Below are 72,089 nucleotides of genomic sequence, written 5' to 3'. Positions count from 1 at the left end.
AGCCAAAAGGACCTTAATTCATGACCACCCCCCAAAAATCAAAATTTTGATGAAAATCCTCAAAAAATCAAATTTTTTATATGAAAAACTTAAATTGGCCATATCTCCTTAAATATGCGTCCTAGAGCCAAAAGGAAGTTAATTCGTGACCAAACCCCAAAAATCAAAATTTTGATGAAAATCCTAAAAAAATCATATTTTTTATATGAAAAACTTAAATTGGCCATATCTCCTTAAATATGCGTCCTAGAGCCAAAAGGAGGTTAATTCGTGACCACGCCCCAAAAATCAAAATTTTGATGAAAATCCTCAAAAAATCAAATTTTTTATATGAAAAACTTAAATTGGCCATATCTCCTTAAATATGCGTCCTGAGCCAAAAGGAGGTTAATTCGTGACCACGCCCCAAAAATCAAAATTTTGATGAAAAACCTCAAAAAATAAAATTTTTGATATGAAAAACTTAAATTGGCCATATCTCCTTAAATATGCGTCCTAGAGCCAAAAGGACCTTAATTCATGACCACCCCCCAAAAATCAAAATTTTGATGAAAATCCTCAAAAAATCAAATTTTTTATATGAAAAACTTAAATTGGCCATATCTCCTTAAATATGCTTCCTAGAGCCAAAAGGACCTTAATTCGTGACCACCCCCCAAAAATCAAAATTTGGATGAAAATCCTCAAAAAATCAAATTTTTTTATATGAAAAACTTAAATTGGCCATATCTCCTTAAATATGCGTCCTAGAGCTAAAAGGACCTCAATTCGCGATCACTCCCAAAAAATCAAAATGTTGATGAAAATCCTCAAAGAATTGAAATTTTTATATGAAAAACTTAAATTGGCCATAACTCCTTAAATATGCGTCCTAGAGCCAAAAGGACCTCAATTTGTGACCACCCCCAAATAATCCAAATTTCGACGAAAATCCTCAAAACATTGAAATTTTTATATGAAAAACTTATTTTGGCCATAACTCCTTAAATATGCGTCCTAGAGCCAAAAGGACCTCGATTCGTGATCACTCCCAAAAAATCAAAATTTTCATGAAAATCCTCAAAAAATTGAAATTTTTATATGAAAAACTTATTTTGGCCATAACTCCTTAAATATGCGTCCTAGAGCCAAAAGGACCTCAATTCGTGACCATCCCCAAAAAATCAAAATTTTCCTCAAAAAATTGAAATTTTTATATGAAAAACTTATTTTGGCCATATCTCCTTAAATATGCGTCCTAGAGCCAAAAGGGCCTTAATTCATGACCACCCCCAAAAAATCAAAATTTTGATGAAAATCCTCAAAAAATCAAATTTTTTATATGAAAAACTTAAATTGGCCACATCTCCTTAAATATGCGTCCTAGAGCCAAAAGGAGGTTAATTCGTGACCAAACCCCAAAAATCAAAATTTTGATGAAAATCCTAAAAAAATCAAATTTTTTATATGAAAAACTTAAATTGGCCATATCTCCTTAAATATGCGTCCTAGAGCCAAAAGGAGGTTAATTCGTGACCAAACCCCAAAAATCAAAATTTTGATGAAAATCCTAAAAAAATCAAATTTTTTATATGAAAAACTTAAATTGGCCATATCTCCTTAAATATGCGTCCTAGAGCCAAAAGGAGGTTAATTCGTGACCAAACCCCAAAAATCAAAATTTTGATGAAAATCCTAAAAAAATCAAATTTTTTATATGAAAAACTTAAATTGGCCATATCTCCTTAAATATGCGTCCTAGAGCCAAAAGGAGGTTAATTCGTGACCAAACCCCAAAAATCAAAATTTTGATGAAAATCCTAAAAAAATCAAATTTTTTATATGAAAAACTTAAATTGGCCATATCTCCTTAAATATGCGTCCTAGAGCCAAAAGGACCTTAATTCATGACCACCCCCCAAAAATCAAAATTTTGATGAAAATCCTCAAAAAATCAAATTTTTTATATGAAAAACTTAAATTGGCCATATCTCCTTAAATATGCGTCCTAGAGCCAAAAGGAGGTTAATTCGTGACCAAACCCCAAAAATCAAAATTTTGATGAAAATCCTAAAAAAATCATATTTTTTATATGAAAAACTTAAATTGGCCATATCTCCTTAAATATGCGTCCTAGAGCCAAAAGGAGGTTAATTCGTGACCACGCCCCAAAAATCAAAATTTTGATGAAAATCCTCAAAAAATCAAATTTTTTATATGAAAAACTTAAATTGGCCATATCTCCTTAAATATGCGTCCTAGAGCCAAAAGGAGGTTAATTCGTGACCACGCCCCAAAAATCAAAATTTTGATGAAAAACCTCAAAAAATAAAATTTTTGATATGAAAAACTTAAATTGGCCATATCTCCTTAAATATGCGTCCTAGAGCCAAAAGGACCTTAATTCATGACCACCCCCCAAAAATCAAAATTTTGATGAAAATCCTCAAAAAATCAAATTTTTTATATGAAAAACTTAAATTGGCCATATCTCCTTAAATATGCTTCCTAGAGCCAAAAGGACCTTAATTCGTGACCACCCCCCAAAAATCAAAATTTGGATGAAAATCCTCAAAAAATCAAATTTTTTTATATGAAAAACTTAAATTGGCCATATCTCCTTAAATATGCGTCCTAGAGCCAAAAGGAGGTTAATTCGTGACCAAACCCCAAAAATCAAAATTTTGATGAAAATCCTAAAAAAATCAAATTTTTTATATGAAAAACTTAAATTGGCCATATCTCCTTAAATATGCGTCCTAGAGCCAAAAGGAGGTTAATTCGTGACCAAACCCCAAAAATCAAAATTTTGATGAAAATCCTAAAAAAATCAAATTTTTTATATGAAAAACTTAAATTGGCCATATCTCCTTAAATATGCGTCCTAGAGACAAAAGGACCTTAATTCATGACCACCCCCCAAAAATCAAAATTTTGATGAAAATCTTAAAAAAATCAAATTTTTTATATGAAAAACTTAAATTGGCCATATCTCCTTAAATATGCGTCCTAGAGCCAAAAGGACCTTAATTCATGACCACCCCCCAAAAATCAAAATTTTGATGAAAATCCTCAAAAAATCAAATTTTTTATATGAAAAACTTAAATTGGCCATATCTCCTTAAATATGCGTCCTAGAGCTAAAAGGACCTTAATTCATGACCACCCCCAAAAAATCAAAATTTTGATGAAAATCCTCAAAAAATCAAATTTTTTATATGAAAAACTTAAATTGGCCATATCTCCTTAAATATGCTTCCTAGAGCCAAAAGGACCTTAATTCGTGACCACCCCCCAAAAATCAAAATTTGGATGAAAATCCTCAAAAAATCAAATTTTTTTATATGAAAAACTTAAATTGGCCATATCTCCTTAAGTATGCGTCCTAGAGCCAAAAGGAGGTTAATTCGTGACCAAACTCCAAAAATCAAAATTTTGATGAAAATCCTAAAAAAATAAAATTTTTTATATGAAAAACTTAAATTGGCCATATCTCCTTAAATATGCGTCCTAGAGCCAAAAGGAGGTTAATTCGTGACCAAACCCCAAAAATCAAAATTTTGATGAAAATCCTAAAAAAATCAAATTTTTTATATGAAAAACTTAAATTGGCCATATCTCCTTAAATATGCGTCCTAGAGCCAAAAGGACCTTAATTCATGACCACCCCCCAAAAATCAAAATTTTGATGAAAATCCTCAGAAAATCAAATTTTTTATATGAAAAACTTAAATTGGCCATATTTCCTTAAATATGCGTCCTAGAGCCAAAAGGAGGTTAATTCGTGACCAAACCCCAAAAATCAAAATTTTGATGAAAATCCTAAAAAAATCAAATTTTTTATATGAAAAACTTAAATTGGCCATATCTCCTTAAATATGCGTCCTAGAGACAAAAGGACCTTAATTCATGACCACCCCCCAAAAATCAAAATTTTGATGAAAATCCTCAAAAAATCAAATATTTTATATGAAAAACTTAAATTGGCCATATCTCCTTAAATATGCGTCCTAGAGCCAAAAGGACCTTAATTCATGACCACCCCCAAAAAATCAAAATTTTGATGAAAATCCTCAAAAAATCAAATTTTTTATATGAAAAACTTAAATTGGCCATATCTCCTTAAATATGCGTCCTAGAGCCAAAAGGAGGTTAATTCGTGACCAAACCCCAAAAATCAAAATTTTGATGAAAATCCTAAAAAAATCAAATTTTTTATATGAACAACTTAAATTGGCCATATCTCCTTAAATATGCGTCCTAGAGCCAAAAGGACTTTAATTCATGACCACCCCCAAAAAATCGAAATTTTGATGAAAATCCTCAAAAAATCAAATTTTTTATATGAAAAACTTAAATTGGCCATATCTCCTTAAATATGCGTCCTAGAGCCAAAAGGACCTTAATTCATGACCACCCCCCAAAAATCAAAATTTTGATGAAAATCCTCAAAAAATCAAATTTTTTATATGAAAAACTTAAATTGGCCATATCTCCTTAAATATGCGTCCTAGAGCCAAAAGGAGGTTAATTCGTGACCAAACCCCAAAAAATCAAAATTTTGATGAAAATCCTAAAAAAATCAAATTTTTTATATGAAAAACTTAAATTGGCCATATCTCCTTAAATATGCGTCCTAGAGCCAAAAGGACCTTAATTCATGACCACCCCCCAAAAATCAAAATTTTGATGAAAATCTTAAAAAAATCAAATTTTTTATATGAAAAACTTAAATTGGCCATATCTTAAATTGGCCATATCTCCTTAAATATGCGTCCTAGAGCTAAAAGGACCTCAATTCGCGATCACTCCCAAAAAATCAAAATGTTGATGAAAATCCTCAAAGAATTGAAATTTTTATATGAAAAACTTAAATTGGCCATAACTCCTTAAATATGCGTCCTAGAGCCAAAAGGACCTCAATTTGTGACCACCCCCAAATAATCCAAATTTCGACGAAAATCCTCAAAACATTGAAATTTTTATATGAAAAACTTATTTTGGCCATAACTCCTTAAATATGCGTCCTAGAGCCAAAAGGACCTCGATTCGTGATCACTCCTAAAAAATCAAAATTTTCATGAAAATCCTCAAAAAATTGAAATTTTTATATGAAAAACTTATTTTGGCCATAACTCCTTAAATATGCGTCCTAGAGCCAAAAGGACCTCAATTCGTGACCATCCCCAAAAAATCAAAATTTCGATCCAAATCCACAAAAAATGGAAATTTTTATATGAAAAACTTATTTTGGCCATAACTCCTTAAATATGCGTCCTAGAGCCAAAAGGACCTCAATTCGTGACCATCCCCAAAAAATCAAAATTTTCCTCAAAAAATTGAAATTTTTATATGAAAAACTTATTTTGGCCATATCTCCTTAAATATGCGTCCTAGAGCCAAAAGGACCTTAATTCATGACCACCCCCAAAAAATCAAAATTTTGATGAAAATCCTCAAAAAATCAAATTTTTTATATGAAAAACTTAAATTGGCCACATCTCCTTAAATATGCGTCCTAGAGCCAAAAGGAGGTTAATTCGTGACCAAACCCCAAAAATCAAAATTTTGATGAAAATCCTAAAAAAATCAAATTTTTTATATGAAAAACTTAAATTGGCCATATCTCCTTAAATATGCGTCCTAGAGCCAAAAGGAGGTTAATTCGTGACCAAACCCCAAAAATCAAAATTTTGATGAAAATCCTAAAAAAATCAAATTTTTTATATGAAAAACTTAAATTGGCCATATCTCCTTAAATATGCGTCCTAGAGCCAAAAGGAGGTTAATTCGTGACCAAACCCCAAAAATCAAAATTTTGATGAAAATCCTAAAAAAATCAAATTTTTTATATGAAAAACTTAAATTGGCCATATCTCCTTAAATATGCGTCCTAGAGCCAAAATGACCTTAATTCATGACCACCCCCCAAACATCAAAATTTTGATGAAAATCCTCAAAAAATCAAATTTTTTATATGAAAAACTTAAATTGGCCATATCTCCTTAAATATGCGTCCTAGAGACAAAAGGACCTTAATTCATGACCACCCCCCAAAAATCAAAATTTTGATGAAAATCTTAAAAAAATCAAATTTTTTATATGAAAAACTTAAATTGGCCATATCTCCTTAAATATGCGTCCTAGAGCCAAAAGGACCTTAATTCATGACCACCCCCCAAAAATCAAAATTTTGATGAAAATCCTCAAAAAATCAAATTTTTTATATGAAAAACTTAAATTGGCCATATCTCCTTAAATATGCGTCCTAGAGCTAAAAGGACCTTAATTCATGACCACCCCCAAAAAATCAAAATTTTGATGAAAATCCTCAAAAAATCAAATTTTTTATATGAAAAACTTAAATTGGCCATATCTCCTTAAATATGCTTCCTAGAGCCAAAAGGACCTTAATTCGTGACCACCCCCCAAAAATCAAAATTTGGATGAAAATCCTCAAAAAATCAAATTTTTTTATATGAAAAACTTAAATTGGCCATATCTCCTTAAGTATGCGTCCTAGAGCCAAAAGGAGGTTAATTCGTGACCAAACTCCAAAAATCAAAATTTTGATGAAAATCCTAAAAAAATAAAATTTTTTATATGAAAAACTTAAATTGGCCATATCTCCTTAAATATGCGTCCTAGAGCCAAAAGGAGGTTAATTCGTGACCAAACCCCAAAAATCAAAATTTTGATGAAAATCCTAAAAAAATCAAATTTTTTATATGAAAAACTTAAATTGGCCATATCTCCTTAAATATGCGTCCTAGAGCCAAAAGGACCTTAATTCATGACCACCCCCCAAAAATCAAAATTTTGATGAAAATCCTCAGAAAATCAAATTTTTTATATGAAAAACTTAAATTGGCCATATTTCCTTAAATATGCGTCCTAGAGCCAAAAGGAGGTTAATTCGTGACCAAACCCCAAAAATCAAAATTTTGATGAAAATCCTAAAAAAATCAAATTTTTTATATGAAAAACTTAAATTGGCCATATCTCCTTAAATATGCGTCCTAGAGACAAAAGGACCTTAATTCATGACCACCCTCCAAAAATCAAAATTTTGATGAAAATCCTCAAAAAATCAAATTTTTTATATGAAAAACTTAAATTGGCCATATCTCCTTAAATATGCGTCCTAGAGCCAAAAGGACCTTAATTCATGACCACCCCCAAAAAATCAAAATTTTGATGAAAATCCTCAAAAAATCAAATTTTTTATATGAAAAACTTAAATTGGCCATATCTCCTTAAATATGCGTCCTAGAGCCAAAAGGAGGTTAATTCGTGACCACGCCCCAAAAATCAAAATTTTGATGAAAATCCTCAAAAAATCAAATTTTTTATATGAAAAACTTAAATTGGCCATATCTCCTTAAATATGCGTCCTAGAGCCAAAAGGACTTTAATTCATGACCACCCCCAAAAAATCGAAATTTTGATGAAAATCCTCAAAAAATCAAATTTTTTATATGAAAAACTTAAATTGGCCATATCTCCTTAAATATGCGTCCTAGAGCCAAAAGGACCTTAATTCATGACCACCCCCCAAAAATCAAAATTTTGATGAAAATCCTCAAAAAATCAAATTTTTTATATGAAAAACTTAAATTGGCCATATCTCCTTAAATATGCGTCCTAGAGCCAAAAGGACCTTAATTCATGACCACCCCCCAAAAATCAAAATTTTGATGAAAATCTTAAAAAAATCAAATTTTTTATATGAAAAACTTAAATTGGCCATATCTCCTTAAATATGCGTCCTAGAGCCAAAAGGACCTTAATTCATGACCACCCCCCAAAAATCAAAATTTTGATGAAAATCCTCAAAAAATCAAATTTTTATATGAAAAACTTAAATTGGCCATATCTCCTTAAATATGCGTCCTAGAGCTAAAAGGACCTCAATTCGCGATCACTCCCAAAAAATCAAAATGTTGATGAAAATCCTCAAAGAATTGAAATTTTTATATGAAAAACTTAAATTGGCCATAACTCCTTAAATATGCGTCCTAGAGCCAAAAGGACCTCAATTTGTGACCACCCCCAAATAATCCAAATTTCGACGAAAATCCTCAAAACATTGAAATTTTTATATGAAAAACTTATTTTGGCCATAACTCCTTAAATATGCGTCCTAGAGCCAAAAGGACCTCGATTCGTGATCACTCCCAAAAAATCAAAATTTTCATGAAAATCCTCAAAAAATTGAAATTTTTATATGAAAAACTTATTTTGGCCATAACTCCTTAAATATGCGTCCTAGAGCCAAAAGGACCTCAATTCGTGACCATCCCCAAAAAATCAAAATTTCGATCCAAATCCACAAAAAATGGAAATTTTTATATGAAAAACTTATTTTGGCCATAACTCCTTAAATATGCGTCCTAGAGCCAAAAGGACCTCAATTCGTGACCATCCCCAAAAAATCAAAATTTTCCTCAAAAAATTGAAATTTTTATATGAAAAACTTATTTTGGCCATATCTCCTTAAATATGCGTCCTAGAGCCAAAAGGACCTTAATTCATGACCACCCCCAAAAAATCAAAATTTTGATGAAAATCCTCAAAAAATCAAATTTTTTATATGAAAAACTTAAATTGGCCACATCTCCTTAAATATGCGTCCTAGAGCCAAAAGGAGGTTAATTCGTGACCAAACCCCAAAAATCAAAATTTTGATGAAAATCCTAAAAAAATCAAATTTTTTATATGAAAAACTTAAATTGGCCATATCTCCTTAAATATGCGTCCTAGAGCCAAAAGGAGGTTAATTCGTGACCAAACCCCAAAAATCAAAATTTTGATGAAAATCCTAAAAAAATCAAATTTTTTATATGAAAAACTTAAATTGGCCATATCTCCTTAAATATGCGTCCTAGAGCCAAAAGGAGGTTAATTCGTGACCAAACCCCAAAAATCAAAATTTTGATGAAAATCCTAAAAAAATCAAATTTTTTATATGAAAAACTTAAATTGGCCATATCTCCTTAAATATGCGTCCTAGAGCCAAAAGGAGGTTAATTCGTGACCAAACCCCAAAAATCAAAATTTTGATGAAAATCCTAAAAAAATCAAATTTTTTATATGAAAAACTTAAATTGGCCATATCTCCTTAAATATGCGTCCTAGAGCCAAAAGGACCTTAATTCATGACCACCCCCCAAAAATCAAAATTTTGATGAAAATCCTCAAAAAATCAAATTTTTTATATGAAAAACTTAAATTGGCCATATCTCCTTAAATATGCGTCCTAGAGCCAAAAGAAGGTTAATTCGTGACCAAACCCCAAAAATCAAAATTTTGATGAAAATCCTAAAAAAATCAAATTTTTTATATGAAAAACTTAAATTGGCCATATCTCCTTAAATATGCGTCCTAGAGCCAAAAGGAGGTTAATTCGTGACCACGCCCCAAAAATCAAAATTTTGATGAAAAACCTCAAAAAATAAAATTTTTGATATGAAAAACTTAAATTGGCCATATCTCCTTAAATATGCGTCCTAGAGCCAAAAGGACCTTAATTCATGACCACCCCCCAAAAATCAAAATTTTGATGAAAATCCTCAAAAAATCAAATTTTTTATATGAAAAACTTAAATTGGCCATATCTCCTTAAATATGCGTCCTAGAGCCAAAAGGAGGTTAATTCGTGACCAAACCCCAAAAATCAAAATTTTGATGAAAATCCTAAAAAAATCAAATTTTTTATATGAAAAACTTAAATTGGCCATATCTCCTTAAATATGCGTCCTAGAGCCAAAAGGACCTTAATTCATGACCACCTCCCAAAAATCAAAATTTTGATGAAAATCCTAAAAAAATCAAATTTTTTATATGAAAAACTTAAATTGGCCATATCTCCTTAAATATGCGTCCTAGAGCCAAAAGGAGGTTAATTCGTGACCAAACCCCAAAAATCAAAATTTTGATGAAAATCCTAAAAAAATCAAATTTTTTATATGAAAAACTTAAATTGGCCATATCTCCTTAAATATGCGTCCTAGAGCCAAAAGAAGGTTAATTCGTGACCAAACCCCAAAAATCAAAATTTTGATGAAAATCCTAAAAAAATCAAATTTTTTATATGAAAAACTTAAATTGGCCATATCTCCTTAAATATGCGTCCTAGAGCCAAAAGGAGGTTAATTCGTGACCACGCCCCAAAAATCAAAATTTTGATGAAAAACCTCAAAAAATAAAATTTTTGATATGAAAAACTTAAATTGGCCATATCTCCTTAAATATGCGTCCTAGAGCCAAAAGGACCTTAATTCATGACCACCCCCCAAAAATCAAAATTTTGATGAAAATCCTCAAAAAATCAAATTTTTTATATGAAAAACTTAAATTGGCCATATCTCCTTAAATATGCGTCCTAGAGCCAAAAGGAGGTTAATTCGTGACCAAACCCCAAAAATCAAAATTTTGATGAAAATCCTAAAAAAATCAAATTTTTTATATGAAAAACTTAAATTGGCCATATCTCCTTAAATATGCGTCCTAGAGCCAAAAGGACCTTAATTCATGACCACCTCCCAAAAATCAAAATTTTGATGAAAATCCTAAAAAAATCAAATTTTTTATATGAAAAACTTAAATTGGCCATATCTCCTTAAATATGCGTCCTAGAGCCAAAAGGAGGTTAATTCGTGACCAAACCCCAAAAATCAAAATTTTGATGAAAATCCTAAAAAAATCAAATTTTTTATATGAAAAACTTAAATTGGCCATATCTCCTTAAATATGCGTCCTAGAGCCAAAAGGACCTTAATTCATGACCACCCCCCAAAAATCAAAATTTTGATGAAAATCCTCAAAAAATCAAATTTTTTATATGAAAAACTTAAATTGGCCATATCTCCTTAAATATGCGTCCTAGAGCCAAAAGGAGGTTAATTCGTGACCAAACCCCAAAAATCAAAATTTTGATGAAAATCCTAAAAAAATCAAATTTTTTATATGAAAAACTTAAATTGGCCATATCTCCTTAAATATGCGTCCTAGAGACAAAAGGACCTTAATACATGACCACCCCCCAAAAATCAAAATTTTGATGAAAATCTTAAAAAAATCAAATTTTTTATATGAAAAACTTAAATTGGCCATATCTCCTTAAATATGCGTCCTAGAGCCAAAAGGACCTTAATTCATGACCACCCCCCAAAAATCAAAATTTTGATGAAAATCCTCAAAAAATCAAATTTTTTATATGAAAAACTTAAATTGGCCATATCTCCTTAAATATGCGTCCTAGAGCTAAAAGGACCTTAATTCATGACCACCCCCAAAAAATCAAAATTTTGATGAAAATCCTCAAAAAATCAAATTTTTTATATGAAAAACTTAAATTGGCCATATCTCCTTAAATATGCGTCCTAGAGCCAAAAGGACCTTAATTCATGACCACCCCCAAAAAATCAAAATTTTGATGAAAATCTTAAAAAAATCAAATTTTTTATATGAAAAACTTAAATTGGCCATATCTCCTTAAATATGCGTCCTAGAGCCAAAAGGACCTTAATTCATGACCACCCCCCAAAAATCAAAATTTTCATGAAAATCCTCAAAAAATCAAATTTTTTATATGAAAAACATAAATTGGCCATATCTCCTTAAATATGCGTCCTAGAGCCAAAAGGAGGTTAATTCGTGACCAAACCCCAAAAATCAAAATTTTGATGAAAATCCTAAAAAATCAAATTTTTTATATGAAAAACTTAAATTGGCCATATCTCCTTAAATATGCGTCCTAGAGACAAAAGGACCTTAATTCATGACCACCCCCCAAAAATCAAAATTTTGATGAAAATCCTAAAAAAAACAATTTTTTTATATGAAAAACTTAAATTGGCCATATCTCCTTAAATATGCGTCCTAGAGCCAAAAGGAGGTTAATTCGTGACCAAACCCCAAAAATCAAAATTTTGATGAAAATCTTAAAAAAATCAAATTTTTTATATAAAAAACTTAAATTGGCCATATCTCCTTAAATATGCGTCCTAGAGCCAAAAGGACCTTAATTCATGACCACCCCTCCAAAAATCAAAATTTTGATGAAAATCCTCAAAAATCAAATTTTTTATTTGAAAAACTTAAATTGGCCATATCTCCTTAAATATGCGTCCTAGAGCTAAAAGGACCTTAATTCATGACCACCCCCAAAAAATCAAAATTTTGATGAAAATCCTCAAAAAATCAAATTTTTTATATGAAAAACTTAAATTGGCCATATCTCCTTAAATATGCGTCCTAGAGCCAAAAGGACCTTAATTCGTGACCACCCCCCAAAAATCAAAATTTGGATGAAAATCCTCAAAAAATAAAATTTTTTTATATGAAAAACTTAAATTGGCCATATCTCCTTAAATATGCGTCCTAGAGCCAAAAGGAGGTTAATTCGTGACCAAACCCCAAAAATCAAAATTTTGATGAAAATCCTAAAAAAATCAAATTTTTTATATGAAAAACTTAAATTGGCCATATCTCCTTAAATATGCGTCCTAGAGCCAAAAGGAGGTTAATTCGTGACCAAACCCCAAAAATCAAAATTTTGATGAAAATCCTAAAAAAATCAAATTTTTTATATGAAAAACTTAAATTGGCCATATCTCCTTAAATATGCGTCCTAGAGACAAAAGGACCTTAATTCATGACCACCCCCCAAAAATCAATGATGAAAATCCTCAAAAAATCAAATTTTTTATATGAAAAACTTAAATTGGCCATATCTCCTTAAATATGCGTCCTAGAGCCAAAAGGACCTTAATTCATGACCACCCCCCAAAAATCAAAATTTTGATGAAAATCCTCAAAAAATCAAATTTTTTATATGAAAAACTTAAATTGGCCATATCTCCTTAAATATGCGTCCTAGAGCCAAAAGGAGGTTAATTCGTGACCAAACCGCAAAAATCAAAATTTTGATGAAAATCCTAAAAAATCAAATTTTTTATATGAAAAACTTAAATTGGCCATATCTCCTTAAATATGCGTCCTAGAGACAAAAGGACCTTAATTCATGACCACCCCCCAAAAATCAAAATTTTGATGAAAATCCTCAAAAAATCGAATTTTTTATATGAAAAACTTAAATTGGCCATATCTCCTTAAATATGCGTCCTAGAGCCAAAAGGACCTTAATTCATGACCACCCCCAAAAAATCAAAATTTTGATGAAAATCCTCAAAAAATCAAATTTTTTATATGAAAAACTTAAATTGGCCATATCTCCTTAAATATGCGTCCTAGAGCCAAAAGGTGGTTAATTCGTGACCACGCCCCAAAAATCAAAATTTTGATGAAAAACCTCAAAAAATCAAATTTTTTATATGAAAAACTTAAATTGGCCATATCTCCTTAAATATGCGTCCTAGAGCCAAAAGGACCTTAATTCATGACCACCCCCAAAATATCAAAATTTTGATGAAAATCCTAAAAAAATCAAATTTTTTATATGAAAAACTTAAATTGGCCATATCTCCTTAAATATGCGTCCTAGAGCCAAAAGGAGGTTAATTCGTGACCAAACCCCAAAAATCAAAATTTTGATGAAAATCTTAAAAAAATCAAATTTTTTATATGAAAAACTTAAATTGGCCATATCTCCTTAAATATGCGTCCTAGAGCCAAAAGGACCTTAATTCATGACCACCCCCCAAAAAAGCAAAATTTTGATGAAAATCCTCAAAAAATCAAATTTTTTATATGAAAAACTTAAATTGGCCATATCTCCTTAAATATGCGTCCTAGAGCTAAAAGGACCTTAATTCATGACCACCCCTAAAAAATCAAAATTTTGATGAAAATCCTCAAAAAATCAAATTTTTTATATGAAAAACTTAAATTGGCCATATCTCCTTAAATATGCGTCCTAGAGCCAAAAGGAGGTTAATTCGTGACCACGCCCCAAAAATCAAAATTTTGATGAAAATCCTAAAAAAATCAAATTTTTTATATGAAAAACTTAAATTGGCCATATCTCCTTAAATATGCGTCCTAGAGCCAAAAGGACCTTAATTCGTGACCACCCTCTCAAAAATCAAAATTTTGATGAAAATCCTCAAAAAATCAAATTTTTTATATGAAAAACTTAAATTGGCCATATCTCCTTAAATACGCGTCCTAGAGCCAAAAGGAGGTTAATTCGTGACCAAACCCCAAAAATCAAAATTTTGATGAGAATCCTAAAAAAAATCAAATTTTTTATATGAAAAACTTAAATTGGCCATATCTCCTTAAATATGCGTCCTAGAGCCAAAAGAACCTTAATTCATGACCACCCCACAAAAATCAAAATTGTGATGAAAATCCTCAAAAAATCACATTTTTTATATGAAAAACTTAAATTGGCCATATCTCCTTAAATATGCGTCCTAGAGCCAAAAGGAGGTTAATTCGTGACCACGCCCCAAAAATCAAAATTTTGATGAAAAACCTCAAAAAATCAAAATTTTTATATGAAAAACTTAAATTGGCCATATCTTCTTAAATATGCGTCCTAGAGCCAGAAGGACCTTAATTCGTGACCACCCCCAAAAAATCAAAATTTTGATAAAAATCCTAAAAAAATCAAATTTTTTATATGAAAAACTTAAATTGGCCATATCTCCTTAAATATGCGTCCTAGAGCCAAAAGGACCTTAATTCATGACCACCCCACCAAAAACCAAATTTTGATGAAAATCCTCAAAAAATCAAATTTTTTATATGAAAAACTTAAATTGGCCATATCTCCTTAAATATGCGTCCTAGAGCCAAAAGGACCTTAATTCATGACCACCCCCAAAAAATCAAAATTTTGATGAAAATCCTCAAAAAATCAAATTTTTTATATGAAAAACTTAAACTGGCCATATCTCCTTAAATATGCGTCCTAGAGCCAAAAGGAGGTTAATTCGTGACCACACCCCAAAAATCAAAATTTTGATGAAAATCCTAAAAAAATCAAATTTTTTATATGAAAAACTTAAATTGGCCATATCTCCTTAAATATGCGTCCTAGAGCCAAAAGGACCTTAATTCATGACCACCCCCCAAAAATCAAAATTTTGATGAAAATCCTCAAAAAATCAAATTTTTTATATGAAAGACTTAAATTGGCCATATCTCCTTAAATATGCGTCCTAGAGCCAAAAGGTGGTTAATTCGTGACCACGCCCCAAAAATCAAAATTTTGATGAAAAACCTCAAAAAATCAAATTTTTTATATGAAAAACTTAAATTGGCCATATCTCCTTAAATATGCGTCCTAGAGCCAAAAGGACCTTAATTCATGACCACCCCCAAATAATCAAAATTTTGATGAAAATCCTAAAAAAATCAAATTTTTTATATGAGAAACTTAAATTGGCCATATCTCCTTAAATATGCGTCCTAGAGCCAAAAGGAGGTTAATTCGTGACCAAACCCCAAAAATCAAAATTTTGATGAAAATCTTAAAAAAATCAAATTTTTTATATGAAAAACTTAAATTGGCCATATCTCCTTAAATATGCGTCCTAGAACCAAAAGGACCTTAATTCATGACCACCCCCCAAAAATCAAAATTTTGATGAAAATCCTCAAAAAATCTAATTTTTTATATGAAAAACTTAAATTGGCCATATCTCCTTAAATATGCGTCCTAGAGCTAAAAGGACCTTAATTCATGACCACCCCCAAAAAATCAAAATTTTGATGAAAATCCTCAAAAAATCAAATTTTTTATATGAAAAACTTAAATTGGCCATATCTCCTTAAATATGCGTCCTAGAGCCAAAAGGAGGTTAATTCGTGACCAAACCCCAAAAATCAAAATTTGGATGAAAATCCTCAAAAAATCAAATTTTTTATATGAAAAACTTAAATTGGCCATATCTCCTTAAATATGCGTCCTAGAGCCAAAATGAGGTTAATTCGTGACCACGCCCCAAAAATCAAAATTTTGATGAAAAACCTCAAAAAATCAAATTTTTTATATGAAAAACTTAAATTAGCCATATCTTCTTAAATATGCGTCCTAGAGCCAAAAGGACCTTAATTCATGACCACCCCCAAAAAATCAAAATTTTGATGAAAATCCTAAAAAAATCAAATTTTTTATATGAAAAACTTAAATTGGCCATATCTCCTTAAATATGCGTCCTAGAGCCAAAACGACCTTAATTCATGACCACCCCACCAAAAACCAAATTTTGATGAAAATCCTCAAAAAATCAAATTTTTTATATGAAAAACTTAAATTGGCCATATCTCCTTAAATATGCGTCCTAGAGCCAAAAGGAGGTTAATTCGTGACCACGCCCCAAAAATCAAAATTTTGATGAAAAACCTCAAAAAATCAAATTTTTTATATGAAAAACTTAAATTGGCCATATCTCCTTAAATATGCGTCCTAGAGCCAAAAGGACCTTAATTCATGACCACCCCCCAAAAATCAAAATTTTGATGAAAATCCTCAAAAAATCAAATTTTTTATATGAAAAACTTAAATTGGCCATATCTCCTTAAATATGCGTCCTAGAGCCAAAAGGAGGTTAATTCGTGACCAAACCCCAAAAATCTAAATTTTGATGAAAATCCTAAAAAAATCAAATTTTTTATATGAAAAACTTAAATTGGCCATATCTCCTTAAATATGCGTCCTAGAGCCAAAAGGAGGTTAATTCGTGACCACCCCTCAAAAATCAAAATTTTGATGAAAATCCTCAAAAAATCAAATTTTTTATATGAAAAACTTAAATTGGCCATATCTCCTTAAATATGCGTCCTAGAGCCAAAAGGAGGTTAATTCGTGACCAAACCCCAAAAATCTAAATTTTGATGAAAATCCTAAAAAAATCAAATTTTTTATATGAAAAACTTAAATTGGCCATATCTCCTTAAATATGCGTCCTAGAGCCAAAAGGAGGTTAATTCGTGACCAAACCCCAAAAATCTAAATTTTGATGAAAATCCTAAAAAAATCAAATTTTTTATATGAAAAACTTAAATTGGCCATATCTCCTTAAATATGCGTCCTAGAGCCAAAAGGACCTTAATTCATGACCAAACCCCAAAAATCAAAATTTTGATGAAAATCTTAAAAAAATCAAATTTTTTATATGAAAAACTTAAATTGGCCATATCTCCTTAAATATGCGTCCTAGAGCCAAAAGGACCTTAATTCATGACCACCCCCCAAAAATCAAAATTTTGATGAAAATCCTCAAAAAATCTAATTTTTTATATGAAAAACTTAAATTGGCCATATCTCCTTAAATATGCGTCCTAGAGCTAAAAGGACCTTAATTCATGACCACCCCCCAAAAATCAAAATTTTGATGAAAATCCTCAAAAAATCAAATTTTTTATATGAAAAACTTAAATTGGCCATATCTCCTTAAATATGCGTCCTAGAGCTAAAAGGACCTTAATTCATGACCACCCCCAAAAAATCAAAATTTTGATGAAAATCCTCAAAAAATCAAATTTTTTATATGAAAAACTTAAATTGGCCATATCTCCTTAAATATGCGTCCTAGAGCCAAAAGGAGGTTAATTCGTGACCAAACCCCAAAAATCAAAATTTGGATGAAAATCCTCAAAAAATCAAATTTTTTATATGAAAAACTTAAATTGGCCATATCTCCTTAAATATGCGTCCTAGAGCCAAAATGAGGTTAATTCGTGACCACGCCCCAAAAATCAAAATTTTGATGAAAAACCTCAAAAAATCAAATTTTTTATATGAAAAACTTAAATTGGCCATATCTTCTTAAATATGCGTCCTAGAGCCAAAAGGACCTTAATTCATGACCACCCCCAAAAAATCAAAATTTTGATGAAAATCCTAAAAAAATCAAATTTTTTATATGAAAAACTTAAATTGGCCATATCTCCTTAAATATGCGTCCTAGAGCCAAAAGGACCTTAATTCATGACCACCCCACCAAAAACCAAATTTTGATGAAAATCCTCAAAAAATCAAATTTTTTATATGAAAAACTTAAATTGGCCATATCTCCTTAAATATGCGTCCTAGAGCCAAAAGGAGGTTAATTCGTGACCACGCCCCAAAAATCAAAATTTTGATGAAAAACCTCAAAAAATCAAATTTTTTATATGAAAAACTTAAATTGGCCATATCTCCTTAAATATGCGTCCTAGAGCCAAAAGGACCTTAATTCATGACCACCCCACAAAAATCAAAATTTTGATGAAAATCCTCAAAAAATCAAATTTTTTATATGAAAAACTTAAATTGGCCATATCTCCTTAAATATGCGTCCTAGAGCCAAAAGGAGGTTAATTCGTGACCAAACCCCAAAAATCTAAATTTTGATGAAAATCCTAAAAAAATCAAATTTTTTATATGAAAAACTTAAATTGGCCATATCTCCTTAAATATGCGTCCTAGAGCCAAAAGGAGGTTAATTCGTGACCACCCCTTAAAAATCAAAATTTTGATGAAAATCCTCAAAAAATCAAATTTTTTATATGAAAAACTTAAATTGGCCATATCTCCTTAAATATGCGTCCTAGAGCCAAAAGGAGGTTAATTCGTGACCAAACCCCAAAAATCTAAATTTTGATGAAAATCTTAAAAAAATCAAATTTTTTATATGAAAAACTTAAATTGGCCATATCTCCTTAAATATGCGTCCTAGAGCCAAAAGGACCTTAATTCATGACCACCCCCCAAAAATCAAAATTTTGATGAAAATCCTCAAAAAATCAAATTTTTTATATGAAAAACTTAAATTGGCCATATCTCCTTAAATATGCGTCCTAGAGCCAAAAGGAGGTTAATTCGTGACCAAACCCCAAAAATCAAAATTTTGATGAAAATCCTAAAAAAATCAAATTTTTTATATGAAAAACTTAAATTGGCCATATCTCCTTAAATATGCGTCCTAGAGCCAAAAGGACCTTAATTCATGACCACCCCCCAAAAATCAAAATTTTGATGAAAAACCTCAAAAAATCAAATTTTTTATATGAAAAACTTAAATTGGCCATATCTCCTTAAATATGCGTCCTAGAGCCAAAAGGACCTTAATTCATGACCAAACCCCAAAAATCAAAATTTTGATGAAAATCTTAAAAAAATCAAATTTTTTATATGAAAAACTTAAATTGGCCATATCTCCTTAAATATGCGTCCTAGAGCCAAAAGGAGGTTAATTCGTGACCAAACCCCAAAAATCAAAATTTGGATGAAAATCCTCAAAAAATCAAATTTTTTATATGAAAAACTTAAATTGGCCATATCTTCTTAAATATGCGTCCTAGAGCCAAAAGGACCTTAATTCATGACCACCCCCAAAAAATCAAAATTTTGATGAAAATCCTAAAAAAAATCAAATTTTTTATATGAAAAACTTAAATTGGCCATATCTCCTTAAATATGCGTCCTAGAGCCAAAAGGACCTTAATTCATGACCACCCCACCAAAAACCAAATTTTGATGAAAATCCTCAAAAAATCAAATTTTTTATATGAAAAACTTAAATTGGCCATATCTCCTTAAATATGCGTCCTAGAGCCAAAAGGAGGTTAATTCGTGACCACGCCCCAAAAATTAAAATTTTGATGAAAAACCTCAAAAAATCAAATTTTTTATATGAAAAACTTAAATTGGCCATATCTCCTTAAATATGCGTCCTAGAGCCAAAAGGACCTTAATTCATGACCACCCCCCAAAAATCAAAATTTTGATGAAAATCCTCAAAAAATCAAATTTTTTATATGAAAAACTTAAATTGGCCATATCTCCTTAAATATGCGTCCTAGAGCCAAAAGGAGGTTAATTCGTGACCAAACCCCAAAAATCTAAATTTTGATGAAAATCCTAAAAAAATCAAATTTTTTATATGAAAAACTTAAATTGGCCATATCTCCTTAAATATGCGTCCTAGAGCCAAAAGGACCTTAATTCATGACCACCCCCCAAAAATCAAAATTTTGATGAAAATCCTCAAAAAATCAAATTTTTTATATGAAAAACTTAAATTGGCCATATCTCCTTAAATATGCGTCCTAGAGCCAAAAGGAGGTTAATTCGTGACCAAACCCCAAAAATCTAAATTGTGATGAAAATCCTAAAAAAATCAAATTTTTTATATGAAAAACTTAAATTGGCCATATCTCCTTAAATATGCGTCCTAGAGCCAAAAGGACCTTAATTCATGACCACCCCCCAAAAATCAAAATTTTGATGAAAAACCTCAAAAAATCAAATTTTTTATATGAAAAACTTAAATTGGCCATATCTCCTTAAATATGCGTCCTAGAGCCAAAAGGACCTTAATTCATGACCAAACCCCAAAAATCAAAATTTTGATGAAAATCTTAAAAAAATCAAATTTTTTATATGAAAAACTTAAATTGGCCATATCTCCTTAAATATGCGTCCTAGAGCCAAAAGGACCTTAATTCATGACCACCCCCCAAAAATCAAAATTTTGATGAAAATCCTCAAAAAATCTAATTTTTTATATGAAAAACTTAAATTGGCCATATCTCCTTAAATATGCGTCCTAGAGCTAAAAGGACCTTAATTCATGACCACCCCCCAAAAATCAAAATTTTGATGAAAATCCTCAAAAAATCAAATTTTTTATATGAAAAACTTAAATTGGCCATATCTCCTTAAATATGCGTCCTAGAGCCAAAAGGAGGTTAATTCGTGACCACGCCCCAAAAATCAAAATTTTGATGAAAAACCTCAAAAAATCAAATTTTTTATATGAAAAACTTAAATTGGCCATATCTCCTTAAATATGCGTCCTAGAGCCAAAAGGACCTTAATTCATGACCACCCCCCAAAAATCAAAATTTTGATGAAAATCCTCAAAAAATCAAATTTTTTATATGAAAAACTTAAATTGGCCATATCTCCTTAAATATGCGTCCTAGAGCCAAAAGGAGGTTAATTCGTGACCAAACCCAAAAAATCTAAATTTTGATGAAAATCCTAAAAAAATCAAATTTTTTATATGAAAAACTTAAATTGGCCATATCTCCTTAAATATGCGTCCTAGAGCCAAAAGGAGGTTAATTCGTGACCACCCCTCAAAAATCAAAATTTTGATGAAAATCCTCAAAAAATCAAATTTTTTATATGAAAAACTTAAATTGGCCATATCTCCTTAAATATGCGTCCTAGAGCCAAAAGGAGGTTAATTCGTGACCAAACCCCAAAAATCTAAATTTTGATGAAAATCCTAAAAAAATCAAATTTTTTATATGAAAAACTTAAATTGGCCATATCTCCTTAAATATGCGTCCTAGAGCCAAAAGGAGGTTAATTCGTGACCACCCCTCAAAAATCAAAATTTTGATGAAAATCCTCAAAAAATCAAATTTTTTATATGAAAAACTTAAATTGGCCATATCTCCTTAAATATGCGTCCTAGAGCCAAAAGGACCTTAATTCATGACCATCCCACAAAAATCAAAATTTTGATGAAAATCCTCAAAAAATCAAATTTTTTATATGAAAAACTTAAATTGGCCATATCTCCTTAAATATGCGTCCTAGAGCCAAAAGGAGGTTAATTCGTGACCACGCCCCAAAAATCAAAATTTTGATGAAAAACCTCAAAAAATCAAATTTTTTATATGAAAAACTTAAATTGGCCATATCTTCTTAAATATGCGTCCTAGAGCCAAAAGGACCTTAATTCATGACCACCCCCGAAAAATCAAAATTTTGATGAAAATCCTAAAAAAATCAAATTTTTTATATGAAAAACTTAAATTGGCCATATCTCCTTAAATATGCGTCCTAGAGCCAAAAGGACCTTAATTCATGACCACCCCCCAAAAATCAAAATTTGGATGAAAATCCTCAAAAAATCAAATTTTTTATATGAAAGACTTAAATTGGCCATATCTCCTTAAATATGCGTCCTAGAGCCAAAAGGACCTTAATTCATGACCACCCCACAAAAATCAAAATTTTGATGAAAATCCTCAAAAAATCAAATTTTTTATATGAAAAACTTAAATTGGCCATATCTCCTTAAATATGCGTCCTAGAGCCAAAAGGAGGTTAATTCGTGACCAAACCCCAAAAATCAAAATTTTGATGAAAATCCTAAAAAAATCAAATTTTTTATATGAAAAACTTAAATTGGCCATATCTCCTTAAATATGCGTCCTAGAGCCAAAAGGACCTTAATTCATGACCACCCCCAAAAAATCAAAATTTTGATGAAAATCCTCAAAAAATCAAATTTTTTATATGAAAAACTTAAATTGGCCATATCTCCTTAAATATGCGTCCTAGAGCCAAAAGGAGGTTAATTCGTGACCAAACCCCAAAAATCAAAATTTTGATGAAAATCCTAAAAAAATCAAATTTTTTATATGAAAAACTTAAATTGGCCATATCTCCTTAAATATGCGTCCTAGAGCCAAAAGGACCTTAATTCATGACCACCCCCCAAAAATCAAAATTTGGATGAAAATCCTCAAAAAATCAAATTTTTTATATGAAAGACTTAAATTGGCCATATCTCCTTAAATATGCGTCCTAGAGCCAAAAGGACCTTAATTCATGACCACCCCACAAAAATCAAAATTTTGATGAAAATCCTCAAAAAATCAAATTTTTTATATGAAAAACTTAAATTGGCCATATCTCCTTAAATATGCGTCCTAGAGCCAAAAGGAGGTTAATTCGTGACCAAACCCCAAAAATCTAAATTTTGATGAAAATCCTAAAAAAATCAAATTTTTTATATGAAAAACTTAAATTGGCCATATCTCCTTAAATATGCGTCCTAGAGCCAAAAGGAGGTTAATTCGTGACCACCCCTCAAAAATCAAAATTTTGATGAAAATCCTCAAAAAATCAAATTTTTTATATGAAAAACTTAAATTGGCCATATCTCCTTAAATATGCGTCCTAGAGCCAAAAGGAGGTTAATTCGTGACCACGCCCCAAAAATCAAAATTTTGATGAAAAACCTCAAAAAATCAAATTTTTTATATGAAAAACTTAAATTGGCCATATCTTCTTAAATATGCGTCCTAGAGCCAAAAGGACCTTAATTCATGACCACCCCCGAAAAATCAAAATTTTGATGAAAATCCTAAAAAATCAAATTTTTTATATGAAAAACTTAAATTGGCCATATCTCCTTAAATATGCGTCCTAGAGCCAAAAGGACCTTAATTCATGACCACCCCACCAAAAACCAAATTTTGATGAAAATCCTCAAAAAATCAAATTTTTTATATGAAAAACTTAAATTGGCCATATGTCCTTAAATATGCGTCCTAGAGCCAAAAGGAGGTTAATTCGTGACCAAACCCCAAAAATCAAAATTTTGATGAAAATCCTCAAAAAATCGAATTTTTTATATGAAAAACTTAAATTGGCCATAACTCCTTAAATATGCGTCCTAGAGCCAAAAGGACCTTAATTCATGACCACCCCCAAAAAATCAAAATTTTGATGAAAATCCTCAAAAAATAAAATTTTTTATATGAAAGACTTAAATTGGCCATATCTCCTTAAATATGCGTCCTAGAGCCAAAAGGTGGTTAATTCGTGACCACGCCCCAAAAATCAACATTTTGATGAAAAACCTCAAAAAATCAAATTTTTTATATGAAAAACTTAAATTGGCCATATCTCCTTAAATATGCGTCCTAGAGCCAAAAGGACCTTAAATCATGACCACCCCCAAAAAATCAAAATTTTGATGAAAATCCTAAAAAAATCAAATTTTTTATATGAAAAACTTAAATTGGCCATATCTCCTTAAATATGCGTCCTAGAGCCAAAAGGAGGTTAATTCGTGACCAAACCCCAAAAATCAAAATTTTGATGAAAATCTTAAAAAAATCAAATTTTTTATATGAAAAACTTAAATTGGCCATATCTCCTTAAATATGCGTCCTAGAGCCAAAAGGACCTTAATTCATGACCACCCCCCAAAAATCAAAATTTTGATGAAAATCCTCAAAAAATCAAATTTTTTATATGAAAAACTTAAATTGGCCATATCTCCTTAAATATGAAAATCCTCAAAAAATCAAATTTTTTATATGAAAAACTTAAATTGGCCATATCTCCTTAAATATGCGTCCTAGAGCCAAAAGGAGGTTAATTCGTGACCACGCCCCAAAAATCAAAATTTTGATGAAAAACCTCAAAAAATCAAATTTTTTATATGAAAAACTTAAATTGGCCATATCTTCTTAAATATGCGTCCTAGAGCCAAAAGGACCTTAATTCATGACCACCCCCGAAAAATCAAAATTTTGATGAAAATCCTAAAAAATCAAATTTTTTATATGAAAAACTTAAATTGGCCATATCTCCTTAAATATGCGTCCTAGAGCCAAAAGGACCTTAATTCATGACCACCCCCAAAAAATCAAAATTTTGATGAAAATCCTCAAAAAATCAAATTTTTTATATGAAAAACTTAAATTGGCCATATCTCCTTAAATATGCGTCCTAGAGCCAAAAGGACCTTAATTCATGACCACCCCCAAAAAATCAAAATTTTGATGAAAATCCTCAAAAAATCAAATTTTTTATATGAAAAACTTAAATTGGCCATATCTCCTTAAATATGCGTCCTAGAGCCAAAAGGAGGTTAATTCGTGACCAAACCCCAAAAATCAAAATTTTGATGAAAATCCTAAAAAAATCAAATTTTTTATATGAAAAACTTAAATTGGCCATATCTCCTTAAATATGCGTCCTAGAGCTAAAAGGAGGTTAATTCGTGACCAAACCCCAAAAATCTAAATTTTGATGAAAATCCTCAAAAAATCAAATTTTTTATATGAAAGACTTAAATTGGCCATATCTCCTTAAATATGCGTCCTAGAGCCAAAAGGTGGTTAATTCGTGACCACGCCCCAAAAATCAAAATTTTGATGAAAATCCTCAAAAAATCAAATTTTTTATATGAAAAACTTAAATTGGCCATATCTCCTTAAATATGCGTCCTAGAGCCAAAAGGAGGTTAATTCGTGACCACGCCCCAAAAATCAAAATTTTGATGAAAAACCTCAAAAAATCAAATTTTTTATATGAAAAACTTAAATTGGCCATATCTTCTTAAATATGCGTCCTAGAGCCAAAAGGACCTTAATTCATGACCACCCCCGAAAAATCAAAATTTTGATGAAAATCCTAAAAAAATCAAATTTTTTATATGAAAAACTTAAATTTGCCATATCTCCTTAAATATGCGTCCTAGAGCCAAAAGGACCTTAATTCATGACCACCCCACCAAAAACCAAATTTTGATGAAAATCCTCAAAAAATCAAATTTTTTATATGAAAAACTTAAATTGGCCATATCTCCTTAAATATGCGTCCTAGAGCCAAAAGGAGGTTAATTCGTGACCAAACCCCAAAAATCAAAATTTTGATGAAAATCCTAAAAAAATCAAATTTTTTATATGAAAAACTTAAATTGGCCATATCTCCTTAAATATGCGTCCTAGAGCCAAAAGGAGGTTAATTCGTGACCAAACCCCAAAAATCAAAATTTTGATGAAAATCCTAAAAAAATCAAATTTTTTATATGAAAAACTTAAATTGGCCATATCTCCTTAAATATGCGTCCTAGAGCCAAAAGGACCTTAATTCATGACCACCCCCCAAAAATCAAAATTTTGATGAAAATCCTCAAAAAATCAAATTTTTTATATGAAAAACTTAAATTGGCCATATCTCCTTAAATATGCGTCCTAGAGCCAAAAGGACCTTAATTCATGACCACCCCCAAAAAATCAAAATTTTGATGAAAATCCTCAAAAAATCAAATTTTTTATATGAAAAACTTAAATTGGCCATATCTCCTTAAATATGCGTCCTAGAGCCAAAAGGACCTTAATTCGTGACCACCCTCTCAAAAAGCAAAATTTTGATGAAAATCCTCAAAAAATCAAATTTTTTATATGAAAAACTTAAATTGGCCATATCTCTTTAAATATGCGTCCTAGAGCCAAAAGGAGGTTAATTCGTGACCAAACCCCAAAAATCAAAATTTTGATGAGAATCCTAAAAAAAATCAAATTTTTTATATGAAAAACTTAAATTGGCCATATCTCCTTAAATATGCGTCCTAGAGCCAAAAGGACCTTAACTCATGACCACCCCACAAAAATCAAAATTTTGATGAAAATCCTCAAAAAATCAAATTTTTTATATGAAAAACTTAAATTGGCCATATCTCCTTAAATATGCGTCCTAGAGCCAAAAGGAGGTTAATTCGTGACCACGCCCCAAAAATCAAAATTTTGATGAAAAACCTCAAAAAATCAAATTTTTTATATGCGTCCTAGAGCCAAAAGGACCTTAATTCGTGACCACCCCTCAAAAATCAAAATTTTGATGAAAATCCTCAAAAAATCAAATTTTTTATATGAAAAACTTAAATTGGCCATATCTCCTTAAATATGCGTCCTAGAGCCAAAAGGAGGTTAATTCGTGACCAAACCCCAAAAATCAAAATTTTGATGAGAATCCTAAAAAAAATCAAATTTTTTATATGAAAAACTTAAATTGGCCATATCTCCTTAAATATGCGTCCTAGAGCCAAAAGGACCTTAATTCATGACCATCCCACAAAAATCAAAATTTTGATGAAAATCCTCAAAAAATCAAATTTTTTATATGAAAAACTTAAATTGGCCATATCTCCTTAAATATGCGTCCTAGAGCCAAAAGGAGGTTAATTCGTGACCACGCCCCAAAAATCAAAATTTTGATGAAAAACCTCAAAAAATCAAATTTTTTATATGAAAAACTTAAATTGGCCATATCTTCGTAAATATGCGTCCTAGAGCCAAAAGGACCTTAATTCATGACCACCCCACCAAAAACCAAATTTTGATGAAAATCCTCAAAAAATCAATTTTTTTATATGAAAAACTTAAATTGGCCATATCTCCTTAAATATGCGTCCTAGAGCCAAAAGGAGGTTAATTCGTGACCAAACCCCAAAAATCAAAATTTTGATGAAAATCCTAAAAAAATCAAATTTTTTATATGAAAAACTTAAATTGGCCATATCTCCTTAAATATGCGTCCTAGAGCCAAAAGGACCTTAATTCATGACCACCCCCCAAAAATCAAAATTTTGATGAAAATCCTCAAAAAATCAAATTTTTTATATGAAAAACTTAAATTGGCCATATCTCCTTAAATATGCGTCCTAGAGCCAAAAGGAGGTTAATTCGTGACCAAACCCCAAAAATCAAAATTTTGATGAAAATCCTAAAAAAATCAAATTTTTTATATGAAAAACTTAAATTGGCCATATCTCCTTAAATATGCGTCCTAGAGCCAAAAGGAGGTTAATTCGTGACCAAACCCCAAAAATCAAAATTTTGATGAAAATCCTAAAAAATCAAATTTTTTATATGAAAAACTTAAATTGGCCATATCTCCTTAAATATGCGTCCTAGAGACAAAAGGACCTTAATTCATGACCACCCCCAAAAAATCAAAATTTTGATGAAAATCCTCAAAAAATCGAATTTTTTATATGAAAAACTTAAATTGGCCATAACTCCTTAAATATGCGTCCTAGAGCCAAAAGGACCTTAATTCATGACCACCCCCAAAAAATCAAAATTTTGATGAAAATCCTCAAAAAGTCAAATTTTTTATATGAAAAACTTAAATTGGCCATATCTCCTTAAATATGCGTCCTAGAGCCAAAAGTAGGTTAATTCGTGACCAAACCCCAAAAATCAAAATTTTGATGAGAATCCTAAAAAAATCAAATTTTTTATATGAAAAACTTAAATTGGCCATATCTCCTTAAATATGCGTCCTAGAGCCAAAAGGACCTTAATTCATGACCACCCCCCAAAAATCAAAATTTTGATGAAAATCCTCAAAAAATCAAATTTTTTATATGAAAAACTTAAATTGGCCATATCTCCTTAAATATGCGTCCTAGAGCTAAAAGGACCTCAATTTGTGACCACCCCCAAAAAATCAAAATTTTGATGAAAATCCTCAAAAAATCAAATTTTTTATATGAAAAACTTAAATTGGCCATATCTCCTTAAATATGCGTCCTAGAGCCAAAAGGACCTTAATTCATGACCACCCCCAAAAAATCAAAATTTTGATGAAAATCCTCAAAAAATCAAATTTTTTATATGAAAAACTTAAATTGGCCATATCTCCTTAAATATGCGTCCTAGAGCCAAAAGGACCTTAATTCATGACCACGCCCCAAAAATCAAAATTTTGATGAATATGCTCAAAAAATCAAATTTTTTATATGAAAAACTTAAATTGGCCATATCTCCTTAAATATGCGTCCTAGAGCCAAAAGGACCTTAATTCATGACCACCCCCAAAAAATCAAAATTTTGATGAAAATCCTCAAAAAATCAAATTTTTTATATGAAAAACTTAAATTGGCCATATCTCCTTAAATATGCGTCCTAGAGCCAAAATGACCTTAATTCGTGACCACCCCTCAAAAATCAAAATTTTGATGAAAATCCTCAAAAAATCAAATTTTTTATATGAAAAACTTAAATTGGCCATATCTCCTTAAATATGCGTCCTAGAGCCAAAAGGAGGTTAATTCGCGACCACGCCCCAAAAATCAAAATTTTGATGAATATGCTCAAAAAATCAAATTTTTTATATGAAAAACTTAAATTGGCCATATCTCCTTAAATATGCGTCCTAGAGCCAAAAGGACCTTAATTCATGACCACCCCCAAAAAATCAAAATTTTGATGAAAATCCTCAAAAAATCAAATTTTTTATATGAAAAACTTAAATTGGCCATATCTCCTTAAATATGCGTCCTAGAGCCAAAAGGAGGTTAATTCGTGACCAAACCCCAAAAATCAAAATTTTGATGAGAATCCTAAAAAAAATCAAATTTTTTATATGAAAAACTTAAATTGGCCATATCTCCTTAAATATGCGTCCTAGAGCCAAAAGGACCTTAATTCATGACCAACCCACAAAAATCAAAATTTTGATGAAAATCCTCAAAAAATCAAATTTTTTATATGAAAAACTTAAATTGGCCATATCTCCTTAAATATGCGTCCTAGAGCCAAAAGGAGGTTAATTCGTGACCACGCCCCAAAAATCAAAATTTTGATGAAAAACCTCAAAAAATCAAATTTTTTATATGAAAAACTTAAATTGGCCATATCTTCTTAAATATGCGTCCTAGAGCCAAAAGGACCTTAATTCATGACCACCCCCAAAAAATCAAAATTTTGATGAAAATCCTAAAAAAATCAAATTTTTTATATGAAAAACTTAAATTGGCCATATCTCCTTAAATATGCGTCCTAGAGCCAAAAGGACCTTAATTCATGACCACCCCACCAAAAACCAAATTTTGATGAAAATCCTCAAAAAATCAAATTTTTTATATGAAAAACTTAAATTGGCCATATCTCCTTAAATATGCGTCCTAGAGCCAAAAGGAGGTTAATTCGTGACCACGCCCCAAAAATCAAAATTTTGATGAAAAACCTCAAAAAATCAAATTTTTTATATGAAAAACTTAAATTGGCCATATCTCCTTAAATATGCGTCCTAGAGCCAAAAGGAGGTTAATTCGTGACCAAACCCCAAAAATCAAAATTTTGATGAAAATCCTAAAAAAATCAAATTTTTTATATGAAAATCTTAAATTGGCCATATCTCCTTAAATATGCGTCCTAGAGCCAAAAGGACCTTAATTCATGACCACCCCCCAAAAATCAAAATTTTGATGAAAATCCTCAAAAAATCAAATTTTTTATATGAAAAACTTAAATTGGCCATATCTCCTTAAATATGCGTCCTAGAGCTAAAAGGACCTCAATTTGTGACCACCCCCAAAAAATCAAAATTTTGATGAAAATCCTCAAAAAATCAAATTTTTTATATGAAAAACTTAAATTGGTCATATCTCCTTAAATATGCGTCCTAGAGCCAAAAGGACCTTAATTCGTGACCACCCCCCAAAAATCAAAATTTGGATGAAAATCCTCAAAAAATCAAATTTTTTTATATGAAAAACTTAAATTGGCCATATCTCCTTAAATATGCGTCCTAGAGCCAAAAGGACCTTAATTCATGACCACCCCCAAAAAAATCAAAATTTTGATGAAAATCCTAAAAAAATCAAATTTTTTATATGAAAAACTTAAATTGGCCATATCTCCTTAAATATGCGTCCTAGAGCCAAAAGGACCTTAATTCATGACCACCCCCAAAAAATCAAAATTTTGATGAAAATCCTAAAAAAATCAAATTTTTTATATGAAAAACTTAAATTGGCCATATCTCCTTAAATATGCGTCCTAGAGCCAAAAGGACCTTAATTCATGACCACCCCACCAAAAACCAAATTTTGATGAAAATCCTCAAAAAATCAAATTTTTTATATGAAAAACTTAAATTGGCCATATCTCCTTAAATATGCGTCCTAAAGCCAAAAGGAGGTTAATTCGTGACCAAACCCCAAAAATCAAAATTTTGATGAAAATCCTAAAAAAATCAAATTTTTTATATGAAAAACTTAAATTGGCCATATCTCCTTAAATATGCGTCCTAGAGCCAAAAGGACCTTAATTCATGACCACGCCCCAAAAATCAAAATTTTGATGAAAAACCTCAAAAAATCAAATTTTTTATATGAAAAACTTAAATTGGCCATATCTCCTTAAATATGCGTCCTAGAGCCAAAAGGAGGTTAATTCGTGACCAAACCCCAAAAATCTAAATTTTGATGAAAATCCTAAAAAAATCAAATTTTTTGTATGAAAAACTTAAATTGGCCATATCTCCTTAAATATGCGTCCTAGAGCCAAAAGGAGGTTAATTCGTGACCAAACCCCAAAAATCTAAATTTTGATGAAAATCCTAAAAAAATCAAATTTTTTATATGAAAAACTTAAATTGACCATATCTCCTTAAATATGCGTCCTAGAGCCAAAAGGACCTTAATTCGTGACCACCCCCCAAAAATCAAAATTTGGATGAAAATCCTCACAAAAATCAAATTTTTTTATATGAAAAACTTAAATTGGCCATATCTCCTTAAATATGCGTCCTAGAGCCAAAAGGAGGTTAATTCATGACCAAACCCCAAAAATCAAAATTTTGATGAGAATCCTAAAAAAATCAAATTTTTTATATGAAAAACTTAAATTGGCCATATCTCCTTAAATATGCGTCCTAGAGCCAAAAGGACCTTAATTCATGACCACCCCACAAAAATCAAAATTTTGATGAAAATCCTCAAAAAATCAAATTTTTTATATGAAAAACTTAAATTGGCCATATCTCCTTAAATATGCGTCCTAGAGCCAAAAGGACCTTAATTCATGACCACCCCCAAAAAATCAAAATTTTGATGAAAATCCTCAAAAAATCAAATTTTTTATATGAAAAACTTAAATTGGCCATATCTCCTTAAATATGCGTCCTAGAGCCAAAAGGACCTTAATTCATGACCACCCCACCAAAAACCAAATTTTGATGAAAATCCTCAAAAAATCAAATTTTTTATATGAAAAACTTAAATTGGCCATATCTCCTTAAATATGCGTCCTAGAGCCAAAAGGAGGTTAATTCGTGACCACGCCCCAAAAATCAAAATTTTGATGAAAAACCTCAAAAAATCAAATTTTTTATATGAAAAACTTAAATTGGCCATATACTTAAATTGGCCATATCTCCTTAAATATGCGTCCTAGAGCCAAAAGGACCTTAATTCATGACCACCCCCAAAAAAATCAAAATTTTGATGAAAATCCTAAAAAAATCAAATTTTTTATATGAAAAACTTAAATTGGCCATATCTCCTTAAATATGCGTCCTAGAGCCAAAAGGACCTTAATTCATGACCACCCCCAAAAAATCAAAATTTTGATGAAAATCCTAAAAAAATCAAATTTTTTATATGAAAAACTTAAATTGGCCATATCTCCTTAAATATGCGTCCTAGAGCCAAAAGGACCTTAATTCATGACCACCCCACCAAAAACCAAATTTTGATGAAAATCCTCAAAAAATCAAATTTTTTATATGAAAAACTTAAATTGGCCATATCTCCTTAAATATGCGTCCTAAAGCCAAAAGGAGGTTAATTCGTGACCAAACCCCAAAAATCAAAATTTTGATGAAAATCCTAAAAAAATCAAATTTTTTATATGAAAAACTTAAATTGGCCATATCTCCTTAAATATGCGTCCTAGAGCCAAAAGGACCTTAATTCATGACCACGCCCCAAAAATCAAAATTTTGATGAAAAACCTCAAAAAATCAAATTTTTTATATGAAAAACTTAAATTGGCCATATCTCCTTAAATATGCGTCCTAGAGCCAAAAGGAGGTTAATTCGTGACCAAACCCCAAAAATCTAAATTTTGATGAAAATCCTAAAAAAATCAAATTTTTTGTATGAAAAACTTAAATTGGCCATATCTCCTTAAATATGCGTCCTAGAGCCAAAAGGAGGTTAATTCGTGACCAAACCCCAAAAATCTAAATTTTGATGAAAATCCTAAAAAAATCAAATTTTTTATATGAAAAACTTAAATTGACCATATCTCCTTAAATATGCGTCCTAGAGCCAAAAGGACCTTAATTCGTGACCACCCCCCAAAAATCAAAATTTGGATGAAAATCCTCACAAAAATCAAATTTTTTTATATGAAAAACTTAAATTGGCCATATCTCCTTAAATATGCGTCCTAGAGCCAAAAGGACCTTAATTCATGACCACCCCACAAAAATCAAAATTTTGATGAAAATCCTCAAAAAATCAAATTTTTTATATGAAAAACTTAAATTGGCCATATCTCCTTAAATATGCGTCCTAGAGCCAAAAGGACCTTAATTCATGACCACCCCCAAAAAATCAAAATTTTGATGAAAATCCTAAAAAAATCAAATTTTTTATATGAAAAACTTAAATTGGCCATATCTCCTTAAATATGCGTCCTAGAGCCAAAAGGACCTTAATTCATGACCACCCCACCAAAAACCAAATTTTGATGAAAATCCTCAAAAAATCAAATTTTTTATATGAAAAACTTAAATTGGCCATATCTCCTTAAATATGCGTCCTAGAGCCAAAAGGAGGTTAATTCGTGACCACGCCCCAAAAATCAAAATTTTGATGAAAAACCTCAAAAAATCAAATTTTTTATATGAAAAACTTAAATTGGCCATATCTCCTTAAATATGCGTCCTAGAGCCAAAAGGAGGTTAATTCGTGACCAAACCCCAAAAATCTAAATTTTGATGAAAATCCTCAAAAAATCAAATTTTTTATATGAAAAACTTAAATTGACCATATCTCCTTAAATATGCGTCCTAGAGCCAAAAGGACCTTAATTCGTGACCACCCCCCAAAAATCAAAATTTGGATGAAAATCCTCACAAAAATCAAATTTTTTTATATGAAAAACTTAAATTGGCCATATCTCCTTAAATATGCGTCCTAGAGCCAAAAGGAGGTTAATTCATGACCAAACCCCAAAAATCAAAATTTTGATGAGAATCCTAAAAAAATCAAATTTTTTATATGAAAAACTTAAATTGGCCATATCTCCTTAAATATGCGTCCTAGAGCCAAAAGGACCTTAATTCATGACCACCCCACAAAAATCAAAATTTTGATGAAAATCCTCAAAAAATCAAATTTTTTATATGAAAAACTTAAATTGGCCATATCTCCTTAAATATGCGTCCTAGAGCCAAAAGGACCTTAATTCATGACCACCCCCAAAAAATCAAAATTTTGATGAAAATCCTAAAAAAATCAAATTTTTTATATGAAAAACTTAAATTGGCCATATCTCCTTAAATATGCGTCCTAGAGCCAAAAGGACCTTAATTCATGACCACCCCACCAAAAACCAAATTTTGATGAAAATCCTCAAAAAATCAAATTTTTTATATGAAAAACTTAAATTGGCCATATCTCCTTAAATATGCGTCCTAGAGCCAAAAGGAGGTTAATTCGTGACCACGCCCCAAAAATCAAAATTTTGATGAAAAACCTCAAAAAATCAAATTTTTTATATGAAAAACTTAAATTGGCCATATCTCCTTAAATATGCGTCCTAGAGCCAAAAGGAGGTTAATTCGTGACCAAACCCCAAAAATCAAAATTTTGATGAAAATCTTAAAAAAATCAAATTTTTTATATGAAAAACTTAAATTGGCCATATCTCCTTAAATATGCGTCCTAGAGCCAAAAGGACCTTAATTCATGACCACCCCCAAAAAATCAAAATTTTGATGAAAATCCTCAAAAAATCAAATTTTTTATATGAAAAACTTAAATTGGCCATATCTCCTTAAATATGCGTCCTAGAGCCAAAAGGAGGTTAATTCGTGACCACGCCCCAAAAATCAAAATTTTGATGAAAAACCTAAAAAAATCAAATTTTTTATATGAAAAACTTAAATTGGCCATATCTCCTTAAATATGCGTCCTAGAGCCAAAAGGAGGTTAATTCGTGACCAAACCCCAAAAATCAAAATTTTGATGAAAATCCTAAAAAAATCAAATTTTTTATATGAAAAACTTAAATTGGCCATATCTCCTTAAATATGCGTCCTAGAGCCAAAAGGACCTTAATTCATGACCACCCCCCAAAAATCAAAATTTTGATGAAAATCCTCAAAAAATCAAATTTTTTATATGAAAAACTTAAATTGGCCATATCTCCTTAAATATGCGTCCTAGAGCCAAAAGGACCTTAATTCGTGACCACCCTCTCAAAAATCAAAATTTTGATGAAAATCCTCAAAAAATCAAATTTTTTATATGAAAAACTTAAATTGGCCATATCTCCTTAAATATGCGTCCTAGAGCCAAAAGGAGGTTAATTCGTGACCAAACCCCAAAAATCAAAATTTTGATGAGAATCCTAAAAAAAATCAAATTTTTTATATGAAAAACTTAAATTGGCCATATCTCCTTAAATATGCGTCCTAGAGCCAAAAGGACCTTAATTCATGACCACCCCACAAAAATCAAAATTTTGATGAAAATCCTCAAAAAATCAAATTTTTTATATGAAAAACTTAAATTGGCCATATCTCCTTAAATATGCGTCCTAGAGCCAAAAGGAGGTTAATTCGTGACCACGCCCCAAAAATCAAAATTTTGATGAAAAACCTCAAAAAATCAAATTTTTTATATGAAAAACTTAAATTGGCCATATCTTCGTAAATATGCGTCCTAGAGCCAAAAGGACCTTAATTCATGACCACCCCACCAAAAACCAAATTTTGATGAAAATCCTCAAAAAATCAAATTTTTTATATGAAAAACTTAAATTGGCCATATCTCCTTAAATATGCGTCCTAGAGCCAAAAGGAGGTTAATTCGTGACCAAACCCCAAAAATCAAAATTTTGATGAAAATCCTAAAAAAATCAAATTTTTTATATGAAAAACTTAAATTGGCCATATCTCCTTAAATATGCGTCCTAGAGCCAAAAGGACCTTAATTCATGACCACCCCCCAAAAATCAAAATTTTGATGAAAATCCTCAAAAAATCAAATTTTTTATATGAAAAACTTAAATTGGCCATATCTCCTTAAATATGCGTCCTAGAGCCAAAAGGAGGTTAATTCGTGACCAAACCCCAAAAATCAAAATTTTGATGAAAATCCTCAAAAAATCAAATTTTTTATATGAAAAACTTAAATTGGCCATATCTCCTTAAATATGCGTCCTAGAGCCAAAAGGAGGTTAATTCGTGACCAAACCCCAAAAATCAAAATTTTGATGAAAATCCTAAAAAATCAAATTTTTTATATGAAAAACTTAAATTGGCCATATCTCCTTAAATATGCGTCCTAGAGACAAAAGGACCTTAATTCATGACCACCCCCCAAAAAACAAAATTTTGATGAAAATCCTCAAAATGTCAAATTTTTTATATGAAAAACTTAAATTGGCCATATCTCCTTAAATATGCGTCCTAGAGCCAAAAGTAGGTTAATTCGTGACCAAACCCCAAAAATCAAAATTTTGATGAGAATCCTAAAAAAATCAAATTTTTTATATGAAAAACTTAAATTGACCATATCTCCTTAAATATGCGTCCTAGAGCCAAAAGGACCTTAATTCGTGACCACCCCCCAAAAATCAAAATTTGGATGAAAATCCTCACAAAAATCAAATTTTTTTATATGAAAAACTTAAATTGGCCATATCTCCTTAAATATGCGTCCTAGAGCCAAAAGGAGGTTAATTCATGACCAAACCCCAAAAATCAAAATTTTGATGAGAATCCTAAAAAAATCAAATTTTTTATATGAAAAACTTAAATTGGCCATATCTCCTTAAATATGCGTCCTAGAGCCAAAAGGACCTTAATTCATGACCACCCCACAAAAATCAAAATTTTGATGAAAATCCTCAAAAAATCAAATTTTTTATATGAAAAACTTAAATTGGCCATATCTCCTTAAATATGCGTCCTAGAGCCAAAAGGACCTTAATTCATGACCACCCCCAAAAAATCAAAATTTTGATGAAAATCCTAAAAAAATCAAATTTTTTATATGAAAAACTTAAATTGGCCATATCTCCTTAAATATGCGTCCTAGAGCCAAAAGGACCTTAATTCATGACCACCCCACCAAAAACCAAATTTTGATGAAAATCCTCAAAAAATCAAATTTTTTATATGAAAAACTTAAATTGGCCATATCTCCTTAAATATGCGTCCTAGAGCCAAAAGGAGGTTAATTCGTGACCACGCCCCAAAAATCAAAATTTTGATGAAAAACCTCAAAAAATCAAATTTTTTATATGAAAAACTTAAATTGGCCATATCTCCTTAAATATGCGTCCTAGAGCCAAAAGGAGGTTAATTCGTGACCACGCCCCAAAAATCAAAATTTTGATGAAAATCCTCAAAAAATCAAATTTTTTATATGAAAAACTTAAATTGGCCATATCTCCTTAAATATGCGTCCTAGAGCCAAAAGGACCTTAATTCATGACCACCCCCAAAAAATCAAAATTTTGATGAAAATCCTCAAAAAATCAAATTTTTTATATGAAAAACTTAAATTGGCCATATCTCCTTAAATATGCGTCCTAGAGCCAAAAGGAGGTTAATTCGTGACCACGCCCCAAAAATCAAAATTTTGATGAAAAACCTAAAAAAATCAAATTTTTTATATGAAAAACTTAAATTGGCCATATCTCCTTAAATATGCGTCCTAGAGCCAAAAGGAGGTTAATTCGTGACCAAACCCCAAAAATCAAAATTTTGATGAAAATCCTAAAAAAATCAAATTTTTTATATGAAAAACTTAAATTGGCCATATCTCCTTAAATATGCGTCCTAGAGCCAAAAGGACCTTAATTCATGACCACCCCCCAAAAATCAAAATTTTGATGAAAATCCTCAAAAAATCAAATTTTTTATATGAAAAACTTAAATTGGCCATATCTCCTTAAATATGCGTCCTAGAGCCAAAAGGACCTTAATTCGTGACCACCCTCTCAAAAATCAAAATTTTGATGAAAATCCTCAAAAAATCAAATTTTTTATATGAAAAACTTAAATTGGCCATATCTCCTTAAATATGCGTCCTAGAGCCAAAAGGAGGTTAATTCGTGACCAAACCCCAAAAATCAAAATTTTGATGAGAATCCTAAAAAAAATCAAATTTTTTATATGAAAAACTTAAATTGGCCATATCTCCTTAAATATGCGTCCTAGAGCCAAAAGGACCTTAATTCATGACCACCCCACAAAAATCAAAATTTTGATGAAAATCCTCAAAAAATCAAATTTTTTATATGAAAAACTTAAATTGGCCATATCTCCTTAAATATGCGTCCTAGAGCCAAAAGGAGGTTAATTCGTGACCACGCCCCAAAAATCAAAATTTTGATGAAAAACCTCAAAAAATCAAATTTTTTATATGAAAAACTTAAATTGGCCATATCTTCGTAAATATGCGTCCTAGAGCCAAAAGGACCTTAATTCATGACCACCCCACCAAAAACCAAATTTTGATGAAAATCCTCAAAAAATCAAATTTTTTATATGAAAAACTTAAATTGGCCATATCTCCTTAAATATGCGTCCTAGAGCCAAAAGGAGGTTAATTCGTGACCAAACCCCAAAAATCAAAATTTTGATGAAAATCCTAAAAAAATCAAATTTTTTATATGAAAAACTTAAATTGGCCATATCTCCTTAAATATGCGTCCTAGAGCCAAAAGGACCTTAATTCATGACCACCCCCCAAAAATCAAAATTTTGATGAAAATCCTCAAAAAATCAAATTTTTTATATGAAAAACTTAAATTGGCCATATCTCCTTAAATATGCGTCCTAGAGCCAAAAGGAGGTTAATTCGTGACCAAACCCCAAAAATCAAAATTTTGATGAAAATCCTCAAAAAATCAAATTTTTTATATGAAAAACTTAAATTGGCCATATCTCCTTAAATATGCGTCCTAGAGCCAAAAGGAGGTTAATTCGTGACCAAACCCCAAAAATCAAAATTTTGATGAAAATCCTAAAAAATCAAATTTTTTATATGAAAAACTTAAATTGGCCATATCTCCTTAAATATGCGTCCTAGAGACAAAAGGACCTTAATTCATGACCACCCCCCAAAAATCAAAATTTTGATGAAAATCCTCAAAAAATCGAATTTTTTATATGAAAAACTTAAATTGGCCATAACTCCTTAAATATGCGTCCTAGAGCCAAAAGGACCTTAATTCATGACCACCCCCAAAAAATCAAAATTTTGATGAAAATCCTCAAAATGTCAAATTTTTTATATGAAAAACTTAAATTGGCCATATCTCCTTAAATATGCGTCCTAGAGCCAAAAGTAGGTTAATTCGTGACCAAACCCCAAAAATCAAAATTTTGATGAGAATCCTAAAAAAATCAAATTTTTTATATGAAAAACTTAAATTGACCATATCTCCTTAAATATGCGTCCTAGAGCCAAAAGGACCTTAATTCATGACCACCCCACAAAAATCAAAATTTTGATGAAAATCCTCAAAAAATCAAATTTTTTATATGAAAAACTTAAATTGGCCATATCTCCTTAAATATGCGTCCTAGAGCCAAAAGGACCTTAATTCATGACCACCCCCCAAAAATCAAAATTTTGATGAAAATCCTCAAAAAATCAAATTTTTTATATGAAAAACTTAAATTGGCCATATCTCCTTAAATATGCGTCCTAGAGCCAAAAGGTGGTTAATTCGTGACCACGCCCCAAAAATCAAAATTTTGATGAAAAACCTCAAAAAATCAAATTTTTTATATGAAAAACTTAAATTGGCCATATCTCCTTAAATATGCGTCCTAGAGCCAAAAGGACCTTAATTCATGACCACCCCCAAAAAATCAAAATTTTGATGAAAATCCTAAAAAAATCAAATTTTTTATATGAAAAACTTAAATTGGCCATATCTCCTTAAATATGCGTCCTAGAGCCAAAAGGAGGTTAATTCGTGACCACGCCCCAAAAATCAAAATTTTGATGAAAAACCTCAAAAAATCAAATTTTTTATATGAAAAACTTAAATTGGCCATATCTTCTTAAATATGCGTCCTAGAGCCAAAAGGACCTTAATTCATGACCACCCCCAAAAATGAAAATCCTAAAAAAATCAAATTTTTTATATGAAAAACTTAAATTGGCCATAACTCCCTAAATATGCGTCCTAGAGCCAAAAGGACCTTAATTCATGACCACCCCACCAAAAACCAAATTTTGATGAAAATCCTCAAAAAATCAAATTTTTTATATGAAAAACATAAATTGGCCATATCTCCTTAAATATGCGTCCTAGAGCCAAACGGAGGTTAATTCGTGACCACGCCCCAAAAATCAAAATTTTGATGAAAAACGTCAAAAAATCAAATTTTTTATATGAAAAACTTAAATTGGCCATATCTCCTTAAATATGCGTCCTAGAGCCAAAAGGGGGTTAATTCGTGACCAAACCCCAAAAATCAAAATTTTGATGAAAATCCTAAAAAAATCAAATTTTTTTATATGAAAAACTTAAATTGGCCATATCTCCTTAAATATGCGTCCTAGAGCCAAAATGACCAAACCCCAAAAATCAAAATTTTGATGAGAATCCTAAAAAAATCAAATTTTTTATATGAAAAACTTAAATTGGCCATATCTCCTTAAATATGCGTCCTAGAGCCAAAAGGACCTTAATTCATGACCACCCCCCAAAAATCAAAATTTTGATGAAAATCCTCAAAAAATCAAATTTTTTATATGAAAAACTTAAATTGGCAATATCTCCTTAAATATGCGTCCTAGAGCCAAAAGGACCTTAATTCATGACCACCCCCAAAAAATCAAAATTTTGATGAAAATCCTCAAAAAATCAAATTTTTTATATGAAAAACTTAAATTGGCCATATCTCCTTAAATATGCGTCCTAGAGCCAAAAGGACCTTAATTCATGACCACCCCCAAAAATCAAAATTTTGATGAAAATCCTCAAAAAATCAAATTTTTTATATGAAAAACTTAAATTGGCCATATCTCCTTAAATATGCGTCCTAGAGCCAAAAGGAGGTTAATTCATGACCAAACCCCAAAAATCAAAATTTTGATGAATATGCTCAAAAAATCAAATTTTTTATATGAAAAACTTAAATTGGCCATATCTCCTTAAATATGCGTCCTAGAGCCAAAAGGAGGTTAATTCGTGACCAAACCCCAAAAATCTAAATTTTGATGAAAATCCTAAAAAAATCAAATTTTTTGTATGAAAAACTTAAATTGGCCATATCTCCTTAAATATGCGTCCTAGAGCCAAAAGGAGGTTAATTCGTGACCAAACCCCAAAAATCTAAATTTTGATGAAAATCCTAAAAAAATCAAATTTTTTATATGAAAAACTTAAATTGACCATATCTCCTTAAATATGCGTCCTAGAGCCAAAAGGACCTTAATTCGTGACCACCCCCCAAAAATCAAAATTTGGATGAAAATCCTCACAAAAATCAAATTTTTTTATATGAAAAACTTAAATTGGCCATATCTCCTTAAATATGCGTCCTAGAGCCAAAAGGAGGTTAATTCATGACCAAACCCCAAAAATCAAAATTTTGATGAGAATCCTAAAAAAATCAAATTTTTTATATGAAAAACTTAAATTGGCCATATCTCCTTAAATATGCGTCCTAGAGCCAAAAGGACCTTAATTCATGACCACCCCACAAAAATCAAAATTTTGATGAAAATCCTCAAAAAATCAAATTTTTTATATGAAAAACTTAAATTGGCCATATCTCCTTAAATATGCGTCCTAGAGCCAAAAGGACCTTAATTCATGACCACCCCCAAAAAATCAAAATTTTGATGAAAATCCTAAAAAAATCAAATTTTTTATATGAAAAACTTAAATTGGCCATATCTCCTTAAATATGCGTCCTAGAGCCAAAAGGACCTTAATTCATGACCACCCCACCAAAAACCAAATTTTGATGAAAATCCTCAAAAAATCAAATTTTTTATATGAAAAACTTAAATTGGCCATATCTCCTTAAATATGCGTCCTAGAGCCAAAAGGAGGTTAATTCGTGACCACGCCCCAAAAATCAAAATTTTGATGAAAAACCTCAAAAAATCAAATTTTTTATATGAAAAACTTAAATTGGCCATATCTCCTTAAATATGCGTCCTAGAGCCAAAAGGAGGTTAATTCGCGACCACGCCCCAAAAATCAAAATTTTGATGAATATGCTCAAAAAATCAAATTTTTTATATGAAAAACTTAAATTGGCCATATCTCCTTAAATATGCGTCCTAGAGCCAAAAGGACCTTAATTCATGACCACGCCCCAAAAATCAAAATTTTGATGAAAAACCTCAAAAAATCAAATTTTTTATATGAAAAACTTAAATTGGCCATATCTCCTTAAATATGCGTCCTAGAGCCAAAAGGAGGTTAATTCGTGACCAAACCCCAAAAATCTAAATTTTGATGAAAATCCTAAAAAAATCAAATTTTTTGTATGAAAAACTTAAATTGGCCATATCTCCTTAAATATGCGTCCTAGAGCCAAAAGGAGGTTAATTCGTGACCAAACCCCAAAAATCTAAATTTTGATGAAAATCCTAAAAAAATCAAATTTTTTATATGAAAAACTTAAATTGACCATATCTCCTTAAATATGCGTCCTAGAGCCAAAAGGACCTTAATTCGTGACCACCCCCCAAAAATCAAAATTTGGATGAAAATCCTCACAAAAATCAAATTTTTTTATATGAAAAACTTAAATTGGCCATATCTCCTTAAATATGCGTCCTAGAGCCAAAAGGAGGTTAATTCATGACCAAACCCCAAAAATCAAAATTTTGATGAGAATCCTAAAAAAATCAAATTTTTTATATGAAAAACTTAAATTGGCCATATCTCCTTAAATATGCGTCCTAGAGCCAAAAGGACCTTAATTCATGACCACCCCACAAAAATCAAAATTTTGATGAAAATCCTCAAAAAATCAAATTTTTTATATGAAAAACTTAAATTGGCCATATCTCCTTAAATATGCGTCCTAGAGCCAAAAGGACCTTAATTCATGACCACCCCCAAAAAATCAAAATTTTGATGAAAATCCTAAAAAAATCAAATTTTTTATATGAAAAACTTAAATTGGCCATATCTCCTTAAATATGCGTCCTAGAGCCAAAAGGACCTTAATTCATGACCACCCCACCAAAAACCAAATTTTGATGAAAATCCTCAAAAAATCAAATTTTTTATATGAAAAACTTAAATTGGCCATATCTCCTTAAATATGCGTCCTAGAGCCAAAAGGAGGTTAATTCGTGACCACGCCCCAAAAATCAAAATTTTGATGAAAAACCTCAAAAAATCAAATTTTTTATATGAAAAACTTAAATTGGCCATATCTCCTTAAATATGCGTCCTAGAGCCAAAAGGAGGTTAATTCGTGACCACGCCCCAAAAATCAAAATTTTGATGAAAATCCTCAAAAAATCAAATTTTTTATATGAAAAACTTAAATTGGCCATATCTCCTTAAATATGCGTCCTAGAGCCAAAAGGACCTTAATTCATGACCACCCCCAAAAAATCAAAATTTTGATGAAAATCCTCAAAAAATCAAATTTTTTATATGAAAAACTTAAATTGGCCATATCTCCTTAAATATGCGTCCTAGAGCCAAAAGGAGGTTAATTCGTGACCACGCCCCAAAAATCAAAATTTTGATGAAAAACCTAAAAAAATCAAATTTTTTATATGAAAAACTTAAATTGGCCATATCTCCTTAAATATGCGTCCTAGAGCCAAAAGGAGGTTAATTCGTGACCAAACCCCAAAAATCAAAATTTTGATGAAAATCCTAAAAAAATCAAATTTTTTATATGAAAAACTTAAATTGGCCATATCTCCTTAAATATGCGTCCTAGAGCCAAAAGGAGGTTAATTCGTGACCAAACCCCAAAAATCAAAATTTTGATGAAAATCCTAAAAAAATCAAATTTTTTATATGAAAAACTTAAATTGGCCATATCTCCTTAAATATGCGTCCTAGAGCCAAAAGGACCTTAATTCATGACCACCCCCCAAAAATCAAAATTTTGATGAAAATCCTCAAAAAATCAAATTTTTTATATGAAAAACTTAAATTGGCCATATCTCCTTAAATATGCGTCCTAGAGCCAAAAGGACCTTAATTCGTGACCACCCTCTCAAAAATCAAAATTTTGATGAAAATCCTCAAAAAATCAAATTTTTTATATGAAAAACTTAAATTGGCCATATCTCCTTAAATATGCGTCCTAGAGCCAAAAGGAGGTTAATTCGTGACCAAACCCCAAAAATCAAAATTTTGATGAGAATCCTAAAAAAAATCAAATTTTTTATATGAAAAACTTAAATTGGCCATATCTCCTTAAATATGCGTCCTAGAGCCAAAAGGACCTTAATTCATGACCACCCCACAAAAATCAAAATTTTGATGAAAATCCTCAAAAAATCAAATTTTTTATATGAAAAACTTAAATTGGCCATATCTCCTTAAATATGCGTCCTAGAGCCAAAAGGAGGTTAATTCGTGACCACGCCCCAAAAATCAAAATTTTGATGAAAAACCTCAAAAAATCAAATTTTTTATATGCGTCTTAGAGCCAAAAGGACCTTAATTCGTGACCACCCCTCAAAAATCAAAATTTTGATGAAAATCCTCAAAAAATCAAATTTTTTATATGAAAAACTTAAATTGGCCATATCTCCTTAAATATGCGTCCTAGAGCCAAAAGGAGGTTAATTCGTGACCAAACCCCAAAAATCAAAATTTTGATGAGAATCCTAAAAAAAATCAAATTTTTTATATGAAAAACTTAAATTGGCCATATCTCCTTAAATATGCGTCCTAGAGCCAAAAGGACCTTAATTCATGACCATCCCACAAAAATCAAAATTTTGATGAAAATCCTCAAAAAATCAAATTTTTTATATGAAAAACTTAAATTGGCCATATCTCCTTAAATATGCGTCCTAGAGCCAAAAGGAGGTTAATTCGTGACCACGCCCCAAAAATCAAAATTTTGATGAAAAACCTCAAAAAATCAAATTTTTTATATGAAAAACTTAAATTGGCCATATCTTCGTAAATATGCGTCCTAGAGCCAAAAGGACCTTAATTCATGACCACCCCACCAAAAACCAAATTTTGATGAAAATCCTCAAAAAATCAAATTTTTTATATGAAAAACTTAAATTGGCCATATCTCCTTAAATATGCGTCCTAGAGCCAAAAGGAGGTTAATTCGTGACCAAACCCCAAAAATCAAAATTTTGATGAAAATCCTAAAAAAATCAAATTTTTTATATGAAAAACTTAAATTGGCCATATCTCCTTAAATATGCGTCCTAGAGCCAAAAGGTGGTTAATTCGTGACCACGCCCCAAAAATCAAAATTTTGATGAAAAACCTCAAAAAATCAAATTTTTTATATGAAAAACTTAAATTGGCCATATCTCCTTAAATATGCGTCCTAGAGCCAAAAGGACCTTAATTCATGACCACCCCCAAAAAATCAAAATTTTGATGAAAATCCTAAAAAAATCAAATTTTTTATATGAAAAACTTAAATTGGCCATATCTCCTTAAATATGCGTCCTAGAGCCAAAAGGAGGTTAATTCGTGACCACGCCCCAAAAATCAAAATTTTGATGAAAAACCTCAAAAAATCAAATTTTTTATATGAAAAACTTAAATTGGCCATATCTTCTTAAATATGCGTCCTAGAGCCAAAAGGACCTTAATTCATGACCACCCCCAAAAATGAAAATCCTAAAAAAATCAAATTTTTTATATGAAAAACTTAAATTGGCCATAACTCCCTAAATATGCGTCCTAGAGCCAAAAGGACCTTAATTCATGACCACCCCACCAAAAACCAAATTTTGATGAAAATCCTCAAAAAATCAAATTTTTTATATGAAAAACATAAATTGGCCATATCTCCTTAAATATGCGTCCTAGAGCCAAACGGAGGTTAATTCGTGACCACGCCCCAAAAATCAAAATTTTGATGAAAAACGTCAAAAAATCAAATTTTTTATATGAAAAACTTAAATTGGCCATATCTCCTTAAATATGCGTCCTAGAGCCAAAAGGGGGTTAATTCGTGACCAAACCCCAAAAATCAAAATTTTGATGAAAATCCTAAAAAAATCAAATTTTTTTATATGAAAAACTTAAATTGGCCATATCTCCTTAAATATGCGTCCTAGAGCCAAAATGACCAAACCCCAAAAATCAAAATTTTGATGAGAATCCTAAAAAAATCAAATTTTTTATATGAAAAACTTAAATTGGCCATATCTCCTTAAATATGCGTCCTAGAGCCAAAAGGACCTTAATTCATGACCACCCCCCAAAAATCAAAATTTTGATGAAAATCCTCAAAAAATCAAATTTTTTATATGAAAAACTTAAATTGGCAATATCTCCTTAAATATGCGTCCTAGAGCCAAAAGGACCTTAATTCATGACCACCCCCAAAAAATCAAAATTTTGATGAAAATCCTCAAAAAATCAAATTTTTTATATGAAAAACTTAAATTGGCCATATCTCCTTAAATATGCGTCCTAGAGCCAAAAGGAGGTTAATTCATGACCAAAATCAAAATTTTGATAAAAAACCTCAAAAAATCAAATTTTTTATATGAAAAACTTAAATTGGCCATATCTCCTTAAATATGCGTCCTAGAGCCAAAAGGACCTTAATTCATGACCACCCCACCAAAAACCAAATTTTGATGAAAATCCTCAAAAAATCAAATTTTTTATATGAAAAACTTAAATTGGCCATATCTCCTTAAATATGCGTCCTAGAGCCAAAAGGAGGTTAATTCGTGACCACGCCCCAAAAATCAAAATTTTGATGAAAAACCTCAAAAAATCAAATTTTTTATATGAAAAACTTAAATTGGCCATATCTCCTTAAATATGCGTCCTAGAGCCAAAAGGACCTTAATTCATGACCACCCCACAAAAATCAAAATTTTGATGAAAATCCTCAAAAAATCAAATTTTTTATATGAAAAACTTAAATTGGCCATATCTCCTTAAATATGCGTCCTAGAGCCAAAAGGACCTTAATTCATGACCACCCCCAAAAAATCAAAATTTTGATGAAAATCCTCAAAAAATCAAATTTTTTATATGAAAAACTTAAATTGGCCATATCTCCTTAAATATGCGTCCTAGAGCCAAAATGACCTTAATTCGCGACCACCCCTCAAAAATCAAAATTTTGATGAAAATCCTCAAAAAATCAAATTTTTTATATGAAAAACTTAAATTGGCCATATCTCCTTAAATATGCGTCCTAGAGCCAAAAGGAGGTTAATTCGTGACCAAACCCCAAAAATCAAAATTTTGATGAGAATCCTAAAAAAAATCAAATTTTTTATATGAAAAACTTAAATTGGCCATATCTCCTTAAATATGCGTCCTAGAGCCAAAAGGACCTTAATTCATGACCACCCCACAAAAATCAAAATTTTGATGAAAATCCTCAAAAAATCAAATTTTTTATATGAAAAACTTAAATTGGCCATATCTCCTTAAATATGCGTCCTAGAGCCAAAAGGAGGTTAATTCGTGACAACGCCCCAAAAATCAAAATTTTGATGAAAAACCTCAAAAAATCAAATTTTTTATATGAAAAACTTAAATTGGCCATATCTTCTTAAATATGCGTCCTAGAGCCAAAAGGACCTTAATTCATGACCACCCCCAAAAAATCAAAATTTTGATGAAAATCCTAAAAAAATCAAATTTTTTATATGAAAAACTTAAATTGGCCATATCTCCTTAAATATGCGTCCTAGAGCCAAAAGGACCTTAATTCATGACCACCCCACCAAAAACCAAATTTTGATGAAAATCCTCAAAAAATCAAATTTTTTATATGAAAAACTTAAATTGGCCATATCTCCTTAAATATGCGTCCTAGAGCCAAAAGGAGGTTAATTCGTGACCACGCCCCAAAAATCAAAATTTTGATGAAAAACCTCAAAAAATCAAATTTTTTATATGAAAAACTTAAATTGGCCATATCTCCTTAAATATGCGTCCTAGAGCCAAAAGGAGGTTAATTCGTGACCAAACCCCAAAAATCAAAATTTTGATGAAAATCCTAAAAAAATCAAATTTTTTATATGAAAATCTTAAATTGGCCATATCTCCTTAAATATGCGTCCTAGAGCCAAAAGGACCTTAATTCATGACCACCCCCCAAAAATCAAAATTTTGATGAAAATCCTCAAAAAATCAAATTTTTTATATGAAAAACTTAAATTGGCCATATCTCCTTAAATATGCGTCCTAGAGCCAAAAGGACCTTAATTCGTGACCACCCCCCAAAAATCAAAATTTTGATGAAAATCCTCAAAAAATCAAATTTTTTATATGAAAAACTTAAATTGGCCATATCTCCTTAAATATGCGTCCTAGAGCCAAAAGGAGGTTAATTCGTGACCAACCCCCAAAAATCAAAATTTTGATGAAAATCCTCAAAAAATCAAATTTTTTATATGAAAAACTTAAATTGGCCATATCTCCTTAAATATGCGTCCTAGAGCCAAAAGGAGGTTAATTCGTGACCACGCCCCAAAAATCAAAATTTTGATGAAAAACCTCAAAAAATCAAATTTTTTATATGAAAAACTTAAATTGGCCATACCTCCTTAAATATGCGTCCTAGAGCCAAAAGGAGGTTAATTCGTGAGCAAACCCCAAAAATCAAAATTTTGATGAAAATCCTCAAAAAATCAAATTTTTTATATGAAAAACTTAAATTGGCCATATCTCCTTAAATATGCGTCCTAGAGCCAAAAGGACCTTAATTCATGACCACCCCCAAAAAATCAAAATTTTGATGAAAATCCTCAAAAAATCAAATTTTTTATATGAAAAACTTAAATTGGCCATATCTCCTTAAATATGCGTCCTAGAGCCAAAAGGACCTTAATTCGTGACCACCCCTCAAAAATCAAAATTTTGATGAAAATCCTCAAAAAATCAAATTTTTTATATGAAAAACTTAAATTGGCCATATCTCCTTAAATATGCGTCCTAGAGCCAAAAGGAGGTTAATTCGTGACCAAACCCCAAAAATCAAAATTTTGATGAGAATCCTAAAAAAAATCAAATTTTTTATATGAAAAACTTAAATTGGCCATATCTCCTTAAATATGCGTCCTAGAGCCAAAAGGACCTTAATTCATGACCACCCCACAAAAATCAAAATTTTGATGAAAATCCTCAAAAAATCAAATTTTTTATATGAAAAACTTAAATTGGCCATATCTCCTTAAATATGCGTTCTAGAGCCAAAAGGAGGTTAATTCGTAACCAAACCCCAAAAATCAAAATTTTGATGAAAATCCTAAAAAAATCAAATTTTTTATATGAAAAACTTAAATTGGCCATATCTCCTTAAATATGCGTCCTAGAGCCAAAAGGAGGTTAATTCGTGACCACGCCCCAAAAATCAAAATTTTGATGAAAAACCTCAAAAAATCAAATTTTTTATATGAAAAACTTAAATTGGCCATATCTCCTTAAATATGCGTCCTAGAGCCAAAAGGAGGTTAATTCGTGACCAAACCCCAAAAATCTAAATTTTGATGAAAATCCTAAAAAAATCAAATTTTTTGTATGAAAAACTTAAATTGGCCATATCTCTTTAAATATGCGTCCTAGAGCCAAAAGGAGGTTAATTCGTGACCAAACCCCAAAAATCTAAATTTTGATGAAAATCCTAAAAAAATCAAATTTTTTATATGAAAAACTTAAATTGGCCATATCTCCTTAAATATGCGTCCTAGAGCCAAAAGGACCTTAATTCATGACCACCCCCCAAAAATCAAAATTTTGATGAAAATCCTCAAAAAATCAAATTTTTTATATGAAAAACTTAAATTGGCCATATCTCCTTAAATATGCGTCCTAGAGCCAAAAGGACCTTAATTCATGACCACCCCACCAAAAACCAAATTTTGATGAAAATCCTCAAAAAATCAAATTTTTTATATGAAAAACTTAAATTGGCCATATCTCCTTAAATATGCGTCCTAGAGCCAAAAGGAGGTTAATTCGTGACCACGCCCCAAAAATCAAAATTTTGATGAAAATCCTCAAAAAATCAAATTTTTTATATGAAAAACTTAAATTGGCCATATCTCCTTAAATATGCGTCCTAGAGCCAAAAGGACCTTAATTCATGACCACCCCCAAAAAATCAAAATTTTGATGAAAATCCTCAAAAAATCAAATTTTTTATATGAAAAACTTAAATTGGCCATATCTCCTTAAATATGCGTCCTAGAGCCAAAAGGACCTTAATTCGTGACCACCCCTCAAAAATCAAAATTTTGATGAAAATCCTCAAAAAATCAAATTTTTTATATGAAAAACTTAAATTGGCCATATCTCCTTAAATATGCGTCCTAGAGCCAAAAGGAGGTTAATTCGTGACCAAACCCCAAAAATCAAAATTTTGATGAGAATCCTAAAAAAAATCAAATTTTTTATATGAAAAACTTAAATTGGCCATATCTCCTTAAATATGCGTCCTAGAGCCAAAAGGACCTTAATTCATGACCACCCCACAAAAATCAAAATTTTGATGAAAATCCTCAAAAAATCAAATTTTTTATATGAAAAACTTAAATTGGCCATATCTCCTTAAATATGCGTTCTAGAGCCAAAAGGAGGTTAATTCGTAACCAAACCCCAAAAATCAAAATTTTGATGAAAATCCTAAAAAAATCAAATTTTTTATATGAAAAACTTAAATTGGCCATATCTCCTTAAATATGCGTCCTAGAGCCAAAAGGAGGTTAATTCGTGACCACGCCCCAAAAATCAAAATTTTGATGAAAAACCTCAAAAAATCAAATTTTTTATATGAAAAACTTAAATTGGCCATATCTCCTTAAATATGCGTCCTAGAGCCAAAAGGAGGTTAATTCGTGACCAAACCCCAAAAATCTAAATTTTGATGAAAATCGTAAAAAAATCAAATTTTTTGTATGAAAAACTTAAATTGGCCATATCTCTTTAAATATGCGTCCTAGAGCCAAAAGGAGGTTAATTCGTGACCAAACCCCAAAAATCTAAATTTTGATGAAAATCCTAAAAAAATCAAATTTTTTATATGAAAAACTTAAATTGGCCATATCTCCTTAAATATGCGTCCTAGAGCCAAAAGGACCTTAATTCATGACCACCCCCCAAAAATCAAAATTTTGATGAAAATCCTCAAAAAATCAAATTTTTTATATGAAAAACTTAAATTGGCAATATCTCCTTAAATATGCGTCCTAGAGCCAAAAGGACCTTAATTCATGACCACCCCCAAAAAATCAAAATTTTGATGAAAAACCTCAAAAAATCAAATTTTTTATATGAAAAACTTAAATTGGCCATATCTCCTTAAATATGCGTCCTAGAGCCAAAAGGACCTTAATTCATGACCACCCCACCAAAAACCAAATTTTGATGAAAATCCTCAAAAAATCAAATTTTTTATATGAAAAACTTAAATTGGCCATATCTCCTTAAATATGCGTCCTAAAGCCAAAAGGAGGTTAATTCGTGACCACCCCCAAAAAATCAAAATTTTGATGAAAATCCTCAAAAAATCAAATTTTTTATATGAAAAACTTAAATTGGCCATATCTCCTTAAATATGCGTCCTAGAGCCAAAAGGAGGTTAATTCGTGACCAAACCCCAAAAATCAAAATTTTGATGAGAATCCTAAAAAAAATCAAATTTTTTATATGAAAAACTTAAATTGGCCATATCTCCTTAAATATGCGTCCTAGAGCCAAAAGGACCTTAATTCGTGACCACCCCTCAAAAATCAAAATTTTGATGAGAATCCTCAAAAAATCAAATTTTTTATATGAAAAACTTAAATTGGCCATATCTCCTTAAATATGCGTCCTAGAGCCAAAAGGAGGTTAATTCGTGCCAAACCCCAAAAATCAAAATTTTGATGAGAATCCTAAAAAAAATCAAATTTTTTATATGAAAAACTTAAATTGGCCATATCTCCTTAAATATGCGTCCTAGAGCCAAAAGGACCTTAATTCATGACCACCCCACAAAAATCAAAATTTTGATGAAAATCCTCAAAAAATCAAATTTTTTATATGAAAAACTTAAATTGGCCATATCTCCTTAAATATGCGTTCTAGAGCCAAAAGGAGGTTAATTCGTAACCAAACCCCAAAAATCAAAATTTTGATGAAAATCCTAAAAAAATCAAATTTTTTATATGAAAAACTTAAATTGGCCATATCTCCTTAAATATGCGTCCTAGAGCCAAAAGGAGGTTAATTCGTGACCACGCCCCAAAAATCAAAATTTTGATGAAAAACCTCAAAAAATCAAATTTTTTATATGAAAAACTTAAATTGGCCATATCTCCTTAAATATGCGTCCTAGAGCCAAAAGGAGGTTAATTCGTGACCAAACCCCAAAAATCTAAATTTTGATGAAAATCCTAAAAAAATCAAATTTTTTGTATGAAAAACTTAAATTGGCCATATCTCTTTAAATATGCGTCCTAGAGCCAAAAGGAGGTTAATTCGTGACCAAACCCCAAAAATCTAAATTTTGATGAAAATCCTAAAAAAATCAAATTTTTTATATGAAAAACTTAAATTGGCCATATCTCCTTAAATATGCGTCCTAGAGCCAAAAGGACCTTAATTCATGACCACCCCCCAAAAATCAAAATTTTGATGAAAATCCTCAAAAAATCAAATTTTTTATATGAAAAACTTAAATTGGCAATATCTCCTTAAATATGCGTCCTAGAGCCAAAAGGACCTTAATTCATGACCACCCCCAAAAAATCAAAATTTTGATGAAAAACCTCAAAAAATCAAATTTTTTATATGAAAAACTTAAATTGGCCATATCTCCTTAAATATGCGTCCTAGAGCCAAAAGGACCTTAATTCATGACCACCCCACCAAAAACCAAATTTTGATGAAAATCCTCAAAAAATCAAATTTTTTATATGAAAAACTTAAATTGGCCATATCTCCTTAAATATGCGTCCTAGAGCCAAAAGGAGGTTAATTCGTGACCACGCCCCAAAAATCAAAATTTTGATGAAAATCCTCAAAAAATCAAATTTTTTATATGAAAAACTTAAATTGGCCATATCTCCTTAAATATGCGTCCTAGAGCCAAAAGGACCTTAATTCGTGACCACCCCTCAAAAATCAAAATTTTGATGAAAATCCTCAAAAAATCAAATTTTTTATATGAAAAACTTAAATTGGCCATATCTCCTTAAATATGCGTCCTAGAGCCAAAAGGAGGTTAATTCGTGACCAAACCCCAAAAATCAAAATTTTGATGAGAATCCTAAAAAAATCAAATTTTTTATATGAAAAACTTAAATTGGCTATATCTCCTTAAATATGCGTCCTAGAGCCAAAAGGACCTTAATTCATGACCACCCCACAAAAATCAAAATTTTGATGAAAATCCTCAAAAAATCAAATTTTTTATATGAAAAACTTAAATTGGCCATATCTCCTTAAATATGCGTCCTAGAGCCAAAAGGACCTTAATTCGTGACCACCCCTCAAAAATCAAAATTTTGATGAAAATCCTCAAAAAATCAAATTTTTTATATGAAAAACTTAAATTGGCCATATCTCCTTAAATATGCGTCCTAGAGCCAAAAGGAGGTTAATTCGTGACCACGCCCCAAAAATCAAAATTTTGATGAAAAACCTCAAAAAATCAAATTTTTTATATGAAAAACTGAAATTGGCCATATCTCCTTAAATATGCGTCCTAGAGCCAAAAGGAGGTTAATTCGTGACCAAACCCCAAAAATCTAAATTTTGATGAAAATCCTAAAAAAATCAAATTTGTTGTATGAAAAACTTAAATTGGCCATATCTCCTTAAATATGCGTCCTAGAGCCAAAAGGAGGTTAATTCGTGACCAAACCCCAAAAATCTAAATTTTGATGAAAATCCTCAAAAAATCAAATTTTTTATATGAAAAACTTAAATTGGCAATATCTCCTTAAATATGCGTCCTAGAGCCAAAAGGACCTTAATTCATGACCACCCCCAAAAAAATCAAAATTTTGATGAAAATCCTAAAAAAATCAAATTTTTTATATGAAAAACTTAAATTGGCCATATCTCCTTAAATATGCGTCCTAGAGCCAAAAGGACCTTAATTCATGACCACCCCCAAAAATCAAAATTTTGATGAAAATCCTCAAAAAATCAAATTTTTTATATGAAAAACTTAAATTGGCCATATCTCCTTAAATATGCGTCCTAGAGCCAAAAGGAGGTTAATTCATGACCACCCCCAAAAAATCAAAATTTTGATGAAAAACCTTAAAAAATCAAATTTTTTATATGAAAAACTTAAATTGGCCATATCTCCTTAAATATGCGTCCTAGAGCCAAAAGGACCTTAATTCATGACCACCCCACCAAAAACCAAATTTTGATGAAAATCCTCAAAAAATCAAATTTTTTATATGAAAAACTTAAATTGGCCATATCTCCTTAAATATGCGTCCTAGAGCCAAAAGGAGGTTAATTCGTGACCACGCCCCAAAAATCAAAATTTTGATGAAAAACCTCAAAAAATCAAATTTTTTATATGAAAAACTTAAATTGGCCATATCTCCTTAAATATGCGTCCTAGAGCCAAAAGGAGGTTAATTCGTGACCACGCCCCAAAAATCAAAATTTTGATGAAAATCCTCAAAAAATCAAATTTTTTATATGAAAAACTTAAATTGGCCATATCTCTTTAAATATGCGTCCTAGAGCCAAAAGGACCTTAATTCGTTACCACCCCTCAAAAATCAAAATTTTGATGAAAATCCTCAAAAAATCAAATTTTTTATATGAAAAACTTAAATTGGCCATATCTCCTTAAATATGCGTCCTAGAGCCAAAAGGAGGTTAATTCGTGACCAAACCCCAAAAATCAAAATTTTGATGAGAATCCTAAAAAAAATCAAATTTTTTATATGAAAAACTTAAATTGGCCATATCTCCTTAAATATGCGTCCTAGAGCCAAAAGGAGGTTAATTCGTGACCAAACCCCAAAAATTAAAATTTTGATGAAAATCCTAAAAAAATCAAATTTTTTATATGAAAAACTTAAATTGGCCATATCTCCTTAAATATGCGTCCTAGAGCCAAAAGGAGGTTAATTCGTGACCACGCCCCAAAAATCAAAATTTTGATGAAAAACCTCAAAAAATCAAATTTTTTATATGAAAAACTGAAATTGGCCATATCTCCTTAAATATGCGTCCTAGAGCCAAAAGGAGGTTAATTCGTGACCAAACCCCAAAAATCTAAATTTTGATGAAAATCCTAAAAAAATCAAATTTTTTGTATGAAAAACTTAAATTGGCCATATCTCCTTAAATATGCGTCCTAGAGCCAAAAGGAGGTTAATTCGTGACCAAACCCCAAAAATCTAAATTTTGATGAAAATCCTAAAAAAATCAAATTTTTTATATGAAAAACTTAAATTGGCCATATCTCCTTAAATATGCGTCCTAGAGCCAAAAGGACCTTAATTCATGACCACCCCCCAAAAATCAAAATTTTGATGAAAATCCTCAAAAAATCAAATTTTTTATATGAAAAACTTAAATTGGCAATATCTCCTTAAATATGCGTCCTAGAGCCAAAAGGACCTTAATTCATGACCACCCCCAAAAATCAAAATTTTGATGAAAATCCTCAAAAAATCAAATTTTTTATATGAAAAACTTAAATTGGCCATATCTCCTTAAATATGCGTCCTAGAGCCAAAAGGAGGTTAATTCATGACCACCCCCAAAAAATCAAAATTTTGATGAAAAACCTCAAAAAATCAAATTTTTTATATGAAAAACTTAAATTGGCCATATCTCCTTAAATATGCGTCCTAGAGCCAAAAGGACCTTAATTCATGACCACCCCACCAAAAACCAAATTTTGATGAAAATCCTCAAAAAATCAAATTTTTTATATGAAAAACTTAAATTGGCCATATCTCCTTAAATATGCGTCCTAGAGCCAAAAGGAGGTTAATTCGTGACCACGCCCCAAAAATCAAAATTTTGATGAAAAACCTCAAAAAATCAAATTTTTTATATGAAAAACTTAAATTGGCCATATCTCCTTAAATATGCGTCCTAGAGCCAAAAGGAGGTTAATTCGTGACCACGCCCCAAAAATCAAAATTTTGATGAAAATCCTCAAAAAATCAAATTTTTTATATGAAAAACTTAAATTGGCCATATCTCTTTAAATATGCGTCCTAGAGCCAAAAGGACCTTAATTCGTTACCACCCCTCAAAAATCAAAATTTTGATGAAAATCCTCAAAAAATCAAATTTTTTATATGAAAAACTTAAATTGGCCATATCTCCTTAAATATGCGTCCTAGAGCCAAAAGGAGGTTAATTCGTGACCAAACCCCAAAAATCAAAATTTTGATGAGAATCCTAAAAAAAATCAAATTTTTTATATGAAAAACTTAAATTGGCCATATCTCCTTAAATATGCGTCCTAGAGCCAAAAGGAGGTTAATTCGTGACCACGCCCCAAAAATCAAAATTTTGATGAAAAACCTCAAAAAATCAAATTTTTTATATGAAAAACTTAAATTGGCCATATCTTCTTAAATATGCGTCCTAGAGCCAAAAGGACCTTAATTCATGACCACCCCCAAAAAATCAAAATTTTGATGAAAATCCTAAAAAAATCAAATTTTTTATATGAAAAACTTAAATTGGCCATATCTCCTTAAATATGCGTCCTAGAGCCAAAAGGAGGTTAATTCGTGACCAAACCCCAAAAATCAAAATTTTGATGAAAATCCTAAAAAAAATCAAATTTTTTATATGAAAAACTTAAATTGGCCATATCTCCTTAAATATGCGTCCTAGAGCCAAAAGGACCTTAATTCATGACCACCCCCCAAAAATCAAAATTTTGATGAAAATCCTCAAAAAATCTAATTTTTTATATGAAAAACTTAAATTGGTCATATCTCCTTAAATATGCGTCCTAGAGCCAAAAGGAGGTTAATTCGCGACCAAACCCCAAAAATCTAAATTTTGATGAAAATCCTAAAAAAATCAAATTTTTTATATGAAAAACTTAAATTGGCCATATCTCCTTAAATATGCGTCCTAGAGCCAAAAGGACCTTAATTCATGACCACCCCCAAAAAATCAAAATTTTGATGAGAATCCTAAAAAAAATCAAATTTTTTATATGAAAAACTTAAATTGGCCATATCTCCTTAAATATGCGTCCTAGAGCCAAAAGGACCTTAATTCATGACCACCCCCAAAAATCAAAATTTTGATGAAAATCCTCAAAAAATCAAATTTTTTATATGAAAAACTTAAATTGGCCATATCTCCTTAAATATGCGTCCTAGAGCCAAAAGGACCTTAATTCATGACCACCCCCAAAAAATCAAAATTTTGATGAAAATCCTCAAAAAATCAAATTTTTTATATGAAAAACTTAAATTGGCCATATCTCCTTAAATATGCGTCCTAGAGCCAAAAGGACCTTAATTCATGACCACCCCCAAAAAATCAAAATTTTGATGAAAATCCTCAAAAAATCAAATTTTTTATATGAAAAACTTAAATTGGTCATATCTCCTTAAATATGCGTCCTAGAGCCAAAAGGACCTTAATTCATGACCACCCCCAAAAAATCAAAATTTTGATGAAAATCCTAAAAAAAATCAAATTTTTTATATGAAAAACTTAAATTGGCCATATCTCCTTAAATATGCGTCCTAGAGCCAAAAGGGGGTTAATTCGTGACCAAACCCCAAAAATCAAAATTTTGATGAAAATCTTAAAAAAATCAAATTTTTTATATGAAAAACTTAAATTGGCCATATCTCCTTAAATATGTGTCCTAGAGCCAAAAGGACCTTAATTCATGACCACCCCCCAAACATCAAAATTTTGATGAAAATCCTCAAAAAATCAAATTTTTTATATGAAAAACTTAAATTGGCCATATCTCTTTAAATATGCGTCCTAGAGCTAAAAGGACCTTAATTCATGACCACCCCCAAAAAATCAAAATTTTGATGAAAATCCTCAAAAAATCAAATTTTTTATATGAAAAACTTAAATTGGCCATATCTCCTTAAATATGCGTCCTAGAGCCAAAAGGACCTTAATTCGTGACCACCCCCCAAAAATCAAAATTTGGATGAAAATCCTCAAAAAATCAAATTTTTTTATATGAAAAACTTAAATTGGCCATATCTCCTTAAATATGCGTCCTAGAGCCAAAAGTAGGTTAATTCGTGACCAAACCCCAAAAATCAAAATTTTGATGAGAATCCTACAAAAATCAAATTTTTTATATGAAAAACTTAAATTGGCCATATCTCCTTAAATATGCGTCCTAGAGCCAAAAGGACCTTAATTCATGACCACCCCACAAAAATCAAAATTTTGATGAAAATCCTCAAAAAATCAAATTTTTTATATGAAAAACTTAAATTGGCCATATCTCCTTAAATATGCGTCCTAGAGCCAAAAGGAGGTTAATTCATGACCACCCCCAAAAAATCAAAATTTTGATGAAAAACCTCAAAAAATCAAATTTTTTTATGAAAAACTTAAATTGGCCATATCTCCTTAAATATGCGTCCTAGAGCCAAAAGGACCTTAATTCATGACCACCCCCAAAAAATCAAAATTTTGATGAAAATCCTCAAAAAATCAAATTTTTTATATGAAAAACTTAAATTGGCCATATCTCCTTAAATATGCGTCCTAGAGCCAAAAGGACCTTAATTCGTGACCACCCCTCAAAAATCAAAATTTTGATGAAAATCCTCAAAAAATCAAATTTTTTATATGAAAAACTTAAATTGGCCATATCTCCTTAAATATGCGTCCTAGAGCCAAAAGGAGGTTAATTCGTGACCAAACCCCAAAAATCAAAATTTTGATGAGAATCCTAAAAAAAATCAAATTTTTTATATGAAAAACTTAAATTGGCCATATCTCCTTAAATATGCGTCCTAGAGCCAAAAGGACCTTAATTCATGACCACCCCCAAAAAATCAAAATTTTGATGAAAATCCTCAAAAAATCAAATTTTTTATATGAAAAACTTAAATTGGCCATATCTCCTTAAATATGCGTCCTAGAGCCAAAAGGACCTTAATTCATGACCACCCCCAAAAAATCAAAATTTTGATGAAAATCCTAAAAAAATCAAATTTTTTATATGAAAAACTTAAATTGGCCATATCTCCTTAAATATGCGTCCTAGAGCCAAAAGGGGGTTAATTCGTGACCAAACCCCAAAAATCAAAATTTTGATGAAAATCTTAAAAAAATCAAATTTTTTATATGAAAAACTTAAATTGGCCATATCTCCTTAAATATGCGTCCTAGAGCCAAAAGGACCTTAATTCATGACCACCCCCAAAAAATCAAAATTTTGATGAAAATCCTCAAAAAATCAAATTTTTTATATGAAAAACTTAAATTGGCCATATCTCCTTAAATATGCGTCCTAGAGCCAAAAGGACCTTAATTCATGACCACCCCCCAAACATCAAAATTTTGATGAAAATCCTCAAAAAATCAAATTTTTTATATGAAAAACTTAAATTGGCCATATCTCTTTAAATATGCGTCCTAGAGCTAAAAGGACCTTAATTCATGACCACCCCCAAAAAATCAAAATTTTGATGAAAATCCTCAAAAAATCAAATTTTTTATATGAAAAACTTAAATTGGCCATATCTCCTTAAATATGCGTCCTAGAGCCAAAAGGACCTTAATTCGTGACCACCCCCCAAAAATCAAAATTTGGATGAAAATCCTCAAAAAATCAAATTTTTTTATATGAAAAACTTAAATTGGCCATATCTCCTTAAATATGCGTCCTAGAGCCAAAAGTAGGTTAATTCGTGACCAAACCCCAAAAATCAAAATTTTGATGAGAATCCTAAAAAAATCAAATTTTTTATATGAAAAACTTAAATTGGCCATATCTCCTTAAATATGCGTCCTAGAGCCAAAAGGACCTTAATTCATGACCACCCCACAAAAATCAAAATTTTGATGAAAATCCTCAAAAAATCAAATTTTTTATATGAAAAACTTAAATTGGCCATATCTCCTTAAATATGCGTCCTAGAGCCAAAAGGAGGTTAATTCGTGACCACGCCCCAAAAATCAAAATTTTGATGAAAAACCTAAAAAAATCAAATTTTTTATATGAAAAACTTAAATTGGCCATATCTCCTTAAATATGCGTCCTAGAGCCAAAAGGACCTTAATTCATGACCACCCCCCAAAAATCAAAATTTTGATGAAAATCCTCAAAAAATCAAATTTTTTATATGAAAAACTTAAATTGGCCATATCTCCTTAAATATGTGTCCTAGAGCCAAAAGGTGGTTAATTCGTGACCACGCCCCAAAAATCAAAATTTTGATGAAAAACCTCAAAAAATCAAATTTTTTATATGAAAAACTTAAATTGGCCATATCTCCTTAAATATGCGTCCTAGAGCCAAAAGGACCTTAATTCATGACCACCCCCAAAAAATCAAAATTTTGATGAAAATCCTCAAAAAATCAAATTTTTTATATGAAAAACTTAAATTGGCCATATCTCCTTAAATATGCGTCCTAGAGCCAAAAGGACCTTAATTCATGACCACCCCCCAAACATCAAAATTTTGATGAAAATCCTCAAAAAATCAAATTTTTTATATGAAAAACTTAAATTGGCCATATCTCTTTAAATATGCGTCCTAGAGCCAAAAGGACCTTAATTCATGACCACCCCACCAAAAACCAAATTTTGATGAAAATCCTCAAAAAATCAAATTTTTTATATGAAAAACTTAAATTGGCCATATCTCCTTAAATATGCGTCCTAGAGCCAAAAGGAGGTTAATTCGTGACCACGCCCCAAAAATCAAAATTTTGATGAAAAACCTCAAAAAATCAAATTTTTTATATGAAAAACTTAAATTGGCCATATCTCCTTAAATATGCGTCCTAGAGCCAAAAGGACCTTAATTCATGACCACCCCCCAAAAATCAAAATTTTGATGAAAATCCTCAAAAAATCAAATTTTTTATATGAAAAACTTAAATTGGCCATATCTCTTTAAATATGCGTCCTAGAGCAAAAAGGACCTTAATTCGTTACCACCCCTCAAAAATCAAAATTTTGATGAAGATCCTCAAAAAATCAAATTTTTTATATGAAAAACTTAAATTGGCCATATCTCCTTAAATATGCGTCCTAGAGCCAAAAGGAGGTTAATTCGTGACCAAACCCCAAAAATCAAAATTTTGATGAGAATCCTAAAAAAAATCAAATTTTTTATATGAAAAACTTAAATTGGCCATATCTCCTTAAATATGCGTCCTAGAGCCAAAAGGAGGTTAATTCGTGACCACGCCCCAAAAATCAAAATTTTGATGAAAAACCTCAAAAAATCAAATTTTTTATATGAAAAACTTAAATTGGCCATATCTTCTTAAATATGCGTCCTAGAGCCAAAAGGACCTTAATTCATGACCACCCCCAAAAAATCAAAATTTTGATGAAAATCCTAAAAAAATCAAATTTTTTATATGAAAAACTTAAATTGGCCATATCTCCTTAAATATGCGTCCTAGAGCCAAAAGGAGGTTAATTCGTGACCAAACCCCAAAAATCAAAATTTTGATGAAAATCCTAAAAAAAATCAAATTTTTTATATGAAAAACTTAAATTGGCCATATCTCCTTAAATATGCGTCCTAGAGCCAAAAGGACCTTAATTCATGACCACCCCCCAAAAATCAAAATTTTGATGAAAATCCTCAAAAAATCTAATTTTTTATATGAAAAACTTAAATTGGCCATATCTCCTTAAATATGCGTCCTAGAGCCAAAAGGAGGTTAATTCGTGACCAAACCCCAAAAATCTAAATTTTGATGAAAATCCTAAAAAAATCAAATTTTTTATATGAAAAACTTAAATTGGCAATATCTCCTTAAATATGCGTCCTAGAGCCAAAAGGACCTTAATTCATGACCACCCCCAAAAAATCAAAATTTTGATGAAAATCCTCAAAAAATCAAATTTTTTATATGAAAAACTTAAATTGGCCATATCTCCTTAAATATGCGTCCTAGAGCCAAAAGGACCTTAATTCATGACCACCCCCAAAAATCAAAATTTTGATGAAAATCCTCAAAAAATCAAATTTTTTATATGAAAAACTTAAATTGGCCATATCTCCTTAAATATGCGTCCTAGTGCCAAAAGGACCTTAATTCATGACCACCCCCAAAAAATCAAAATTTTGATGAAAATCCTCAAAAAATCAAATTTTTTATATGAAAAACTTAAATTGGCCATATCTCCTTAAATATGCGTCCTAGAGCCAAAAGGACCTTAATTCATGACCACCCCCAAAAAATCAAAATTTTGATGAAAATCCTCAAAAAATCAAATTTTTTATATGAAAAACTTAAATTGGCCATATCTCCTTAAATATGCGTCCTAGAGCCAAAAGGACCTTAATTCATGACCACCCCCAAAAAATCAAAATTTTGATGAAAATCCTAAAAAAATCAAATTTTTTATATGAAAAACTTAAATTGGCCATATCTCCTTAAATATGCGTCCTAGAGCCAAAAGGGGGTTAATTCGTGACCAAACCCCAAAAATCAAAATTTTGATGAAAATCTTAAAAAAATCAAATTTTTTATATGAAAAACTTAAATTGGCCATATCTCCTTAAATATGCGTCCTAGAGCCAAAAGGACCTTAATTCATGACCACCCCCCAAACATCAAAATTTTGATGAAAATCCTCAAAAAATCAAATTTTTTATATGAAAAACTTAAATTGGCCATATCTCTTTAAATATGCGTCCTAGAGCTAAAAGGACCTTAATTCATGACCACCCCCAAAAAATCAAAATTTTGATGAAAATCCTCAAAAAATCAAATTTTTTATATGAAAAACTTAAATTGGCCATATCTCCTTAAATATGCGTCCTAGAGCCAAAAGGACCTTAATTCGTGACCACCCCCCAAAAATCAAAATTTGGATGAAAATCCTCAAAAAATCAAATTTTTTTATATGAAAAACTTAAATTGGCCATATCTCCTTAAATATGCGTCCTAGAGCCAAAAGTAGGTTAATTCGTGACCAAACCCCAAAAATCAAAATTTTGATGAGAATCCTAAAAAAATCAAATTTTTTATATGAAAAACTTAAATTGGCCATATCTCCTTAAATATGCGTCCTAGAGCCAAAAGGACCTTAATTCATGACCACCCCACAAAAATCAAAATTTTGATGAAAATCCTAAAAAAATCAATTTTTTTATATGAAAAACTTAAATTGGCCATATCTCCTTAAATATGCGTCCTAGAGCCAAAAGGAGGTTAATTCGTGACCACGCCCCAAAAATCAAAATTTTGATGAAAAACCTAAAAAAATCAAATTTTTTATATGAAAAACTTAAATTGGCCATATCTCCTTAAATATGCGTCCTAGAGCCAAAAGGAGGTTAATTCGTGACCAAACCCCAAAAATCAAAATTTTGATGAAAAACCTCAAAAAATCAAATTTTTTATATGAAAAACTTAAATTGGCCATATCTTCTTAAATATGCGTCCTAGAGCCAAAAGGACCTTAATTCATGATCACCCCCAAAAATGAAAATCCTAAAAAAATCAAATTTTTTATATGAAAAACTTAAATTGGCCATAACTCCCTAAATATGCGTCCTAGAGCCAAAAGGACCTTAATTCATGACCACCCCACCAAAAACCAAATTTTGATGAAAATCCTCAAAAAATCAAATTTTTTATATGAAAAACTTAAATTGGCCATATCTCCTTAAATATGCGTCCTAGAGCCAAAAGGAGGTTAATTCGTGACCACGCCCCAAAAATCAAAATTTTGATGAAAAACCTCAAAAAATCAAATTTTTTATATGAAAAACTTAAATTGGCCATATCTCCTTAAATATGCGTCCTAGAGCCAAAAGGAGGTTAATTCGTGACCAAACCCCAAAAATCAAAATTTTGATGAGAATCCTAAAAAAATCAAATTTTTATATGAAAAACTTAAATTGGCCATATCTCCTTAAATATGCGTCCTAGAGCCAAAAGGACCTTAATTCATGACCACCCCCCAAAAATCAAAATTTTGATGAAAATCCTCTAAAAATCAAATTTTTTATATGAAAAACTTAAATTGGCAATATCTCCTTAAATATGCGTCCTAGAGCCAAAAGGACCTTAATTCATGACCACCCCCAAAAAATCAAAATTTTGATGAAAATCCTCAAAAAATCAAATTTTTTATATGAAAAACTTAAATTGGCCATATCTCCTTAAATATGCGTCCTAGAGCCAAAAGGACCTTAATTCATGACCACCCCCAAAAATCAAAATTTTGATGAAAATCCTCAAAAAATCAAATTTTTTATATGAAAAACTTAAATTGGCCATATCTCCTTAAATATGCGTCCTAGAGCCAAAAGGAGGTTAATTCATGACCACCCCCAAAAAATCAAAATTTTGATGAAAAACCTCAAAAAATCAAATTTTTTTATGAAAAACTTAAATTGGCCATATCTCCTTAAATATGCGTCCTAGAGCCAAAAGGACCTTAATTCATGACCACCCCCAAAAAATCAAAATTTTGATGAAAATCCTCAAAAAATCAAATTTTTTATATGAAAAACTTAAATTGGCCATATCTCCTTAAATATGCGTCCTAGAGCCAAAAGGAACTTAATTCGTGACCACCCCTCAAAAATCAAAATTTTGATGAAAATCCTCAAAAAATCAAATTTTTTATATGAAAAACTTAAATTGGCCATATCTCCTTAAATATGCGTCCTAGAGCCAAAAGGAGGTTAATTCGTGACCAAACCCCAAAAATCAAAATTTTGATGAGAATCCTAAAAAAAATCAAATTTTTTATATGAAAAACTTAAATTGGCCATATCTCCTTAAATATGCGTCCTAGAGCCAAAAGGACCTTAATTCATGACCACCCCCAAAAAATCAAAATTTTGATGAAAATCCTCAAAAAATCAAATTTTTTATATGAAAAACTTAAATTGGCCATATCTCCTTAAATATGCGTCCTAGAGCCAAAAGGACCTTAATTCATGACCACCCCCAAAAAATCAAAATTTTGATGAAAATCCTAAAAAAATCAAATTTTTTATATGAAAAACTTAAATTGGCCATATCTCCTTAAATATGCGTCCTAGAGCCAAAAGGGGGTTAATTCGTGACCAAACCCCAAAAATCAAAATTTTGATGAAAATCTTAAAAAAATCAAATTTTTTATATGAAAAACTTAAATTGGCCATATCTCCTTAAATATGCGTCCTAGAGCCAAAATGACCTTAATTCATGACCACCCCCCAAACATCAAAATTTTGATGAAAATCCTCAAAAAATCAAATTTTTTATATGAAAAACTTAAATTGGCCATATCTCTTTAAATATGCGTCCTAGAGCTAAAAGGACCTTAATTCATGACCACCCCCAAAAAATCAAAATTTTGATGAAAATCCTCAAAAAATCAAATTTTTTATATGAAAAACTTAAATTGGCCATATCTCCTTAAATATGCGTCCTAGAGCCAAAAGGACCTTAATTCGTGACCACCCCCCAAAAATCAAAATTTGGATGAAAATCCTCAAAAAATCAAATTTTTTTATATGAAAAACTTAAATTGGCCATATCTCCTTAAATATGCGTCCTAGAGCCAAAAGTAGGTTAATTCGTGACCAAACCCCAAAAATCAAAATTTTGATGAGAATCCTAAAAAAATCAAATTTTTTATATGAAAAACTTAAATTGGCCATATCTCCTTAAATATGCGTCCTAGAGCCAAAAGGACCTTAATTCATGACCACCCCACAAAAATCAAAATTTTGATGAAAATCCTCAAAAAATCAAATTTTTTATATGAAAAACTTAAATTGGCCATATCTCCTTAAATATGCGTCCTAGAGCCAAAAGGAGGTTAATTCGTGACCACGCCCCAAAAATCAAAATTTTGATGAAAAACCTAAAAAAATCAGATTTTTTATATGAAAAACTTAAATTGGCCATATCTCCTTAAATATGCGTCCTAGAGCCAAAAGGACCTTAATTCATGACCACCCCCCAAAAATCAAAATTTTGATGAAAATCCTCAAAAAATCAAATTTTTTATATGAAAAACTTAAATTGGCCATATCTCCTTAAATATGTGTCCTAGAGCCAAAAGGTGGTTAATTCGTGACCACGCCCCAAAAATCAAAATTTTGATGAAAAACCTCAAAAAATCAAATTTTTTATATGAAAAACTTAAATTGGCCATATCTGCTTAAATATGCGTCCTAGAGCCAAAAGGACCTTAATTCATGACCACCCCCAAAAAATCAAAATTTTGATGAAAATCCTAAAAAAATCAAATTTTTTATATGAAAAACTTAAATTGGCCATATCTCCTTAAATATGCGTCCTAGAGCCAAAAGGAGGTTAATTCGTGACCACGCCCCAAAAATCAAAATTTTGATGAAAAACCTCAAAAAATCAAATTTTTTATATGAAAAACTTAAATTGGCCATATCTCCTTAAATATGCGTCCTAGAGCCAAAAGGAGGTTAATTCGTGACCAAACCCCAAAAATCAAAATTTTGATGAAAAACCTCAAAAAATCAAATTTTTTATATGAAAAACTTAAATTGGCCATATCTTCTTAAATATGCGTCCTAGAGCCAAAAGGACCTTAATTCATGACCACCCCCAAAAATGAAAATCCAAAAAAAATCAAATTTTTTATATGAAAAACTTAAATTGGCCATAACTCCCTAAATATGCGTCCTAGAGCCAAAAGGACCTTAATTCATGACCACCCCACCAAAAACCAAATTTTGATGAAAATCCTCAAAAAATCAAATTTTTTATATGAAAAACTTAAATTGGCCATATCTCCTTAAATATGCGTCCTAGAGCCAAAAGGAGGTTAATTCGTGACCAAACCCCAAAAATCAAAATTTTGATGAAAATCCTAAAAAAATCAAATTTTTTATATGAAAAACTTAAATTGGCCATATCTCCTTAAATATGCGTCCTAGAGCCAAAAGGACCTTAATTCGTGACCACCCCTCAAAAATCAAAATTTTGATGAAAATCCTCAAAAAATCAAATTTTTTATATGAAAAACTTAAATTGGCCATATCTCCTTAAATATGCGTCCTAGAGCCAAAAGGAGGTTAATTCGTGACCAAACCCCAAAAATCAAAATTTTGATGAGAATCCTAAAAAAAATCAAATTTTTTATATGAAAAACTTAAATTGGCCATATCTCCTTAAATATGCGTCCTAGAGCCAAAAGGACCTTAATTCATGACCACCCCCAAAAAATCAAAATTTTGATGAAAATCCTCAAAAAATCAAAATTTTTATATGAAAAACTTAAATTGGCCATATCTCCTTAAATATGCGTCCTAGAGCCAAAAGGACCTTAATTCATGACCACCCCCAAAAAATCAAAATTTTGATGAAAATCCTAAAAAAATCAAATTTTTTATATGAAAAACTTAAATTGGCCATATCTCCTTAAATATGCGTCCTAGAGCCAAAAGGGGGTTAATTCGTGACCAAACCCCAAAAATCAAAATATTGATGAAAATCTTAAAAAGATCAAATTTTTTATATGAAAAACTTAAATTGGCCATATCTCCTTAAATATGCGTCCTAGAGCCAAAAGGACCTTAATTCATGACCACCCCCCAAACATCAAAATTTTGATGAAAATCCTCAAAAAATCAAATTTTTTATATGAAAAACTTAAATTGGCCATATCTCTTTAAATATGCGTCCTAGAGCTAAAAGGACCTTAATTCATGACCACCCCCAAAAAATCAAAATTTTGATGAAAATCCTCAAAAAATCAAATTTTTTATATGAAAAACTTAAATTGGCCATATCTCCTTAAATATGCGTCCTAGAGCCAAAAGGACCTTAATTCGTGACCACCCCCCAAAAATCAAAATTTGGATGAAAATCCTCAAAAAATCAAATTTTTTTATATGAAAAACTTAAATTGGCCATATCTCCTTAAATATGCGTCCTAGAGCCAAAAGTAGGTTAATTCGTGACCAAACCCCAAAAATCAAAATTTTGATGAGAATCCTAAAAAAATCAAATTTTTTATATGAAAAACTTAAATTGGCCATATCTCCTTAAATATGCGTCCTAGAGCCAAAAGGACCTTAATTCATGACCACCCAACAAAAATCAAAATTTTGATGAAAATCCTCAAAAAATCAAATTTTTTATATGAAAAACTTAAATTGGCCATATCTCCTTAAATATGCGTCCTAGAGCCAAAAGGAGGTTAATTCGTGACCACGCCCCAAAAATCAAAATTTTGATGAAAAACCTAAAAAAATCAAATTTTTTATATGAAAAACTTAAATTGGCCATATCTCCTTAAATATGCGTCCTAGAGCCAAAAGGACCTTAATTCATGACCACCCCCCAAAAATCAAAATTTTGATGAAAATCCTCAAAAAATCAAATTTTTTATATGAAAAACTTAAATTGGCCATATCTCCTTAAATATGTGTCCTAGAGCCAAAAGGTGGTTAATTCGTGACCACGCCCCAAAAATCAAAATTTTGATGAAAAACCTCAAAAAATCAATTTTTTTATATGAAAAACTTAAATTGGCCATATCTCCTTAAATATGCGTCCTAGAGCCAAAAGGACCTTAATTCATGACCACCCCCAAAAAATCAAAATTTTGATGAAAATCCTAAAAAAATCAAATTTTTTATATGAAAAACTTAAATTGGCCATATCTCCTTAAATATGCGTCCTAGAGCCAAAAGGAGGTTAATTCGTGACCACGCCCCAAAAATCAAAATTTTGATGAAAAACCTCAAAAAATCAAATTTTTTATATGAAAAACTTAAATTGGCCATATCTCCTTAAATATGCGTCCTAGAGCCAAAAGGAGGTTAATTCGTGACCAAACCCCAAAAGTCAAAATTTTGATGAAAATCCTAAAAAAATCAAATTTTTTATATGAAAAACTTAAATTGGCCATATCTCCTTAAATATGCGTCCTAGAGCCAAAAGGACCTTAATTCGTGACCACCCCTCAAAAATCAAAATTTTGATGAAAATCCTCAAAAAATCAAATTTTTTATATGAAAAACTTAAATTGGCCATATCTCCTTAAATATGCGTCCTAGAGCCAAAAGGAGGTTAATTCGTGACCAAACCCCAAAAATCAAAATTTTGATGAGAATCCTAAAAAAAATCAAATTTTTTATATGAAAAACTTAAATTGGCCATATCTCCTTAAATATGCGTCCTAGAGCCAAAAGGACCTTAATTCATGACCACCCCCAAAAAATCAAAATTTTGATGAAAATCCTCAAAAAATCAAATTTTTTATATGAAAAACTTAAATTGGCCATATCTCCTTAAATATGCGTCCTAGAGCCAAAAGGACCTTAATTCATGACCACCCCCAAAAAATCAAAATTTTGATGAAAATCCTAAAAAAATCAAATTTTTTATATGAAAAACTTAAATTGGCCATATCTCCTTAAATATGCGTCCTAGAGCCAAAAGGGGGTTAATTCGTGACCAAACCCCAAAAATCAAAATTTTGATGAAAATCTTAAAAAAATCAAATTTTTTATATGAAAAACTTAAATTGGCCATATCTCCTTAAATATGCGTCCTAGAGCCAAAAGGACCTTAATTCATGACCACCCCCCAAACATCAAAATTTTGATGAAAATCCTCAAAAAATCAAATTTTTTATATGAAAAACTTAAATTGGCCATATCTCTTTAAATATGCGTCCTAGAGCTAAAAGGACCTTAATTAATGACCACCCCCAAAAAATCAAAATTTTGATGAAAATCCTCAAATCAAATTTTTTATATGAAAAACTTAAATTGGCCATATCTCCTTAAATATGCGTCCTAGAGCCAAAAGGACCCTAATTCGTGACCACCCCCCAAAAATCAAAATTTGGATGAAAATCCTCAAAAAATCAAATTTTTTTATATGAAAAACTTAAATTGGCCATATCTCCTTAAATATGCGTCCTAGAGCCAAAAGTAGGTTAATTCGTGACCAAACCCCAAAAATCAAAATTTTGATGAGAATCCTAAAAAAATCAAATTTTTTATATGAAAAACTTAAATTGGCCATATCTCCTTAAATATGCGTCCTAGAGCCAAAAGGACCTTAATTCATGACCACCCCACAAAAATCAAAATTTTGATGAAAATCCTCAAAAAATCAAATTTTTTATATGAAAAACTTAAATTGACCATATCTCCTTAAATATGCGTCCTAGAGCCAAAAGGAGGTTAATTCGTGACCACGCCCCAAAAATCAAAATTTTGATGAAAAACCTAAAAAAATCAAATTTTTTATATGAAAATGTTGAATATGAATTTAGTCCCTTTTTAGTTTATTTGACCTTACCTTTTAAAATACAACTATGTATAGCAATACAAATATTTACAACACTGTAATTTTCTGCACTACTCTATTTTTCATATTTCCGTTTTGAAGTCTGAATAAAGCATTTAAATTGATAAGACGTGTTTCATTATTAGCTCTGCAGTAGGCTTATGATAAAAGCATAGACTAAATATAAAAAGACTTCCAACAGGTTATGGGCCCAGTGCCAGTGACAGTAAAAAGAAAATTGAAATAAGTGATCGTGAAAATAAAAATGAACTCTCTCTATAATATTCAAAAGCTGGACGACAGCAATTACGATTCATGGAGCCTGCAAGTGAGAAGTGTTCTTGTTCATCAAGAATTGTGGTCAGTGGTGTCAGGAGAGTTAATTGCACCAAAGCCAACGGGAACAAATGGCGCAGAAATATTAGAATGGAAGTCTAAAGACGAAAAAGCCAAAGCAACAATTATACTCAGTGCGACGCCAGTTCAAATTGCTCACATTAAAAATTGTACAAGTGCTGCAGAGACGTGGAACACTTTAAAAGAAGTACACCGACCAAAAGGACCGGTAAGAAAGGTGACACTATTTAAACAGCTCCTACAAATGCGAATGTCCGAGGAGGAGGACGTGCAAGAATACATTTGCAAATTTGTTTCCATAGTAGAGAAACTAGCCGAAACGGGAATCACCCTACAGGAGGAGTTGTATGTCATCATGCTGCTAGCAAGTTTGCCCAGGTCATACGACAACTTAGTTGTTGCATTGGAAGCGCGTGACGAGTTACCCAAGCTAAGTACACTGAAGGTAAAATTAACCGAAGAAAGTGATCGAAGAAAAGTATGCAATAACGAGGGGTTAAATGACGACCAAAGCGTTCAAGTTTTTATGGCACGTGACCAACGAGGCAAACAAAAGTATGCTGCTAAGAACAACAACAAAGATAACGGCAACGATAGACAAAGAAAAAAATCAAATTTTAAATGTTTCAATTGTGGACGCCCAGGTCACTACGCAGCACAATGTAGAGACAAAAACAACAAAGAAGACAACAAGAGAGAGTCAAATGGTCAACCACGCAAAGCATTCTCAATTGCGAGTGAAGTTAATTTGCAAAAACACATGTGGTGCATTGATAGCGGTGCTTCGGCGCACTTATGCTGCGACCGCAGTTTGTTCAGTCAATACGAAGATCACACAGAAGAAATTTCAGTAGCAGGCAACAACAAAATACTAGCTCAAGGCAGAGGAGAAGTGTACATCAAAGCAGTGGATGTTACTTTGAAGGATGTTTTGTACATACCATGCCTGCAGTGTAACTTCATTTCAGTTGGTAAGGCAGTTAGCAACGGCTGCATTGTGAAATTTAATGACAAAGGCGCAGTCATAAGCAGAGGAGATCGAAAATACCTCGAAGCAAAGAAAACAGGGAATTTGTTTTTATATGGAGCCAACAACAAAAACACACTATTCTCTTATGGAAGTACAAAAGAAGAGGCAGTGAAATGGCACAAGCGTTATGGACACCTAAACTTCGCGAGTTTAAGAGAGCTTGTCAACAAAGAAATGGTAAAAGGTTTGCGACTGAATGTTCCAGAAAGCATAGACTGTACAGTATGTCTGCAAAGCAAATGTAGTGTGAGATCATTTCAAAGCAGTGAGAATAGAGCAAGTGATTTATTGGAAATTGTGCATAGCGACGTGTGTGGCCCTATAAGTACAGCATCAGTTGGTGGAGCAAAATACATACTCACATTTATCGATGACAAAAGCCGTTATGTCCATGTATATTTTTTGAAAGCAAAAAACGAAGTTTTCGAGAAATTTAAAGAATTCAAAAGCATGGTAGAAACACAGCTGGACAGAAAAATCAAGATTTTAAGAAGTGACAATGGCACGGAGTATGTAAATGGCGCATTTGATAAATATTTGAAAGATAATGGTATACTACGACAACTCACAGTACCCTATACTCCCCAACAGAATGGAGTGGCCGAACGACTCAACAGGACATTGGTAGAAAT

This window comes from Haematobia irritans, chromosome 2 (genome assembly GCF_050003625.1).
Source record: "Haematobia irritans isolate KBUSLIRL chromosome 2, ASM5000362v1, whole genome shotgun sequence".
Classification (NCBI taxonomy): Eukaryota; Metazoa; Arthropoda; class Insecta; order Diptera; family Muscidae; genus Haematobia; species Haematobia irritans.
This window is presented reverse-complemented; position numbering follows the sequence as displayed.